The sequence below is a fragment of the Scyliorhinus canicula genome, chromosome 5 (genome assembly GCF_902713615.1).
Source record: "Scyliorhinus canicula chromosome 5, sScyCan1.1, whole genome shotgun sequence".
NCBI lineage: Eukaryota > Metazoa > Chordata > Chondrichthyes > Carcharhiniformes > Scyliorhinidae > Scyliorhinus > Scyliorhinus canicula.
The window spans coordinates 70,822,004-70,894,092 of record NC_052150.1 but is presented as its reverse complement, the minus strand read 5'-3'; the positions used below and the strand labels follow the sequence as shown (position 1 = coordinate 70,894,092).

The window sequence follows — 72,089 nt, the reverse complement described above, 5'->3', positions numbered from 1 at the left end:
CCCCAAGCTTCCCCACCGTACATGTCCTGCCTTCTCTCAATAATTCCATCCATCTGGCAAACCAAGCTCTGCACATTCACCCCTGGAATATCAGGGGCCCCTAGACCCCACATCTCTGCCAGGAACATTAGGGAGGCTGTGCTCAGCTGCCCTCCCCTGATCCACACACTTACCTTTTGGTCACGGGTTATCCGCAGTGCTGAAGCCCTGCTCTTTAGTGTTTGATTAAGGGCAGCTGTCTCTATGATGCTGACACTTCTAGAGTTCAGGCACACTGTGCAGGTTTCAAAGTTTGTTTGAAGTACTATACACTAATCATCCTCTGAGACATGACACGTATGCCCTCGAGAAGCCACTTGTTAGTTGAGGAGTATGAAGTGCTCTCACAACTAACAAGGCCAATTCCTCATTTGCAATAGCCGTCAGCTGTGAAGCTAGAGGCTGCTCACAGTCAAAGGGAGTAAAAGTGCCTTTCAGCACAGAATCAAGAGCAGTGCTCTGTCCTGGAAGTCTTTGGTAGGACAGACAGGCCGCAGCTATCATTTCCCCTGTTATAGGTCTACACAATATTTGAAGATGGCTTGAAGACCTCACAGACACAAAGCCCCTCACCCTCCACCCCGGCCCAGAGGTGACCCTGACATGGAATGCTTTAGCCCATCCCCCCATCCAACCATGCCTAATTCCCCTTAAGGTCACCCCCCCCCCCCACCCCCCAACCACCACTCCCTCCTGAGCACTGGGCCAGCAGCTCCGGTGCCCTTGAGTTGAATGCTGGAAAATGGAAATGGCTACTCACTTACTCACATCCCCATACTTGCCATTGTGCCATCTTCACATTTTTAAAAAGGAATACTAAATGACGCAATCATGATGTCTCGCTGAGAAGTCGTTTAATTCCCGGTAGCCCATTGTATTTGACTTCAATCTTGCTACTGAGATTGAAATGAATATAAAGGAGGGTTAATGATATGTGCGCCATTTTTGAGTGAGATCCAGAACTCACCATCGGGAGCAGGCTGGGTAAATTGCAAACTGGTTTGCGCCCAGCGCAAATCTCAATTTTGGCCTCTATTCCATCAATGTACCTGCCTTGCCCAGATCCACGCCAGGTTACGCTGTGCTTAAATTGCAATCTGATGGGACCTTTCCAGAATCATGGGAATTTTAGAAAATTTAAACCTGTGGTAGCATGTCCCTTTAAGTTCTCGGAGGGTCATGTGACCATTCGGCCAATCGGGCTAGAGCATGCGAATCCTGGGGCTGAGCAATGGTTTTCCTGGCCAGTTTTGGAGACTGGAGTCTTGGAGTACGGTAACCTTCAACTCACTCTCTGTAAATAGTTACTTACCTGAGTAAATTGTTTATTCATTGACATATTTGGTGGTCGGCAGTCTTGCAGGCTACTACTACATTTGGCGATCAGGATAAATCGGATGTCTTCTTACTGCTACAGAAATTGGGAGAGCAGACCTTGTTTGGAACACCTTTTTCTGAAGAAAACTCATTCAGAGTGTCAAGACGCTCCTTTGTGGAAAATATGAGCCATTCGGCCCTAACATGGAGCAGTGAGTGCAATGTGTTGAATGCCTGTGCTATATTTTAAGACCAATAAAACTGTCAGAGGTGGGTGGAAATGCAGAGACTAATCCTATTAACAGCCTGTGGGGCTCCAAGCTATAACCTGATATGGAACATGTCTTCTCCAGATGCTCCTGACTCCAAAACTTTTCAGGAGCTTGTGGACTTAGTATGGGGACATTATCACCCGAAGCTCGCAGTGATAGTGCAACGATACAAATTTAATTTGACGACACAATCCTCAGTGGAGATGATACCGACATTTGGAGCACACCTAAGGCAAATGGCTGAACAGTGCGCGTTCAGGACTGCATTCAACGACATGTTAAGGGACAGGCTAGTCTGTGGTGTTAACAGCATGGCCATACAAAATAAATTATTAGCAGAGATTGGTCCATGACCAACAAATGTCACTCAACTTACATCATTCCTAAAGTTAATCACCTACAGTGGAATATTTGTCCGGAATCTAACGACCCTGTTGAAACCGTTACATACCTTGTGCCCAAAAAGGCAAGGCAATAGACTTCTGAATGCAAAAAAACAAATCAATCAGCAAAAGAAGCACCAAAGAAGTTAGAAATGTTGGCACATTTCAACCCAAAGTTACCATTGCAACTTGCCTGTAATGCTTCACCATTGAGTTGGAGCGGTGTTGTCACATATACTACCTTCAGGGGAAGAAAGGCCAGTAATGTTTGCATCTCGTATGTTAACGAGTGCAGAATCTAACTATGTTTAGTTTGAGTAGGAGTTACTGAGTATTATATTTAGAGTACAGAAATTTCACCAATACCTGTACAGGGGCAGCAGGGTAGCATGGTGGTTAGCATAAATGCTTCACAGCTCCAGGGTCCCAGGTTCGATTCCCAGCTGGGTCACTGTCTGTGTGGAGTCTGCACGTCCTCCCCCTGTGTGCGTGGGTTTCCTCCGGGTGCTCCGGTTTCCTCCCACAGTCCAAAGATGTGCGGGTTAGGTGGATTGGCCATGCTAAATTGCCCGTAGTGTCCTAATAAAAGTAAGGTTAAGGGGGGGTTGTTGGGTTACGGGTATAGGGTGGATACGTGGGTTTGAGTAGGGTGATCATGGCTCGGCACAACATTGAGGGCCGAAGGGCCTGTTCTGTGCTGTACTGTTCTATGTTCTATGTTCTATATAGTTATCAGTTCACATTGCTGATGGACCACTGTCCATTAACTGTTATTTTTGGACCACACAAAGGCATCCCTTCATTGGCTGCAAGTAGACTCCAATGGTGGTCTTTAATACTCTCTGCATATTCCTACAAGATCAAATACTGTCAGTCAGAAAATCATGCCAATGCGGATGCATTATCACGTTTGCCTTTACCAGCTGGTCAGATACCACCTTGTCATGATAATATATATATATATTTTTAATAATTTTTATTCAGATTTTTATCAAACCAAAATTTTTTACATAACCATTAACAACATTTAACAAAACAAGGTGAACATTAACATTATATAAAGAAAGAGAACAAGAATATGCAACATTTACCCCCCACCCCTCCTCCCCGGGATGCTGCTGCTGCTGACATTTTTACGCTCTCTTAGAAAGTCGAGGAATGGCTGCCACCTCCGAGAGAACCCCGTCATGGACCCTCACAAGGCAAACTTTATTTTCTCAAGACGAGAAACCTAGCCATGTCAATGACCGAGGTCTCCACCCTCTGGAGTTTCGAGTCCCTCCACATTAAAAGAATCCGTCTCCAGGTTACCAGGGAGGCAAAGGCTAAAACCTCGGCCTCTTTCACTTCCTGAACTCCCGGATCATCTGACACACCAAAAATTGCTATCTCTGGACTCGGCATCACCCGCGTGTTTAAGATCTTGGACATTGCCTTAGCGAATCCCTGCCAGAGTCCTTTGAGAGCCGGACATGCCCAGAACATATGGACATGGTTTGCTGGACTTCCCGCACATCTCGCACATCTATCCTCAACCCCAAAGAACTTGCTCATTCTCACTGCCATCATGTGTGCTCGGTGGACCACCTTAAACTGGATTAAGCTATGCCTGGCACATGATAAAGAGGAATTAACCCTGTTTAGGGAATCCACCCACAGGCCCGCATCCAGCTCCCTACCTAGCTCCTCCTCCCACTTGCCCTTAAGTTCCACCTCTGGGGCTTCCTCCGCCTCCTGTAGTTCTTGGTAGATGTCCAACACCTTCCCCTCCCCTACCCAGGTGCCAGAAACCACCCTATCCTGTATCCTAAGTGGGGTCCTGTATCCTATTTTTGGCCCATTGCAAGACACGTTCCTTGTCTGAGAAACGGCGAAATCGTACCACCATAGCCCTTGGCGGTTCGTTAGTCTTGGGCTTCCTTGCGAGGACTCTGTGCGCCCCATCCAGTTCCAGAGGCAGAGGAAATGCCCCCATCCCCATCAGAGTCCCTAGCAATGTGGTCACAAATGCGTTCGCATCCTACCGCTCCGCACCCTCAGGAAGGCCCAGAATTCACAGGTTTTGTCTCCTGGACCTGTTTTCAAGCTCTTCCAATGTCTCCTGCCACCTCTTATGTAAGGCATCATGCGCCTCCACCCTGACTGTCAGACCAAGTATTTCATCTTCATTATCCGAGACCTTTTTCTCGATCTCCTTGATCGCCTTCTTCTGCATCTTCTGGGTCTCAGCCATCTTCTCCATTGAGGCCTTCATTGGGGCTAGCATCTCCGTTTTTAAATCTGTAAAACAGTTTCTGAGGAACTCCTGCTGTTCCCGTGACCACTGGGCCCACGCTGCCTGATCCAAGCCGGCCGCCATTTTGTGTTCGCGCGGCCGTTCCACCCGCTTCTCAGCACTCGCTTGTTTTTCCGCTCTGCTACTGGTCCCCTCCATAGACTGGTGTGGGGAACCTTATCAGCGTTGCTTGCCCCGCCGGACTTCACCGAGGAGGAGCCGCTGAAACTCCTAAAAAGGGCCGTAAGTCCATTCGTGGTGGGAGCTGCCGACTTTGCGACCTACCCACGCATGGCCGCCACCGGAAGTCCTCATGATAATATTTTTTATTGTCTACAGATCGAGAATGTTCCAGTGGCTGGTGATCAAGTCCAAAGACACACCCGAAATGATCCTCTGATGGGGAAGGTAGTCGAAGTGGCATAATCACATCAGAAACCGTGCTGAGAACGTTCGCGCAATTGATTCCTGGGATGAAGGAGATTGTCTTATTTTGAAAGGCTGGACGGTAGGTCCTGTACCCAATGGAGTTTAGAAAAATGTGAGGCGATCTTATTAAAACACCTGATTGAGGGGAATTAACAAGGCGGATGCCTAGAACTAGTGGATACAGTTTAAGAAAAAGGAGTCTCCCATTGAAGGTGGAGATTAGGAGAACTTTCAGTGGGTTGTTAGAATGTGGAATTCTCTTCCCCAGAGAGCTGCGGAGGCAGGGTCATTGAATATGTTTAAGTCTGAGTGAGATCGGTTCTTGACTGACATGGGAGTGAAAGTGTAGAAGACAGGAAAGTAGAGCCCATAGTCAGATCAGCCATTATTTTATCAAGTGGCAGAGCAGTCTAGAGGGGCCTACTCCTGCTCCTAATTCATATGTTTGTACGCTCACGTGTGAGTCATCAATTGGTGTGCAGCCGCTGTGATGAGATTTGGCAGACATCGTAAGTGGCAGTCACCCTCTTAATGAGCCTCTTGACAGTCATTCCTTGCACAGCTTTTGACTCCGTTATCAAGGTGGCGTCTTACTCTAAACACAGGCTACAACATTTGTAGTGATTGACGGCTAGGCGTCTCATTAGTATATAAGTGAACGTTAGAGTTAGGTGACCCCTCAGACTAGCTGGAGGGAACTGGTAGTTGCTTGTGCTTCTGATCTTACTGTTATTCATCTGTTGTTTTGTATATAGTTTACACACAGTTTCTGTTCATAAATTGTTTATAGCTTTAGCTGCAAGTGTTCTTGTAATGTAAATCAGGTCATCCAACAAGAACATTACATGGTACCAGGTCTTCATGGTATTAAGCACTGAGAAAAAAACAATCGGCCTGCCTCGAGGTCCACAGAGATTTGAAGATTTTGCAGACTGCAAGAATGGAGCCCTTGAAGCCACAAATGAGTCTCAGATTTCATAGTAATGTGGACAGCAACTGCTGTGTGTTTAAACAACAATTTAATCTTACTGCAGTAAATTTAGGAGATCAATCAGATGCACGTAAGGTATCAATGCTCCTAACAGCGGCAGGATCCAAAGCAATTGCTGTGTTTAATACAATTAAATTTGCAAATGATGAAGATAGTAAAAATTTGAACAAAGTAATTCGAAGATTTGATCCACATTGCAGCCCCAGAAAAAATGAAATTTACGAATGCTCTGTGTTTAGATCATATTTACAGAGGACAGGGGAGTCCATAGATCATTTCATCACTGATTTAAAGTTAAAAGCTAAAACCTGTAATTTCCTACAGTGGAATCTTCCATGATTCAGATTGTGGTTGGCGTGAACGAAAATAAGCTGAGGGAACAGTTGCTGAGAGAATCGGAGCTGTCTTTGGAACAAACAGTTAAGATTTGTCAGGCTCACGAGCTAGCAGCACAGCATTCTAAAATGTTTCTCAGTAATGGCGGCATCTTCTTGGAGAAAAACACTCTGGTTGCCGCCCTTTTTCCAAAAAGACAGGAAACTTCCGAAAAAAGGTGGGACTGTTCCTGCAGCTCCTCGCACACCAACAAACAGGTTAAAGATCAGGACAAAGTATTTCTGTGTAAAAGATGTGGTCAAATTCACAAATTAAGGCAGTGTCCAATGTTTGGCAAGTTTTGTTCCAGATGCAAAGGAAATAATCACTTTGCTTAGAGTTGTTACTCTAGACTCAATGTCAGATCAGTCAGCGCAGTGGAAGACAGTCTCCAGTGATGAAACATCATTGGTTGTTGGAGAAATAACAGAGAAGAATAATTGTTTGGAGACATCAAAAAATTCTCCAACACTTAAAAAAATGCAAACTGATACTCCATTTAAAATAAACGCGGTTGATGAGGGAAAATGGCTGCTACCACTTGAAGTGAATGGTACAGTGGTCCAACTGAAGTTAGACACTGGTACCAAAGACAATTTAATCAGCATGACTGATTTAACAAATCTAAAAATTCAGCTAATTAGAAGAAATCACAAACTATTTCTGAGCGATGATAATGGTTCAAGCATTAAATGTTATGGTGTTTGTGACGCGAGTGTAGTGGTGAAGAACACAGTTTATTCCACCTGATTCTATATTGTATCCAAGGGCTTGGATTCATTATAAGGTGATCAGTCCTGTGAAGAATTAGGTCTAGTGCAGTTGGTACATAGCATCCACAAACAATTGGATCAACACTCCAATGATTCTGAGAACATTATCAGCAAATTCAGCGATGTGGTTATATGTTTTGGTGGACTACCATTCGCTTACATGATGCATCTCAAAGAGGATGCAAAACCTGTGATACAGGCACCAAGAAGACTACCTGTACCTCTTTGGGAGCGCCTCAAAAAGGAGTGAGACAGAATGACAAAATTAAAAGTATTCAGGAGGATAGAAGAATCTACCGACTGGTAAACTCCATGGCTTATGTAAAGTCATCGACTGACCGTTTCAGTAGTATATAAGTAAATGTTAGAGTTAGGTGACCCCTTAGACTGGCTGGAGGGAGCTGGAGAGAGGTTGCTTCTGCTTGATGTTACTGTTATTCATCTGTTGTTTTGTGTATTGTTTACCCACAGTTAATGTTAATAAATTGTTTATAGCTTTAGCTACAAGTGTTCTTGTAATATAAATCAGGCCATCTAACAAGAACATTACAACATCGTGGCAACATTTGACTGAGTGTGGCATCAAAGAACCCTAGAAAAGCTGGAATAATGGGAATTAGGAGTGGGGCAGAGTTGGGGGGGAGGGGGGGGGGGGGGGGGAGGATTCTCTGCTGGTTAGACCTGGCTCAAAGGAAGATGGTTTTGATGATTGGAGGTCAATCATCTCAGTTACAGGCTGCAGGAATTCCTGGGGATTGTCTCCGAGGCCCAATCATCTTCAGCTGCTTCATCCAGATAACCTTCCTTCCATCATAAGATCAGAAATGCAAATGTTTGCTGATGATTGTACAATGTTCAGCACCATTCACAACTCCTCAGATACTGAAGCAGTCTGTATCCAAATGCAGCAAGACCAGCACAATATCCAGCTTGTGCTGACACGTGGTCAGTAACATTCATGCCACACGTGCCAGGCAATGACCACCTCTAACAAGCGAGAATCTAACCATCCGACATTCAATAGCATTAGCATTTCTGACCCCCACCCCCCACCATCACATTAGCAGAATCCTGAGGATTACCATTTCCCAGAAACTGAACCAGACTAGCCATATAAATACTGTGGCTAAAAGAGCAGGCCAGAAACTGGGATTGCTGCGGTAATTAACTCATCTCTTGATTCCCTGAAGCTTGTCCATAATCTACAAAGCACAAGTCATGGGTTTGGTGGAATACTCCTCACTTGCCTGGATGAATGCAGCATCCACCAGCACTCATGAAGTTTTGCTTTGCACTATCCAGGTTGCAGTCACAGTCGTGTGTACCCTCTGCAAGATGCACTGCAGTAACTCAGCAAGGCTCCTTAGGCAGGACCTTCCAAATCCATGACTGCTACTATCTAGAAGGACAATGTCAGCAGATGCAGGGAGCAGTACCACCTTGAGGTTCCCCTCCAAGTCACTCACCATACTGGCTCGTAAATATATCATCATTCCTTCACCGTTGCTGGGTCAAAATTCTGGAATTCCTTTGCTAAAAGCACCGTGGGGGTACCTGCACCACATGGACTGCTGTGGTTCAAGAAGGCAGCTCACCACCACCTTCTCAAGGGTAATTAGGAATGGGTAATAAATTATGACCTCGCCAGGGCAACACGGTGGCACAATGGTTAGTAGTGCTGCCTCATGGCGCCGAGTGCCCCTGGGTCACTGTCCGTGTGGAGTTTGCACATTCTCCCCTGTGTTTGCTTGGGTTTCGCACCCACAACCCAAAGATGTGCAGGGTAGGTGGATTAGCCACACTAAATTGACCCTTAATTGGGAATCATGAATTGGGTACTCTAAATTTATTTTAAAAATCAATAAAATAAACAATTCTGGCCAGGCCAGCGATGCCCACATTCCGTATATTAATAAAACTTTAAAAATTGGCATTTTGGCTCCAGACCGCACTTCGGCCAGCTCACAGAATTGTTAGCCATTGATTGCGCTGCTGAAAATTGCTCCCATAATCTTTAAAGACTGCTGGATGCTGCCAGAAAAAGGAAAGCTAAATGTTTTTATTTACCTTAGAGTGAAACCGGACAGAGCAGGAACTCTCCTCCTTGGCGTACATCAAAACCATGGGCTCCTGCCAGCCAACACCTACGTTGTCCTCCTGATCTCCCCACTCATTTTTGTAACTGGAGCGTGACTGGCAATGCCAGTATACTGGCTATTCTGATAGCACTAGAAGAACCATTTTATTCTTCAGTTTCTCTCACCACAGTGCTACATAGGTGTTGTTGGGTTCAAGCACAAGCCAGTTTCCAGTCCAATGCTCCTGCAAGCTGAGTGTATCATTTTGCAATCTCCTGAGCTCCTAATGCTATCCCCCGACTCGAATCTAGGCAGAATTTTGAGTTTTCTCATTAATACACCTCACAGATGAATCCACTGAGGTGCCAGCAGAAAGATCCAGTGACCCAACATTCAATTGAGTTTTGATTCCGAATGCATAATTCATTGCTGCGATCTAACGGGAGAAGCACTAAGTGTGGTAGCGAGCGGGAATTGCTGGGTGGCTTCCCGACGGCCGATCCGGTGAGACTGAGACAGTATCTAATGTCAATTAGGGCTGGTACTGATGCCCCATGGGCTTCACGGCCAAAATCGCTGTCCCGCCAGCTGATTCACCTGACCGTGCCCAGCAGTCCCACGCTAACAAGTGGGAGCGGCTCCTAATAATAATAGTCACTTATTGTCACAAGTAGGCTTCAATTAAGTTACTGTGAAAATCCCCACATTCCGGGGCCTGTGCGGGGAGGCCGGTACAGGAATTGAACCCGCGCTGCTGGCCTTGTTCTGCATTACAAGCCAGCTGTTTAGCCCACTGTGCTAAACCACTTCCTTCCAAGCAAACCCCAGACAGCATACAGCTATGCCACCAAGGAGATTTAACCACGATTCGGAGATGCCAGGTTGCTGGATGCAGTGGAGTCGACACGGGTAACTCGTTCTCCCGAGGGGTCAGAAGGTCAGCCACTGGCCAGCCAGTGTTGCCTGGAGGCAGTGGCAATGCCATCAGCACGGAGAGTGTTACCAGGAGGACCGCCACCCAGTGCCATAAGAAACTCAATGACCTCCACTGGGCCACATGGGTGAGTTGGTATCAGTCCCCTGGTGCCAGTCCCACCTGCCACCCCTCCAATGACCCAGCGGTTAGCACTGCATCCCCCATCCCCCCAGCGCAAGACCATGCCTGTGCCCCAGTACACCCTGGCACCTACCAGCACACCCCTTCCATGGCCAGTGGCAGTACCCTCGTCTGTCGCCCGCGATGCATGAAGCAATTGGCTCACGATGCCCTCTCTTTGTCCCTGCACGAAAAGTTGGCACACAATCTGCCTGAAAAGGCCCAGAGGTCGTGGAGGTGACTGAGGACAGAGCGGTCACCGACATCGAGGTTGGCCTGTGTCACAGAGGTGAGGATTGCGCAAAGATGACTGGTCACATGTGAGTTGTTCATGCCAGACATAATCATCCTTCCATCCAACTAACTACATGCCCATTCTTCCACAAGATCTCCATCCGATATTGCTGGCTCCAAGGCATCATTGAGGCAACACAGCTGTCATCCCCACTTTCCAGCAGTGCAGAGATACACACCTCGGTAGGCAAAAGTAGTGGACAGGCTTCTGGAGCACAGTGGGATGTCAGCAACACTCCAGTGGATCTATAGCTGATTGGAGGAGTCCCAAATGCTACAGCAGCAGGAGATGGCGCCGGCAATGCATGGCACCGAGGCCAACACTGCTAGGGTGGCGACTGCAGTGGAAAGCCTGGTTCACGATGTCAGTATCATGAGTGGTGGTGCCCAAGGCGTTGCTCAGTCAGTGAAGGCCATGGCTAGGCACCTCGACAGCATGTCCCAGGCGCTGGGGTATCCCTGATGCAGGTGGACCTTATCAAAGTGCTGCAGTGCTTGTCCCATGTGGGCATTGCTGAGGAGCTGCACAGCATTTCCATTGACTGAGGAACGTGTTCCGGACACAGGTGGACATTGCCGAGGCACTCCAGAGCGTGGCCCATTCACAGAGGGGCATCTCTGAGGGCGTCAACATCATGGTGCAGACAATGGGGAGCCACCATGGTTGGCAGAGCCAAATGACGCAGGAGCCACTGAAGCTCACTCCAGCCACCCCTCCATCCCAAGGTGTCCCCCAGGACCTTGTGTGCACCATCCGGAAAGAGGGAGCACTGGAGGCTGACCTGGAGCCTCCCTACAAGGACAGCTGTCACCAGCTTTCCTGAGTCCCGCCCTCCTGACAGCAGCATGTCTCAGGGGCAGCGGGCGGAACAGGGTGGCACGGTGAGACCCTCCGGCCCCAAACCCTCCAGAGGACGCACGCCAGGAGCATCAAAGGTCACAGGGCATGGTAAGCAGCAGGCTGCCACCACTTCTGATGTGCATCCTGGGGACACACCCTGATGTAGCGGGAGTGCACAGAGGCCTAAGCAATTTGAGGATCACTGAGAGGGCACTGGGGGTGGGGGGGCACAATTGTTAGCTCGGGACAGTTAGGGTCACGATTATACACCATTAAAACACGTTACACCTGAGACATGTGAAGCCTCTGTCATGTTATTCACACTACGGGCTGGCCTGCACCAGTCACCCCACCACCGGTGCCCTACCTCGACCCCAGCCTCCCATGCACAGCGGTCCTAGATCTGTTCCCCCTTCCCCCGAGGCATACCATGTGCAGGTGATGAATGTGAGCGCCCGGGCACCAAACAGGCAGGAGTCAGACTATGGTATAGATTGAGGAGCCGTAGAGCTTACCTCACAGTGAGCTATCATTATGCTCCATCTTGTATATCGACCCGATGCAATGCTGACACCCTGGAGTGATGATGCACAGTCCCTGGGAGGTGGGGATAGGGCGATTGTGGGGGGGGGGGGGGGGGGGGGGGGGGGGGGCTTGATGTGGGGATGGATAGGTTGGTGGGAGAATGGTTGGGGGGGGGAGAGCTAGGTGGGGAGGGGTGTTGAAGGGTGGGTTGGAGCAAAGGCTGGTGCGAATGGGGTGAGAGACAGATGAAGCCCCATCCTATGAGAAGTGGGCCTATCTCCCATCCACTGGCTGCCCCCGCGGGTCCTCCCCAGGCTTGTCCTCCAGCCCTCCTAGTCCGGCTCCTCCTCACCCTCCTCCTCAGTCGAGGCCACATGACCCTCCTCCTCACCTCCATCATGTTGCCCTGCTGCTGTGCCAGGTTGTGAAGGGCACAGCAGACCATCACAAGGCGGTCAACCCTCTGAGAGGTGTACTGCAGTGCAGTGAACAGCATTTTGAGCAATCTGATGCACCGCCTGGGTAGCCACATGGGGCTCGTTATATTGGGTCTCCGCAAAGGTCTCTGGCCTCTGTACTGGCACCATTAGCCAGGACCACAGCACGTACCCCTTATTCCCCCAAAAGCCAACCCGTCATCCTGGGATGTCCATCGAAGATGTCAGGAATTTTGGACTGCCTCAGGATGTAGCTGTCATGCACACCTGTCGGGAAGCATGCAATCATGTGCAAGATCTTAAGGTGGTGGTTCCATACGAGTTGGATATTCAGGGAGTGGAACCCCTTCCTGTTGATGAATGGCACTCCCGGACTGCCCAGTGCGCGCAAGGTGACATGCGTTCAATCTATTACCCCTTGGATCTGAGGCATCCCAGCGATGGTGGAGAATCCTGCTGCCAGGGCATCTTGATGGGCTGGGTCCAGGTCAAAGTTTATGTAATTGGCTGCCCGGGCAAACAGGGCGTCCATGACTTCACAGATGCACTTTCGGCTGTATGGTGGAAAATGACTTATGTCCCCACTTGAGCCCTGGAATGAACCTGAAGCATGAAAATTAAGTGCTGTGGTGACCTTCACGGCCACCGGTGCGGGTATCCTCCTCCTCCATGTGGTGCAAGTCTGCAAGGATATGGCACAAGTGTCTCACTGTCCCCTTGTTGAGACGGAGCCTCCTGCGGCATATGTGGTCTGACATCTCCTAGAATTACCAGCGGTGCCTGTAAACCTTAGGCCACCACCAGCCTCCCAGTCTGGGTCCTTCCCCGGCCTGTTGGGTGGCAGGGTCTTCAGGTTGTGGGATGGCCCCCTGCACATTGCCAGCCACATTGAACCTCCTTCAACGCTGCTGCCGCTGCCTTCTCTGGTGTTTGGCCGCCTGGCCTGGCACCAGCACCGCAAGGGCAGCTGCTGACCACTGGACCCCAGGCCCCTGCCGGGAACATTATTTATACCGAGGTCAGGTTCTCACACGCACACTCTGGTCGTGGGGATATCCCCAGTGATGAAGCCCAGCTCTTGGGTGTTTGATTGTTGATTGCTGCTCTGTGTTCAGGCAAGGTGTGCAGGCCTCACAGTCTGAATGGGATTCTAGGCAGTAATATTCGCCTGCAACATGACACGTCTACCCACATGCATCCACTTGAGAGCTGTGAAGTGCTTGTGTAACTGACAATGCTAGTTCCTTAGTAGCAATCGCTTTCAGCTCCGCAGTCACAGGCCACCATGGCCAGAGGAAGTTAAAGTGACCTTCACCATATTACCATGGACAGGGCTGTGTCCTGGGATGTTCAGTGGGACCGATGAGCAGCAGCTGTTGTTGACCCCGGTATGGGTATACACAGTCAGGGGGTGGCCTGTTGGACCCGTGGGCGCTGAGCCCCTCACCCCCAGCTCAGGGACACCCCCCACAATGGCACCCCTCCTCCCCCACACCGAGCACTGGGACTATTGCACAATTTTGAAGCTGGCTACTTACCTCCTCCGATTCCCACAGTAGCCATTGTGCTAGCTTCATGTTTTTAATTAGGTGTACTGAATGGTCCCTACATGGCTGCTCACTGGGGAGCCGGTTAGATCACAGGATGTCATTTGATAGGGGTCCGTTCCGTTGACTATATGGAGGAGGCAGTGGCGCAATGGTAGTGTCGCTGGACTAGTAATCCAGAGGCCCAGAGTTTTGCTCTGGGGAATCGGGTATGAATCCTGCCATGGCAGACGGTGAAATTTGAATTCAATAAAAAAATCTGGAATTAAAAGTCTAAAGATGACTATGAACCCATTGTCGATTGTCATAAAAACCCATCTGGTTCACTAATGTCCTTTAGGGAAGGAAATCTGTCATCCAAACCTGGTCTGGCCTACATGTGACTTCAGATCCACAGCAATGTGGGTTGATTCTTAAATGCCCTCAGGGATGGGTAATAAATTCCAGCCTGTGACGCCCACATCCCGTGAACAAAGAAGAAAAAGAGTGGCCTTTATTGGTGATTATTGGATTCTCGCCACTTCTAGGCAGGATCCGGATCATGCCAACAGCAGCAGGGTGGTTAGATCGGAAACAAATCGGCGCCCGGCCTGATTTTGGCCTCTCCTGTGATCAATCTGGCTTGCACAGATCCGTGCTGAGCGCAACGTGGCCATTAATTTGCGTCCCACAACAACTTGCGTTGAAAAGGCTGTAGTATCATATATTTAATCAACACGGTCTTCAAGTTCATATCGTGTCATTGGGAATATTATGACATGGTGCAGAAAATTGTGAACATTTTCAATATATTTTTGTCACTGTGTCTGATCTGAAGAGCTAATATCTTCTTTGTGTGCTCTGGGCTCTAATGCAGAGGATGAAGAGACATCACCCATGGACATAGTGATAGATTATTCTTGTCTGGAACTGCCTGTAGAAGAGAATTTCATACAAGAAATTAACATTGAATTAGCATTCACCCGTTGTGGAAATTCAGAAACAGTGAACAATGTTCTCAGTGTTTTTCTGGAGTTCCTGCAGCTCATTAACAACATTGTCGTTGTTACAAAACATCTGGATGGATGAATTAGAAAAGGGAGTGGGAATGGTAATATTAATCAATGATGCCAATTTATCATTCAAATGAGCTGAATCACTGAATCTATTTTTTTGGCATTAAGAAGACAAAAGGGAACTGTTACTTTTTAGGAATATATTGCAGAATATGAAATACAAGGAGGTGAAGGAAGACCGAAGGAATGTGTATGGTGGAGTTCCCACTGGTTCGTGCCACCACTACTACATTTCTTCATATAGGTCAATGAACTAGACTTTGGTGAACAGGGCACAATTTCTAAGTTTTAAGATTCACAGAACATGGACTGTGAGGGGCATAGTGATCACCTTCAAGAACACATTGACAGGCTGGTGGAATGAGTAGACATGTGGCTAATAAAATTTATTACAGGGAAGTATAAAGTGATAGATTTTGATAGGAAGAAGAAAATGAGGCAATATTATCCAACGCGGGTATGATTATAAAGGGAATGCTGTGGCAGCACGGTGGCGCAGTGGGTTAGCCCTGCTGCCTCACGGCGCCAAGGTCCCAGGTTCGATCCCGGCTCTGGGTCACTGTCTGCGTGGAGTTTGCACATTCTCCCCGCGTTTGCGTGTGTTTCACCCCCACAATCCAAAGATGTGCAGGTTAGGTGGATTGGTCATGTTAAATTGCCCCTTATTGGAAAAAAATAATTGGGTACTCTAAATTTATTTTAAAAATATAAAGGGAATGCTAAACAAAGACTTGGGTTATATGTGTACAGATTGTTGAAGGTAGCAGGTTGAGAAAGTGGTTAAAAAGGACATATGGGACCCCAGGATGTATAAATACAGACAAAGAGTATAAAAGCAAGGAAGTTGATGAACTTTATAAAATCCTGGTTTAACCTCAACTTGAGTATTGTGCCCAAGTCAGGACATCACTCTTTAGAAAGGATGTGAAGGCTTTAGAGAGGTGCAGCAAAGGATTATCAGAATGGTTCCAGGGATGAGGGACTTCAGTTACGAGGATACATTGGAGAAGAGAAGGTTGAGGAGATTTTTTTAAAAATTTATAAATTTAGAGTAACCAATTATACATTTTTTCCCAATGAAGGGGCAATTTAGCATGACCAATCCACCTGACCTGCACATCTTTGGATTGTGGGAGTAAAACCCATGCAGACACAAGAAGAATGTGCAAAGTCCACACAGACAGTGGGCGGAATTCTCCGCTCCCCACGTGGCGTGGGAGAATCGTGGGAGGGCTTCCCGACATTTTTCACGCCCCCCTGACGCCCCCAGCGATTCTCCCCCCCGGCTCGGAAAAATCGCCGCTCGCCGTTTTTCACGGCGAATGGCGATTCTCCAAGCCCGATGGGCCGAGCGGCCGGCCCTTCATACCAGTTTCAACATGCCAGCAACCACACCTGGTCGCTGCATTAGTGAAACGGGTCGCGACGAGGTCGCGGACGGGAAAGATGGAGGCCCGCTCCTAGCCCCTCGGGTGGGGGTGAATTAGGTGCGGGGAGCTGGCCCCGAGGACGTCGTGAACCTTGGCCGATTTCACGACGGCCATCCCGATTTTTATCGGGAGCGGATAATACCGCCCAGTGACCCGGGGCCGTGATCGAACCTGGGTCCTCTGTGCCATAGGCAGCAGTGTTAACCACTGCACCACCGTGCTGCCCTTGGTTGAGAGGAGATTTGACAGAACTGATTAAAATCTTGCAGGGTCTAGACAGGGTGGATAGGAGGAACTGGTCCCATTGCTGGAAGCATTGGAGAACCAGAGGACACCGATTTAAGGTGATTAGAAAAAGCAACAAAAGCGACATGAGGAAAACATTTTTACGCAAATCTGGATCATACTGCCCGAGAGTGTGGTCAACAAGTTGAATTATTACTTTCCAAAAGGATATGGATGAACACCTGAAGAGAATAAAATTGCCAGGTTATAAGGGAAAGGGAGTAGAGTGAGACCAGCAGAGTTGTTCTTGCAGAGCTGGCATGGAAGTGATGGACAGAATGGCCACCATCTGTGCTGTAACCATTCTATGATTCTATAACGTCTTTTTGGGCCCTGTGCTATGCAGGAAAATTTTAAAATATATATTTGTGTAAAAAGGGCCACTTTACCACTTTATGATTCAGAACACGTACAAAAATACAGAGTTCTCTGATCCAAAAATTAATTACACCAAAAAGCAGGTTAAAAAGAGCATTTATTTTCTGTCCAATATGATATTCTCTTCCATTCTTCTGCCTTTCTTTGCCTTTTACATGCCCCCCCCTCCCCCCAAAATACTTGCTCACTAAAGAACTATACAGAGATACCAGCATAAGTGCAATTGATCCCATTCAGACACTTTTAACAAACTTGGTTCTTTAAGTTTTTTCCCTTCAGTTAGAATGCCCGTCACATGCTCAAAAGGCTATGCATTTGGCAAACCACAAATAAATTAAACAAAAAAAAACACAAATGTCATTACCACTTGACGAAATGTAATAGCTCTTGACACAGAACAAATGACAGCAACATTCTTTCAGCAAACTAGCAACCACTGATTCCTTAAACATGCAGATACAGTAGGAATTGAAACATCTGAATCATTTAAGACATTTATTTATTGCAGGATTTTGAAATGTATCACTGCAGCGTCTTAAAACTACTCCTCTACAATCTATCATGAGCATGTAGCTTTCCTTAGTTCCACACACATTTGATGTACAATTCTACTATTAACCCTGACATTATTTACCACATAGGCACATTAACCCTGTGAGATGTTGGCTTGAATGACAGAGGTGACTTCCCCTGCTGCTAAAGACTGTTTTCATAAATAATGTACAGTAATGCCAATCAATAATGATGCTGAAACACTTAACCCTCCTATTTTTGTCTCATTGGACTTGAAGTTAGAACAGTTCATCTTCAGTGATCAATAACCAGCTACATGACATGTAGAATTTTAATTTTAGCCACAATAGAGCACAGCTCCACAGAAATTACAATTTTCAAGTTGCATTGACCAGTGACCTGTGAAAAACAGCACAGCAAAATGTCAACTTATGCTTGCCACCTGGGTATTAAATATTAACTGCTTCATTTAAATTTAAATTAGTGGAATGGCGATGAATGGAACATATGATGCCATTTGTTCACTAGCATGGAGCAAAGCATACTAACGTGTAGTAGGATGGGCAAATGAAGCACACATAATGAAGCACAACCAAATTCAGATGAAGTCAATTCCAGCGACGAAACAGATCCCCCCGCCCAAAAAAAATTCCCCTTAGGCATTTATCTGTAAACATCTCCCCTCTTAAATAACGTAAATGTCTCCTTAGTATCGCCATGTCTAACTGAAGCTGAAATAGAAAGAATGGATCATACACAGCACGGAGAAGGTGAAAGTGTTTTTGGGGTTGAAAATGCTGTGAGCACTATGGCTCAACCATCGGATACGGGTGGAGTGACCCAGCCGTATTTCTCATGTGTCTTCACCAAACTTTTAAATGTTGCTTCAGCTTCTTTACGAGTGAAGGCTTTCTTTGTCTTCCCTACTTTTCTGCAAATTCGACCCTGTATCAAATGAAGAAAACACAAAACAAAATGGGTCAGTGATTCTGTTCGCTGCAATGATAGGAAGAAAACTAACTTTCACATGTTTAAAGAGTATCCTCATCATGAAAAGAAAGTTTGTAAAGATAGTATTCCTTTAAGCCGATCAACAGCCCCTAAAACAGTAGAAGTTTGATGTGTAGCATACATTGGCAGGCAGTGGATGGACCAATGGTAATGTCACCAGCAAGAAGCCCACTCAAGTCTGATCTTAACCAGCAGGGGCTGGATTAGCACAGGGCTAAAGAGCTGGCTTTTAAAGCAGACCAAGGCAGGCCAGCAGCACGGTTCAATTCCTGTACCAGCCTCCCCGAACAGGTGCCTGAATGTGGCGACTAGGGGCTTTTCACAGCAACTTCATTTGAAGCGTACTTGTGACAATAAGCAATTTTCATTTTCATTTCATTTTCAAATGTCAGTTAAATTTGATGGGCAAGCAGTCTGTGCATTTCCTGTGCTGACAGCCAGCTCACCGATCGATAGAATGCCCATCCATGGAGTAAAGGAGTAAAGTAATGGAGTCTAAAGAGTGATGGATAGACTGACGGGTAGCAGGACGGTTTGGGGGGTAGAGGAGAGGGATGGGCAGTGGCAGTGGATTCTCAGGAATCAGGGAAATCTGCCCTGTGAGTTTACAGGCAAGATGGTCAAGTTAAAAATTACCCCAGAATCTATTAATAAGATAACATTTCGTTACAAGCAGCCTTCGTAGGTTGCAAAACCAATATTAAAGAAGTTGCAGTAAAGCTCATAGTTGCAATCTCCTCTGATAACTGACATTTAAACATTTTGAAGGAATAAAAAATAAATTAAAAGCAATGAATTATCTGTATCAGCTGCCTCTTATATGAAGGTGAAGAGAAGTGTTGTAAAGATTCCCATTCATTTTCACTTGGGAGTTGGCTCATTAAAAAGCTTGAGGGTAAAGTTATTTCAGATGCTAACGCACGTACTGAGGTGAAATAGGCTTGATCTTGTTGACACTCAAGGGCACCCTACCTGGCGAGGAGTCAACTGAACCATCTGAAAACATACACACTTCATGTATCACAATTATATTGAAGCACCTCCAGAGTGCAACTTGATCTATGTAAACAACTTAAATACATTGCAACATTTGTAATGACCATTTTGAAATGTCCATCATGTTTTTTTTACTGTATTGATGCTGCAACATGATCTGTGCAGTAAACCTGAATAATATTGCACTTTCTACGTTGGCCATTTTGAAATGTTTGTAATCTTTCAGATATTTTACAAATAAAGTAATTTGTATTTTAAAAATGGTTGCTTTCTGTAACATACTTTAGATTTGGAAGGAGGTGACAGACCTGAGGAAAGATGCCACGGTAATGTTACCCAGAGGCAATTGTCACTTCCATTTATGTAGACTGCATAGTATTTCCTGCAAGTTTGTTACACGTGTTCTGCTTACTTCTTCAGAGCTGCTTTGTAACCTTGCAGCTGTTTGAATCTTTGCCTGCGTGGCTGTATAGCAGAACATATAGTTCAGATTATGACAAACTAATATTAATAGTTTACATAATTAGATCTCTCAGCATGCCATTGCTGAACATTTAGTTATCGACAGAGGGCTGCAAGATAACCACTAATGTCATTGCAAAGTGGCAAAATAGGGCATTCTCTGCCATAGGAGCTGGTTTAGCTAACCGGGATAAATCACTGGCTTTTAAAGCAGACCAAGCAGGCCAGCAGCATGGTTTGATTTCCGTACCAGCCTCCCTGGACAGGTGCCGGAATGTGGTGACTAGGGGCTTTTCACAGTAACTTCATTGAAGTCTACTCGTGACAATAAGCGATTTTCATTCATTTCATTTGTATCAAATTTGGTGGCAATGGATACTTCTGCATGAATAATTAAACCCACACTCAGAAAAATGTTGGTGAAAATGTTTTCCATTATTGGCGTTTCTAAGCATTACATATTCAGGGTTATAACTTCACAATATAGCTAGATACTGATTTTAAAAATTAACATTTTAAGTACTTACATGCTTTGTCCGCTGTTTGTGATTGTCAGCACTGATTACAGATACTGTTACAGACTATGTTGGGTGGAAGTTGCAATACCCATTTCACAATTAAACAGTTTTCCAATTTTGCACTTTCTCAATTATTTTAAAGTAATCACGATTTTTCATTCTCTTTAAACAATTTAACCACATTCAACGGCGGAATTTTCCCAAAATTGCAGAGTGCTGGATCAGATGAGAATGCAGTGGAAAACCCGCCGGTTGCACAGACGCATTTTCTCACGTGATTAAACTGCACTCTGTGCAATTTCAACGTGTTGGCAAGGCTCACACAGCCAGCTGGAGGTGCAGGGCTTAAACACGCCATCAAAGTCAGGGTTCTGAGATCGGAGTGCCTTTTTAAACCCCCCACCCCCCCAGAGATTGGCACCCCTCACCCACTCCCAAGCAGCGGAGCACAATTCCCCCCATCCCGCCCCCTCCCCACAGCACAAGATCGGGGCACCGACCCTCCCCGTCATTGAGGCTCTCCCTCTCCATGAGCCTCCCATGCTATCATCAGGACTTTCCCTGCTCTCGTACTGTCATCGGGGCTCTCTGCCCCCCCAAGGAAGGTTATTTCCCCCCTACCAGAACCCCCTTGGAACTTCTCCCTTCTTATGGCCACCTGCCACTGTTCCTTGGCATAGCCAAGGTGACTGTTCCTTGGCATAGCCAAGGTGCCGGGAGAATGCCTTTCCACTCAACACCCAAGCAGGCACCTCAGCGGCCCGGCGATGTCATCGCGACTGCTTCTTGCTATTGAAACCCAGTAGCGAATGGTGCCAGCGAATGGGGGGGGGGGGGGGGGGGGGGGGGGTGGAAGGAAACGCTATGGTGTAATGGCATTTAATTACATTAAAACGCATTCAAATCCATGAAAATCGGGTTTACGCCCCCTGATCACAAACTGTTGGGTGGGGGGTGGAAAGATCTCAAACCGAGATCTCGCCGGCACAAATTCTGTTTTGGCCTTCCTGTGAGATTTAGCGGCCGTAATGGGATTTGCGTCCGTGGCGAACAGACCCGCTAGATCTCGTCCAATGTCCAGGATTGCAGTTTCTGACCTTTTAAAATGTATTTAAACACAAGAGAATCCTCTCAGGTTTGCCAAAAATATTGTCAATGATTTCTGCAATATTGCCTATCATGTTCCTATTATATATGTGGGGCAGCAGGGTAGCATGGTGGTTAGCATAAATGCTTCACAGCTCCAGGGTCCCAGGTTCGATTCCCGGCTGGGTCACTGTCTGTGTGGAGTCTGCACGTCCTCCCACTGTGTGCGTGGGTTTCCTCCGGGTGCTCCGGTTTCCTCCCACAGTCCAAAGATGTGCGGGTTAGGTGGATTGGCCATGCTAAATTGCCCGTAGTGTCCTACAAAAAGTAAGGTTAAGGGGGGGTTGTTGGGTTACGGGTATAGGGTGGATACGTGGGTTTGAGTAGGGTGATCATGGCTCGGCACAACATTGAGGGCCGAAGGGCCTGTTCTGTGCTGTACTGTTCTATGTTCTATGTTCTATATATACTTTTCCATGAATCATGTCATTGATGTAATTGCGTAAATGTTGGAAATTCAAACAACTTTAGCACCCAATGTTAGTACCAAGTGCTTTTAAGTCAATAATAACACAACGCAAATGCAGAGTAAATGCAATTATTTTCATAAAACAGCACCATATAAAGTAATTCCTCAGACTTTGTGAGAACAGAGTGAGCAACTCAGAGCTGACTTTTTGCGTTGGGAGCGGGAAACAGGAGTCGAGAGTCTTGTCAGGTAATATGAGCCCACCTGAAGGGATCGGGACGTGTTTGATTTGCTGCACAATATTCATGGCAGCCCTTCTTTGCCATGGGGATGTGTTTGACGTACAATTGGAGGCTACAGGGGCTGGAACATAGGTGGGTCAGACGAAGTGCAGACCTGATTTAAAATCATCATAACGATCATTATTGAGACTTTGTCTGAAAGAAGAATCCTAGAGAGTATCCGAGCATTGCATCGGATGGGTGGTGTCACAAGATAGTCGGAGGCCTGGCACCTGGGGCAAGGCTGGCACAAGGGGCAGTGATGCGGACCTTAATGTGATGATTGAGGCTGTGAAGGAGATAGTTAGGTGGATATAAACCCTCTGTCACAAGAGGTTCAATGAGCTGGAAAGGTGAGTGCATCCCCCAACACTGCAGCAGCCAAATAAACTGAGATGTCTCAGGCCATATTGCTCCTGAACATGGGAGGGATGTGAACCTAGAGCATTTGCCCACCCTTCAGAATGAGCACCAAGAGTGCTGCTGAGGCCTTGCCAATGGTAATATATGGGGTGGCACGGTGGCACAGTGGTTAGCACAGCTGCCTCGCAACGCCAAGGATCCAGGTTCAATTCCGGCCTTGGCCGACTCTCTATGGGGAGTTTGTACTTTCTCCTCATATCTGCATGGATTTCCTCAGGGTCCTCTGCTTTCCTCCCACAGTCCAAAGATGTGTAAGTTAGGTGAATTGGCCAAGGTGTCCAAAGTTTGGAAGAGGATAGGGCGTGGGTGTGGGGTTCTCTTTCAGAGGGTTGGTGCAGGCTTGATGGGCCGAATGGCCTCCTTCTGCACTGTAGGATTCTATGATTCTATGATCTGCACTTTCTAATGAATAGGGGCACATGATAATGGACACAGAGGACTGCAGTGCCTCATCTTACTCGCTTTTGTTATTGCAGGGGAAATAGGAAAATAAAGCAGGCTGAGACAGAAGGATGAGTACCATTTTTCCTGCAGATTATCCCAGTGGTAGAGAGAACTATGAACATGGTCAGGATAGTAGATGAGGAAGTCAGCCCTGGTAAATTAGGAGCATATGAAGAAGCAATGTGGTCAATCCAGGTGCACTGGACCCCAGCCCATTCGATAAAATGTTGTGCATTGAACTACATTGGGTGGTCTCAGCACTGCAGATGCTTCTACTATTCTGGGCTAGCTCTCATCATCGCTTCTTGTGTTTCCCACAGGTGCAGATGTCCAACCCAAAGCACCCCCTCCTGCTGCAGGCCCAGGGGAGCAAGAGAGATGTGAAGAAGCATCATCCGACCTTACGAGTGCACTGTCCACCAGCAAATACTCTCACCTCGGTGGATCCTTGCCTGTGTTATAAGGTGGCACAGGGTAAATGATCATAGCACCCATCAGCAGGAGGAGGTGCCAGAGGCAGAGGGAGCTGGGCGCAATTCCTCTTCAACAAGAGAAGACAGATATATAGTCCTGCTCAGCTGGGCACAGATGCAGAGTCTCAGGAGTTACAACTAAGAAGACTCGAGGCAAGAGATGTGCTCCTACATGTCAGAGTTTATTGTGGCAGAGTGAGGTCTTGGTCTGAGGCTGGAGGAATCCATCCAGCTCATGCACCGCATTGGCTCAGGGTTTGAGTGCATGAGCTCCTCCACTAAGGCTAAGGCCAATCTCATGGAGAGCCATACATGGTATTGATCAGAGTGCATGCAGAAACTATGCACTGATATCCACAGGGTGCATGAGGCGCTCTGTAGCATGGACCAATCAGTGGTGCTAATGATGCAGAGATCCTTGGAGGGGATGCCAACTGCACTCCAGCTGGTATCTTAGCTCCAGGCATCCAGAGTGCACAGCAAGGGTTTGGGGTGTCATGGAGGAGGATGAGTGTGTCACTGCTCATGGGGCATCCTCATCATCTTCAGCCTTTCTTGGTCTCCCTGACTGAGGGATATCAGTGTAGCAGGGACAAGCTATGACGAGAATCACATGTAAACTGAGACAAGTGGGAAAGCTGCTTCACCTCCTTTGAGCTTGCAGGAGCACAGCATTGCAGGGACTGAAAGTGGATGCCATTGCATCATACAGAGCACTGAGAGGGTCACAGGTGTAGGTTCATAATTGCTCTACTTTTTCTCTCTCTTTGCAATGTATAAGATGACAGTTAAAGGCACATGTCAGGGACTCCTTTTATAGCTGCAGCGATAGGAAAGTGGTATGATATGGTGAAAAAGGCAATGGGATCCTCCACAGAAAGGACAAAGACTGTACAGCTGTGCTTCCTTCAATAGCAGCAAGTGATAGATACTCTAGGCTGCATCTTGTGTGGCTGTGTTAGTAAAGGTACCTCAGACACCCCTCCTTGCCATGCCCCTCAATTGGGTCACAGGATATATGGTGAAACACTCCTGAATCAGGAGCCCTTTCATATTCATGACATTCACAAGCCCCTTAAGTCTTGAGCTACGCCCAGCCACATCTTTGTGTAACAGGGGTGCCTCCCTGTTCAGTGTTATCTCCCACTACCTCCATTTCCTCCTTCACTCTCACCTCTTGCTCCTCCCCAGTTAAGCTATCTCCTACGAGGGCCTTACCATCCTCAATATCTACACCTCCTTGGAAGGCAATGTTATGGAGAACTCAGCAGATCACCACAATGACTGAGACCTTTACAGGAGGGTACTTGAGGACACCACCCAAGTGGTCCAGGCACCACAATCTCAACCTGGGGATCTGCTAAATCTTATACTCCCTCAGTGCTTCTGTCTAGGGCTCCTGCAGAAGGGTCAGTAGCTATCACTTCATAGGATATCCCTTGTCCTCTAGAACCCATTCATGGGGCTGGAGTCTCTGCCCTGCCACACCACTTTTCAGCCTCAACCCGCCGGTGGGATTCTCCGTTACGCCGGCTGGTCAAAGGGGTTTCCCATTGTGGTGCAGCCCCACGCCATTGGGAAACCCCCTGGTGCCGGTAAAATGGAGAATCCCGCCCATGGCCTTTGGAGTGAAGAACTGAGGCAGTGAGGAAGTTATTGTGATCACAGACCAGTTAAATCTTGATGGAATGGAAGTCCTCTCTGTTGATGAATCTGATTGACCATCAAGGCATCTGAGAACATGCCACATGGATTGATTTGATGAAGCCCTGCACCTTGGGGGATCTTGTGATTGCACTGAATCCCACTGCCCTCTGTTTCTACAGGGTCATATCTGTTGTGAAATTAATGTACTGTCCAGCTCTGGACAATAGGGTACCAATGAGCTGAAAGATGAAGTGGTTTGAAGCCATTTGTGAGATGCCAGTAAGGTATGTAGTGGATGCTTGGAATGCTTGGAGCCAGATGTGAAGAAATTGAAGGCCACAGTAACTTTAACAGCTACTGACAGGGCATGGTGCCCAGTGGTGTGAGGATTTGAGGTGGAATGTTTTTGATGATGTTTGTGACTATCTGCCTAGAGAGTCACAGTCCCCTGTGTCACTGGGTCTTGGTCATCTCAAGGTAGCTGCATTTTGGTAGTAGATCCTGGACAGATGGTCACCCCATTCTGATTGGCAGCCTTGCCTCCTGCTCATCTTTCTCCACGATGCCTAGGTGGTGTTGACCTCATTCAATGCCTGAGTGTTGACTGGCCACTGTTCCAGCAGAGCACCAAGGGCATCTCTTTCCCAAAGACTGTGTCTCTCTGCATTGGTGACCTTCTCATGGGGTCAAGGTAATTCCCTGGGGTGGCCATGAATGGCTCCCCAGTCTGTATCCGTCTCCTTTGAGCTGGTCAGCCGCTGGCAGCATGTGCACACTGGGGACCTCCATGAAAAATTAACAACTTTATTTGCCCTTAATTGGGAGGGAGACGGTATCACTGTTTCACTCTCCCCTGGAGCAAAGAACATTCCTGGCTCCAGGAATGGCTTCTGTATACACTCCAACTGGCATCAATATATTTGGGTCCCACCCGTGTCAGTTCATGTTCCTGGTGAGACCCAAAGAATCAGCCCAGTTTCTCACACTAACTACCCATACATCCTTTGTGAGAGACTTTGTAGCTATCTTAACATTTCTTGAAGCATATGCGTGGGATTCCTCTGTCCATTATTTTAATCAAGTCAATCTATTTAAAGTAAACAAATTTGCAATGTGTTAAAATGACAGAGATAGAAATTTAAAATTAGTGCATTTTCCAGTTCACTAAAAATAGTGCAGAGGAAGTTCAACTGGAGTCAAATAAATTTCAGTGTAAATTTCCAACTAATTAACACTCTGTTCTATGGCGTTTAAGTACTTAGGGATACAATTAAATAGCAAACGCGCAAAAAGAAATTGAGTGATGCAGTGGGTCTATCATGATGCACAGGCACTGGTGTTAAGGTAAACAAAATGCCTGCATTATTGAATCATAGCACGAAAGCATTCAACTTTAAACTTGCAATTTCCATGGGGAATCTGCTGAAATCATACATTGAAAAATGAAGACATGCACTCGGCATGCTTTTTGAGCTATTATTCACGTGTAACGTTCTGAATTCCTGATAGGCATTCCTGCTAAGCAAAGCTCTCAATTCTGAGCCCCACGAGAGAAAAAACCCTTCTAAATAAAGTTCACTTAGTGGAAAGAAGCAGCAGATATGGATGTTAAATTGTTAATATTTAGGTTAAATAATATTGACGGTACATTTTAATAAATAACCACGGAATTAGACTTGGTGGCCAATATGTAAATGGTGCACAGTCCCCCAAATAGGAGATTTTTTGTTCGAATAGACTGCTGAGAAATAAATAAAGGTTTTTTAAAAAATTCATCTTTGTGATGTCACAGAGTCATGGAGCTTTACAGCACAAAAAGAGGATCTTTGGCCCATCCTAACTGCACCAACCATCAAACACATACCTATTGTAATCCCATTTCCAGCACTTGGCCATAGCCCTGTAGGCTATGGCATTTCAAGTGCTCATCTAAATGCTTCTTAAATGTTGTGAGTTTTCCCGCCTCCACCACCTTTACAGGCAGTGAGATCCAGATTCCCCTCACTGTCTGGGGTGCTTTCCTCAAATCCCTTTCGGCATCCCATTATAAAAGCTAGCATTCCATTAGCTTTTTTGATTATTTTCTGCACTTGTTCCTGTTTTTTTTAGGACCTATGTACCTTAACCCCCCCAAGTCTCTTTGGACACCCACTGTACCTAAAGTCTTTCCATTTATTAAATACTCTGTTCTATCATTTTTTGGTCCAAAATGGGTAACCTCACACTTGCTTACATTATATTCCATCTGCCACAATTTTGCCCATCCACCTAGTCTGTCAATATCTCCTTGCAATTTCATGCTATCATTGAGGCTGTCTACAATGCCACCTAAGTTGTATCATCCACACATTTGGACATATGACTTTCTCTGCCGTTACCCAAGTCATTAATGAATAGTGTGAATAATTGGGGCCCCAGCACAGGTCCCTGTGGTACACCACTAGTCACCTCCTGCCAAATAGAATAATTACCCCACTCCCTGTTGCCTGCCACTCAATCAATTTCCAAACCATGTCAATAATTTGCCCTCCATGGGCTTCCACCTTAGTCAACAGTCTCTTGTGTGGGACTTTGTCAAATGTCTTTTGGAAGTCCATATAAATGACATCCATAGACATTCCCCTATCCACTACATAGTCACTTCTTCAAACAATTCAGTCAGGTTAGTCAGGTACGACCTTCCCTTTACTGGTCCATGCTGGCTCTCCCTGATCGACCAACATTTTTCAAGGTGTTCGGTAACCCCATTCCTGATGATAGATTCTAGCAATTTCCCCACCACAGATATTAAGATGTGGAGATGCCGGTGTTGGACTGGGGCGAGCACAGTAAGAAGTCTTACAACACCAGGTTAAAGTCCACCATGTTTGTTTCAAACACTAGCTTTCGGACCACTGCTCCTTCCTCAGGTGGATGAAGAGGTATGTTCCAGAAACATATATATAGACAAATTCAAAGATACCAGACAATGGTTAGAATGCGAGCATTTGCGGGTAATTAAATCTTTACAGATCCAAAGATAGGTGTAACCTCAGGTTAAAGAGGTGTGAATTGTCTCTAGCCAGGACAGTTGGTAGGATTTCATAAGCCCAGGCCAGATGGTGGGGGATGAATGTAATGCGACATGAATCCCAGATCCCGATTGAGGCGGCACTCATGTGTGCGGAACTTGGCTATAAGTTTCTGCTCGGCGATTATGGGTTGTCCCGCATCCTGAAGTCCGCCTTGGAAAACATCTACCTGGAGATCAGAGGCTGAATGCCCTTGATTGCTGAAGAGTTCCCCGACTGGAAGGGAACATTCCTGCCTGGTGATTGTCGCGCGATGTCCGTTCATTCGTTGTCGCAGCGTCTGCATGGTCTCGCCAATGTACCACCCTTCGGGACATCCTTTCCTGCAGCGTATGAGGTAGACAACGTTGGCCAAGTCGCACAAGTATGTACCGCATACCTGGTGGGTGGTGTTCTCACGTGTAATAGTGGCATCCATGTCGATGATCTGGCACGTCTTGCAGAGATTGCCGTGGCAGGGTTGTATGGTGTCGTGGTCGCTGTTCTGAAGGCTGGGTAGTTTGCTGCAAACAATGGTTTGTTTGAGGTTTGAGGTTGCGCGGTTGTTTGAAGGCAAGTAGTGGGGGTGTGGGGATGACCTTGGCTAGATATTCATCTTCATCGATGATGTGTTGAAGGCTTCGAAGATGTCGTAGTTTCTCCGCTCCGGGAAGGACTGGATGACAAAGGGTACTCTGTCGGTTGTGTCCTGTGTTTGTCTTCTGAGGAGGTTGGTGCGCTTTTTTGCTGTGGTGCGTTGGAACTGTCGATTGATGACTCGACCACCATATCCCGTTCGTATGAGGGCATCTTTCAGCGTCTGTAGATGTCTGTTACGCTCCTCCTCGTCTGAGCAGATCCTGTGTATACGGGGGCTTGTCCATAGGGGATGGCTTCTTTAATATGTTTAGGGTGGAAGCTGGAGAAGTGGAGCATCGTGAGGTTATCTGTGGGCTTGTGGTAAAGCGAAGTGCTGAGGTGACCGTCCTTGATGGAGATGAGTGGGTCGTCGTCATTCGGCACACGGCTAAATCGCTGGCTTTGAAAGCAGACCAAGGCAGGCCAACAGCACGGTTCAATTCCCGTACCAGCCTCCCCGAACAGGCACCTGAATGTGGCGACTAGGGGCTTTTCACAGTAACTTCATTTGAAGCCTCCTTGTGACAAAAAGCAATTTTCATTTCATTCCATTCACCTGAGGAAGGAGCAGTGCTCCGAAAGCTAGCGTTTGAAACAAACATGTTGGACTTTAACCTGGTGTTGTAAGACTTCTTACAGGTATTAAGCTAACTGGTCTGTAAATCCCTGATTTCCCCCTTTCACCCTTCTTAAAATGTGGAGTGACATGTGCAATTTTACAAACCAGAGGCACTAATGAATCCAGAGAATCTGGAAAATTAAGTTAGGGCATCTACAATGTGCTCTCTTACTTCCTTTAACATCCTCGGATGGAAACCGTCAAGCCCTGGGGATTTGTCACTCTTTAGTTTCATTAATTCCCTAGTTACTGATCCTGAACTTTGTGGACTACTGGTGACCTTTTGTATTAGTGGCTATCTGTTGCTCCCAGTTTACGAGCCGTGCGGGTTGCTGTTTTTTTGTGGTTTCGTTTTGTTGGTTTATATTTAATTGGTGGGGAATTGTATGCTTGATATTGTGTTATGGTTATTTATTGTTTCTCGCCTAGCGGCTGTGTGCTTGCCAATTGTAGCCCCTCCTCCGGTTCTATAGCCTGGGGTTTGGCCAGCTATCTATGCTGGTGAAGCAGAGGGCTGTTCTGGCTCTCTTTCGCATTGGTCCATGCCAACATTGGGCACCCTTCCAATGATGTGGAGCTGCTGCTGGGGCCGATTAGGGTTGGGAGCTTGCACTGATTTGGGTGCTGGTGGCTTTGTTTTCTTATTGATTATTGGTTTTGTTTATGGTGTTAAGTTGGTATTTTCATTGTATTGCGGCTGTTTTTTGGCTTCTGCATTTGCTCTGTATTTTGCCCTGATTTTTGTACAATGGCACTGTTCTTGGGCTGAACTGTGCCCCCTCTTGAGAGGGGAGGGGTGTTTTCCCTCTCTCTTCCACCGTGCCCATGTCGGTGTCCTTTTCCAGTTCACTGTGCTGTTCATTCTCACACATGCACTCTCTCGCTGACATTCATGCACTGTTTCCTATATACTGGTTAGGCTCCTTTCCCCTGATGTGGGGCAGCTGCTGGGGTTGGGCATGTGCTGGTTTGGATGCTGTTGGTTTTGTTTCCTGTTAACTGGATTTTGTCTATCGTGTGTAGTGCGTAATTTCAGTGAATTGCTGTTTGCTCTGTACTGTCTTTTGTATTATAATAATAATGGAACTGTTAGTAAACTAAAATATACCCAGGTGGGTTCCTGTGGATACACGTGCCATGAAGCCTAGCATCCCAATCAACTGTGAGGCCTGAACACTCTGCCCGAATCCCAGAGACAGCAACACCACAGAGGCTGCAGCCAACATTTGATCATCCAGGGGCTGGGCCACAGCACAGGGGACATCCCCGCGACCAGTCTATGGACCGGGAGGGAGTCAGAGCCCGGTTCAGGTAATGATACTAGCTGGTGTCCGGGGTCAGATACCCAGGGAACCCTGCGGCAGCCAGGATAATGTGCAGGGTGTGTTGGATGGCACCATGAAGCGTGGCAGGGAATGTGAGGGTAAGGTGGTCTGGGGACCCGTGGGTCTGGGGAGGAAGCCATAGCTGATTGTCCCTCAACATCTCCAATTCATTACAGATATCACATTATGGATGATATTTTGGACCCCACAGAGACTGCCATCATGGTACTGGTGGTAATCCAGACGGAGAAGGTGGCGTCAACAACGTTGACAGAGGCTCGAGGTGGCAGTCCATGTGAAGGGTCCCACCCAACACGCTGAGGACCTGGCCGCCCATCAGGCCAGGCAGGGAGCCAGAAGGGGAGGGCGGTGATGGCCCAAGATATACAGGCGCCGCTGGTCATTCAAACAGATAACTGACAGCATGTGCCGCAGAAGGTTCTGCCTCAACAAGGGGACGATGCGGCACCTGTGCCATGTCCTAACGGAACTTGCACTACACGGAGGAGGATACTTGCTCCCGGTTGCCTTCCAGGTCACCGCAGCCCTGAACCTTTATGCCTCGGTATCATTCCAGGGCTCAAATGGGATTGTGTGTGGCATATCCCAACCTACAGCCCACAAGTGCATCTGCTTAGTTTATGTCCGGAGGAAATGGCTAGTTGTACGATGAAAAAATTGCCGACGCCCCAGCACCAACCCTCTGACCAGTGAGGGGCTAGCAGCCGCACCCTGTAAAACACACGGCCTTCGCAAAATAAATGACCGGAGAACATGGCGTCGGCCGCGCGCGGACCCAAGATGCTAGATAGTGCCTCCCTGGATATGCACTCGCCACCCCCCACCAGTTCCCCCAACCCTCGCCGAAGCTCCCCCGGCCAGCAGCATGGCTCTTGCCACCGCCCCCCCCCCCTCCCCACCAACCCCGACTGTGGCGCCGCTAGACGCAGTCCGCAGCCGCTACACCAGGTTCACAAAAACTGAGAGCACACGTGCCCCCCCAACGTCGTGAACATGGCACATCAGGGGCATCAGGGGAAGGCCTTCAGGTAATTTCCGGAGGCCTTCACAATGGCGTGCGGCGTACTCCCTGATGACGACGTTTTGGAGAGGGCGGAGCATCTGAAAATAGGCACTGCCCCTGATTCGGTCGTTCAAAGGGATTCTCTGCCCGATCGCCGATTACGAAATTGACATCGGGGAACAGAGAATCCCGCACATGGGCTCCTAAACAAAGAATTCTGACCCTGATGTTTCATTTTCAACTGAGAGAAATTTGAAGAGTAGGGAATTTAAATGACTTGACATCTTGACAGTTCCATAGATCTTATCCATTTTTCATATCTACTCTTTTTGAATATTCATTCATGGGATGTGTGTGTCATTGGTTGGGCCAATATTTATTGTCCATCCCTAATTGCCCTTGAGGGGCATTTAAGAGTCAACCACATTCCTGTGGGCCTTGGACAAGCTAGGAGAGTGGGCAATGAAGTGGCAAATGAAATACAATGTGGCGAAAGTGTGATGTTATGCACTTTGGAAGGAGGAATTTAGGCATAGACTATTTTCTAAATGGGGAAATGCCTAGGAAAGCAGAAGCACAAAGGGACTTGGGAGTCCTTGTTCAAGATTCTCTTAAGGTTAATGTGCAGGTTCAGTCAGCAGAAGACAAATGCAATGTTAGCATTCATGTCAAGAGGGCTAGAATACAAGACCAGGGATGTACTTCTGAAGCTGCAAAAGGCTCTGGTCAGACCCCATTTGGAGGATTGTGAGCAGTTTTGGGCTCCATATCTAAAGAAGGATATGCTGACCTTGGAAAGGGTCCAGAGGAGGTTCACAAGAATGATCCTGGAATGAAAAATTTGTCTTATGAGGAACGTTTGAGGACTCTGAGTCTGTACTCTTTGGAGTTTAGAAGGATGAGAGGGGATCTTATTGAAACTTACAAGATACTGCGAGACCTGGATATAGTGGACGTGGAGAGGATGTTTCCACTTGTTGGAAAAACTAGAACCAGAGGACACCATCTCAGACTCAAGGGACTATCCTTTAAAACAGAGATGAGGAGGAATTTCTTCAGCCAGAGGGTAATGAATCTGTGGAACTCTTTGCCGCAGAAGGCTGTGGAGGCCAAATCACTGATGTTTTTAAGACAGAGATAGATAGGTTCATGATTAATAAGGAGATCAGGGGTTATGGGGAGAAGGCAGGAGAATGGGGATGCAAAAATATCAGCCATGATTGAATGGAGAAGCAGACTCAATGGGCCGAGTGGCCTAATTCTGCTCCTGTGTCTTATGGTCTTATTCCCCGTCCCCCGTGCCGAACGCGATTTCAGCACGGAGGCTCGGAGAATCCAGCCCCTGATCTGTACAAAGAATTCTGGTACATTTTGATCCTTTCCTCAAATTCATAAAGCCCACAGGTTGCATTTCAGAAACCTGGGTGATGAAATTTGACTCTCAGTGAAGGTAGCCACACTTGTAAATCTGCCATTGCCTCTGTGAAACAGGGATGTGTGAAATAGGTTCTGCTTCTGTTCTGCAACCCCCCCCCCCCCCCCCCCCCCCCCCCCCCGACTAAAAACAGTAGGTGCCAGATATGACACAGCCAGACTTACAGATATGGGGCTCGGAAGCTATTTTGACTAAAGTGCAGAGCCCTTCTATCTCCATGAAAATCCTGACTGATGTTTGAATCTCTCCAATCAGATTTTCATCCCTGCCACAGCACTGTAACAGCCATAGTCAAACAACATTTTCTGTGACAACTGTGCACTGTTACTTCCCATCTTTATCAATCTCATTGTAGCCTTTTGACAATCAACTACATCATTCCTCTTCAATGCCTCTCTTTCTTGTGGAGCTGAATGGCGCTCCCTCAGTTGCTACCATTATTACTTATCCAACCTAGTTTATTTTGAAAGTTTTGTATATAAAAGGAACTAATTGCAGACCATGTTTTTATTATGTTGGTGTAATTGCTGCTCCAGCTACCTGATGGTGTTACCCAGCTAGTTTGGATCACAACTTGAAGTACCAAACACTTTGGTCAAACATAAACTCGATCCTTGGTCAACTGAAAGTATTTATGATGGGCATGAGCAGATCAGTCTTATGCTACACTGAATCACTTGATCCACCTCAGTGTGCAGCATCAGGTCAAAGTAATAGCTCTTGAGCCTTTGATTTGAGTATATTGCAGTGTCATTGAAAAATTGGCCTCCCCTAGAGAATAAATAAAGCAGACACAAACATTTGTTGTACAGGGGAAAGGTAATGTGACTGACAAAAAAAAAACAAAGGAAAGCAAATAAATTTGGGATCAGGAAACCATCTGTGGCCAAGCAATGAGGAGATGCAGCATCCAGTTTGATGGCTGATGAAGTTGAGGTAGTGCTACATGAGGTTGGTGTGAAGACAGTCACCTTGCTTGGCACACCTGGGTACCTTCTCAAAAGGAATGTAGTGTAGCATGCGTAACAGAACAGCAACAATCAGCATTGTGTACAGCAAACCCACGTCTTGGAGGTGCAAACACGTGTTGAATATAGCAGCCCTTTAGGAAGCTGCCACAGTCTGCCAACAATACGATTTACAGTCATAAGTTCCAAACCTGCATGCAGAAAAGTGTGGCCTGTCAACATGTTTCACATTTGCTGAAAGATGCTTAGCTCTGGCACATATTTACAGCTCTTTCATTGCTCATCATGCATGGACAAGCACATATTCAAGTTGCAATTTATATGAGACACTTTGCACACCCAAATCTTCATAAAGTCACTGTAACACAAATTATCTGTATCACATGCTTAAATGCCACGCAGGGTGCTTCAATTACAGCTTGCTTTCCAGCGAACATAATAAGGCAATTCTGTGAGGCGTTGCCATTGGCACAGAGCCTTAATCGTGGTGACTACATATCATAAATTTATAGCTACAAGGCTGCAACAGCTTTTTGGTAGTGAAGATCTGTGCTGAGAGCACCCTCACAAAATCACCTTCTCTGCCTTGTTTACAGAAAATAATCATTTTGCAATGAGAAACGCTGAATTGTTTTCCTAAAAATGCCAACAAAACGTGCACTGTAAAAATCAAAATTAATATAACAGCTAAAAAAATCTGAAACTTTCGAAATTCGGTGGCGCATTGGGGCTTTCCTAAGGCCCTTTCAAGGAAATTTGAGAATTTAGAGTTTTTTCATTGCAGCTAATGACTCACAGACGGAGGTCCACAAGGCATATTTTCATGTTTGTTCTTGGGATGTGGGCGAGGCAGGTAAGGTAACATTTATTGCCCATTCCAAATTGCCCTGAGGACTTGGTGATGTGGTTTCTTCTTGAAGTCCTGCAGCCCTTGTTTTGATGATGCTCCATGATGGTGTCAGGTATTGAATTCTAGGATTGTTGTCCGGCGAAACAAAGGCACTATTCATCCAAGTCAGGATGCTGTGGAATTTGGATGAGAAACTTAAAATGATGGTGGCTTGACACTATTGCTGCTCTTGTCCTCAGCAGTAAATGTTGCAAACCTGGGAAATGTTACTGGAGTAATCTTGATGAATTACCAAAATGCAGAGTATGCAAAATGTACCAGTGGTCATGGGAATGGATAGAGCTCAGCAGTAGGTCACTGAATAAGCAGTCAGCTCCATGATGTATGGTGTTCAGCTTCTTCAGTGTTGTCACGTCATGTTGTTGAATGGCACATTCAGGTGAATGATGACTGTTACATCATATTCCTGACTTCAGCCTTTCAGTAGACAGGCTTTTAGGAGTCAGGAATGAGCCAATTTGTAGCAAATGCCTGCCTTGGTCCTTCTCTTTTAATCATGGTGCAGATATGGTTACTCTGGTTAAGCTTTTGGTCAATTACTATAATTGGTTAATTAGGTTAAATGGGAATCATTGCTGAAGTAGAGTCCATTAATTATTTTACAAGAGAGTTTGTTAACTGCTCAAAAAATATGGATACAAAGAGTTTGGGAGGAAATCAGGAAAGTGGGAATTAGGGGCGTGATTTAACCACGACGTTGTGCCTGGCGTGTATCCGGGTGTGCCAGTTAAATAGCGGGAGAGGCCATACCTGGGATCCTCGCTGGGCACAAATCAGTTCCTCATCTAACCAGCCCGCTTCCAGTGGTGGGTTCCGGATCCCGCCCAAACTTGGTGAAAAGATTGACCCCTATTAGCACCAATCTCCATCTCATTAGCGAAATGGAAGTCCAAGGGTGCGATTCTCCGCCTCCCACGCCAGGTGGGAGAATAGCAGGAGGGCCTCCTGACATTTTTCATGCCCTCCCGCTATTCTCCCCCCCCCCCCACGCCCGACCCACGCCACGAATCGCCGCTCGCCGTTTTTTACGGCGAGCGGCGATTCTCCGAGGCCAATGGGCCGAGCGGCCGGCCCTTCACGCCCGTTTCACCACAGCAGCAATCACAGCTGCTCATTGCCATCGTGAAACGGGCGCCAGATGCCCGTTTGGGGCATCTAGAGGCCCGATTGGCACGGGAGCACCACGACTGTGCTCGGGAGTGGACAGGCCCGCGATCGGTGCCCACCGATCGTCGGGCCAGCGTCCAAAACAGATGCACTCTTTCCCCTCCGCCGCCCGGCAAGATCAAGCCGCCACGTCTTGCCAGGCGGCTGAGGAGAAAGACGGCAACTGCGCATGTGCGGGTTGGCGTTGTCCAACCTGCGCATGCGCAGCTGACGTCATTGGCCACATCAGCCACCGTGGCGCTTGACGTGCGGCCTTGACGACCATCGTCAAGGCCGCGCTGCTGTGTCGCACGGGGCCGGGCTCCTAGCCCCGCCTGGGGGGGGGGGAGAATCGGCCCCGGAAGTGGCTGTGAAGGCTGCCATGGGTCACGGCCTGTCCCACGGCAGCCTTTACAATTCTCCGCATTTGCGGAGAATCTCGCCCCAAGTATCAGCCTCCTGGGAACTAATCGGTTCCCCAGTGGGAGATCACACGGGCTTTGTTTCGCACTTTTTTTAAAACGTGAAGCTGGCACAATGGCTGCTGAGGGGGGACTAAGGAGGTGAGTAACCATTTTGATTCCCCACCTTACAGCTCAAGGCCACTGGAGCTGCTGCCCAGGTGATCGGCAGGGGATCGGTTTTTTGAGGCAGCACGGTAGCATACTGGTTAGCACAGCTGCTTCACACCTCCAGGGTCTCAGGTTCAATTCCTGGCTTGGGTCATTGTCTGTGCGGAGTCTGCATGTTTTCCCTGTATCTGTGTGGGTTTCCTCTGGGTCTTCCGGTTTCCTCACACAGTCCAAAGATGTGCAGGCCAGGTGGATTGGCCATGCTAAATTGCCCTAAGTGTTCAAAAAGGTTGAGTGGGGTTACTGGGTTACAGGGAGGGTGGAGGTATGGGCTTGGGTAGTGTGCTCTTTCCAAGAGCTGGTGCAGACTCGATGGGCCAAATGGCCTCCTTCTGCACTGTAAATTCTATGAATTATAACCCCCCGGGGGAATTGGCCTGGTCAGGGATCTGGGTGTCATAGGTCGGAGGTCACCCGAGGAGTGGGGGCATGAGAGGCTTAGCGTCTGTGGGGCCTACAAGCCACCCTCCAATATTGTGTATGCCCGTATGAGGGTTAACTACAGCCGCTGCCTGTCTGTCCTACCAAACACTCCAGATCTTCGGAGCCCCGAACTTGGTTATATGCTGCAGATCACTTTAACTCATCTTGACTGTGAAAGGTCTCTAGCTTCACAGCTGAGGTTATTGCTAATAAGGAATTGGCATTGGTAGTTATGTGAGCACTTCACAGTTGCAGGTTGTCTTTGTTCCTGCTGGTAGTGACAGATGTCCGGAGACTGCTGTTGCTGTTTCCTTCTGTTTCTGTAGCTGGAAAGAAGGACAATTTTCCTAAGATACCTGGGACCTGGAACCCTGGGCTTATGAGTCCAGAAGGCAATCTTGTTTGAAGGAAGAAGATGCTGCGGGACTTGGTGCACGACATTGTTCCACATGAGCCACCTGCTAACGTATTGAAGTAATGCTTCCGCAAATTGCTGATGCTTTTGTTGGCGAGTGCTGCATGTAACTGGCATGTCACCATGGGTTAAACACGCTGGAAGTCAAGGATTTCAACTGCACCTTGAGCACCAGTGGAATATGTGGATGCCAGGATGGATACATGGAACAAGTCATACATTGATAGTCAGATCATTTTTACGACAAAGTTCTGGACATGATAAGACATTCTCAGGCTTATCCCCCATTTCTGTTGAGGAACCTGCGAGGGGTTATACTGTGTTTTTTTGTGATAATGATCTGATATAGCTTTGTATTCATACCAATTTGGAACGGTGACGTTTCCTTGTTTAATGGTTAGTGTGATATGTGGAATGTAACGTAGTTGATTTTCAAATCTTTGTTACTGTTGACTGTTTAATGAACAAAATATTCTCAAATGCATTCTCATGGGTACACATGCCATGTGTCGGATGAGTGTTATTGCCTAGCATTCTAATCAAACTTGGAGGCCTGGATATTTTGCTGGGCCCTGGAGGGCGTCTGCACCACAGAGGCAGCGGCCAACAATCGGACACTCAGGAGCTGGGCTTCAGCACAGGGGATCTCTCCAAGACCAAAGAGTGAGTGTGTGGATCAGGGGAGGTCACTTGAGCAAGGTCTCCCCAATGTTCCCGGCAGGGGTCTGGGGTCTCGGGGCTCCTGCTGTGATCAGGGTGAGTGTGCAGAGCGAGGGTTTCCATCACAACTGGCTCGGTGGATGGCACTCTGAGAGAAGGCGGAACACCTAAGGATGGGGAAGGCCTGGGGGATTTGAGGGTCCCAGGGTAGAAGCCCAAACTGATTGTCAGTCTCTCTTCATCTGCAATTCCTTACAGATACAATGGATGGTGTGTTCAGCCCTGCAGCGGGTGCCCTCCAGGTGCTGGTGGCAACCCTTCGGGCAGGCGCTGGAGAAGGCAGCAGCATCGGCGCAGGCTAGAGGCTGCATCCCATGTGCAGGTGCCTGCCGCATACCCTGCAGAGCCAGCCACCCATCAGGCTGAGGAAGATCCAGAGGGGGACGCCAGCAACAGCCCATGGTGTACAGGCATCATTCGCCGTTTGAGGAGATGATGGACAGCATGTGCCGCACGCGGTTCTGTCTCAGCAAAGAGACAGTGTGACACCTGTGTCATGTCCTCGCGGATTTGACACCCAGTGGAGGAGGAGGACACCCTCTCCCAGTGGCCCTGAAGGTTACCGCAGACCTGAACCTTTATGCCACCGGATTACTTCAGGGCTCAAGTGGGGACCTGTGTGGCATCTCCCAATCTATAGCCCACAAGTACATCCCTGAGGTCACGGATGACCAGGCAGCTGATCATGTCAACTTTGAACTGGACCAAGCCAATCAAGATGCCCAGGCAGCAGGATTATCTGCCATCACTGGGATACGCCAGATTCAGTGGGTAATGGATGATACGCATGTCACCTTGCGCGCACCGGTGCATCAAGAAGTGCCCTTAATTAACAGGAAGGGGTTCCATTCCCTGAATGTTCATTATGTGTGTAACCACCATCTCTGGATCATGCCAGGGACTGTGCATGACAGCAGTGGCGTGCAGAGGTCTGGTGATGCCCGGGGCAAATCTTGATTGTATGCCCCAAAGACTCAAGTATAAGGCCTAATATACTGAGAAATATTATGAGAAAGGAAAACATTTTGAATATATAAACACAGATGAAACATGAAATAAATGCTTTATTCGATTTTAATATAAATCAAAGGGCACGACGGCCAGAGCCACGGACAGGTCAGCCAGGGCGAGAGACACGATCAGGTAGTTGGAGGGCTGCCGCAGCTTCTTGACGAAACACACCGAGATCATGACCAGGCAGTTGCCGGAGACGGTGAGCAGGGTGATCATGGAGAGGATGGCCCCGATGATCACTTTCTCGGTGTCGCCATAGGGCAGGATCTGCTCCCCGCAGTCGGTGCTGTTGTGTTGCAGCGAGCTGGCCGCGGTGGGGTAGTGGATAATGTGAAGGAGTTGGCTGTCCACAGAGCCAGGTCTCATCATAGGGGTGTGCAGTTCCTGCAGCGCTCCCTCGCTGGTGTGCCAAAGGATATTGCTTATGTAGCTGCCGTTAATGTCCATAATCAGGTCGGAGACTGCCCAGAGCATTTGGCCAGCGAGCAGACTGCATCCAGAGTCCCCCTATCTCTATCCAAGTCCACCAGCTCAGACTCCTTCTGCCCACACACTCGGCCAGATAGGCTTCCTCTGAAGTTGTCCCTTGTGCTGGGGGTGTGGGTGGGTGCTGCTGAGCCGAGTTGACAAGTGTGAACAAGCCGCTGGGATCTGGAAGGTCTACCTGGGACTGTCCAAGAGGAACATTCTACCGGTGCCGCTCAGAGCCTGGGACTCCGCACATTCTGGCCAGATGTGAGCGGGGACTTGCTGCTGCTCCCGGAGGGAAGACTCCAGCCTCAGAGGCAATGCGCCGCACAGTCCCAGAGCCAGCAGCATATTCCCAAGTCTGGAGGATCGGAAGGATGGATAAAACAGCAACAGCTGGGGGATAGGGGGCTGATGCAGACAGTCCCCTACTGAAATATCTTTGAAGGATGCCGTCTGTTCCCCCCTCCCCCTCTTCCTCCTCCTCCCCCCGGGGTAAAAGTTTCTTTTTTTCCAGCTGATTATCTTGGTGACATCCAGATCTCTTTGCAGCAGCAGAGCCCACTCTGCTCGCTCACACACTGAGGGCTTTGAAGATGCGCGAGGGTGAAATATATAGCAGCAGTCTGACGTGGCAGGCAAGAAGGGTGAGCAATTATATACCGTAAATGTCGTTGGGCTCTGTCTCTGGGTAATCTGCATATTGATTCAGTCGGGGCAATGAAACTGCACATCAAGGCTGCTTCTTGCCATATTTGGGCTCGGGATTGTTTCCCCAGCGACAAACTGGCAACACCGCTCCAAAATGGTCATTTTGGAAATTATTTAGTGCATTCTTTTTGAAGGGTGATCCCATTTGCAATGAATGATTGGATTCGGTCATTTCATTTGTCTTTTAATCTTGTGATCGTGCGCAGCAAACTTGGGCGTTTTGTTTTAGATACGGTCAGTGGCGTGCAGAGGTCTGGTGATGCCCGGGGCATGATTGAATGCCCCCATCCAATGGATGCCCGGGGCCAACGCACCATCGCCCCCCCCCCCCCTCCCCCCTTCTGCACGCCACTGCATGACAGCTACATCCTAGGACATTCGGAGATCCTTGGTGTTTTCAAGGTCCACCCCAGGATGACGGGTTGGCTCTTGGGGGATAAGGGCGAGGTCCTGGCTGATGACGCCAGTGCGGAGACTGGAGTCTGAGGTGGAAACCCGATATAATAAGGGCCATATTCCCATCCACTGTCATTGAGCGGTGCCTGGGACTGCTGAAAATGCGGTTCTGATGCTTGGCCTGTTATGGTGGTGCACTGCAAACGGTCCGTCATTTTGTGGTGGTTTGCTGTGCCTTGGTGCAGCAGCAGGGCAACGTGCTGGAGCAGGGACATGTGGCCTCGTCCGAGAAGGAGGAGCTCGATCAGGAGGGGATGGAGGACGAGCCCAGGGAAGACCTGCGGAGCTGTCAGAAGATAGAGGACAGGCGGGGGCAAGGATCTGGCATGGGAGACCTCCATTCTTGCCCACTTCGCAAAGGACGAGATTTTGCCCATCAGCTCACCCCTTCCCCCCCTCAATTCCCACCATTCACTCCCTCCCCCATTGACCAACCCCATTCCCCTCCCACCCACCTGCAACTATCCTATTCCGCCCACTACAAGGGTCTGTGACACATCATTCCAGGGTGATGGGCCTGTGTCAGCCCTGTTAGTGAGCAGTCAATAGACAAGGCAGGAGAGTGATGATAACTCACTGTGAGGTTAGCTCTAGTCCTCCTCAGCTTATGCCGAAGTCTGACTCCTGTCTTTCTGCTGACAGCGCGCTCACACCCATCTCTGAATGGGGTCTGCATCAGGAGCTCTTGATCTTGGACCACTGTGCCCTGGGGGTGGGGCTCAGGGAAGCCGAGGAAAACAGACGGTGGGGGTGCAGGCCTTCCCGCTGTGGAGAATAACGTGACAGGTTTCACATGAATAAGGTGTTACATGATTTCACGGTGAACGTTTGATATTTCCATTGTCCCTAGTTACAGATAGTGATCCACCTCCTATCCCCCAGTGCCCATTTCGGGATCTTCAATCTTCTTAATCTTTCATGCCCTACTGCTATGTCTAGGTGTGTCACCAGGATGCACATCATCAAGAGGTGGAAGCAGCCTGCTGCTTTCCATGTCTTGTGGCCTTGATGCCCTTGGCGTACGTCCTTCGGAGGACCTGGAGCCGGAGAGCCCCGGGTGACAGACCAGTGTCACAGCCATCACTGTGCCACCAGTTCTGCCTGCTGACCTTGTGACCCATAAGTGTCAGGAGGGGGGGATTACTAGGACTTACATCTTTAAGATGGACTTCACCATTAATTTTAAAACAGGGATCCAGCAGGATGTGTTGGCATCGGTGATGACTCATCTTGATGGACTTGGCTGTTGGCCAAAGAGCTGCTTACTTTGCCGGGCTCTTGGCTGATAGTCTGTGCTGATTGGTGCTGACCGTTCGGAATGTTCTGTCAGGGACAGGAAGCCTTCATCTGGTTTTTAGTTCTGGTTTGATCAAGAAGCTGGAGGGTCAAAGCCCTGATCTCCCTCACTGCCCTGCTGGACTCTGTCTGAAGGTTCAAAGTAAAGACCTTTCTTTCTTTTCAGCCAGATTGAACTGCAGGGTCAGTTGTTTGAAAATCCTTTTAAAATCTCATCTGGGCACTTAGTTCTTAGCAATTCCGCCTACGTGGCTGTCGGGAAACACCCGGCCAATCGCACCCGAAATGACACTTAGATATTTTTCCGTTAAATCGTGCCCATTGTGTATCCTGTGGAGAAAAGCCATGGTGCAAGTATGATGGACTTAACTACGTGCTTCTGTGCTCACACATATCTCTTGCAGGAGACAACGGCCTGCTGGTTTAAATAAACTCAAATTCCAATTAGGAATACATATAAATAAGTATTGCTGTACTTAGGAAGGAAGGCATGGGAGTAAGCATAAATACTTGTTCTCAAAATTAAACCTCATGACAAATTGGTGGCATAGACACATCAAAAAAAGGAGAAGTTAACCCACAATCAATTGATTTCAGTTCCAAACACTCCTTCCAGGTAAAAAAGTGAATTAGTTCTACATCTTTCAAACTAGCATGCTATATTTGCTGTTTACAATATGGTTTCCTCCACCACAGAGTCCAAACACAGAGTGGATGATAACTTGGTGAACAACTCTGTTCAGTGAACCTTAGTACCATTCCAGCAAATCTCCTCTGCACCCTCTTCAAGACCTTGACATCCTCCCTGAGGTGTGGTGCTCAGCATTGGACACGCTACTCTAGCTGAGGCCTAACCAGTGACTTATCACAGTTTCCTTGCTTTTCTATGTGCAACTGATCTTCCCGTAATGAGCGCTGCTCCAAAACCGGTTTCTGATGCATCTATTTACAAATTGTAATAGGTTGACTTGGCCAGATGTCTTTGATCAGTTCTGTTTAACTAACATATTTTTTTCTTTTTCTCTTTTATAAATTTGGAGTATTTTTTCCAATTAAGGGGCAATTTAGCATGGCCAATCCACCTACCCTGCGCAGCTTTTGGGTGGTGGGGGTGAAACCCATGCAAACACAGGGAGAATGTGCAAACTCCACACAGACAATGACCCAGAGCCAGGATCGAACCTGGGACCTCGGCGCAGTGAGGCAACCGTGCTAACCACTTGCGCCATTGTGCTGCCCTCTGTTTAACCAACATAATACTGTAATGTTAAATATTATTACCACGGTTTTGCAAAATGTAATGAAATAAAAAACAAACCAAATGTACGTCAGGATTCCTGTTACATTGATGGCCTTGGGTAGCTCCAAACTGTTGTGCTTGTCTGCATCTAATTAATGACCTTAGTCAATAATGAGCCAACCTTCAGTGGAACTCTTGGAAACTTGGTTTAGCCTCATCTTTGTTGAGTTCTCGGTTTTGTTCACAGCATTTTTCCACGAGAACTGTGGGATATTTTTTATCATGCTTGTTTATGAATTCTCCAACAATCTCATTCTTATATATTCAAAGCTATCTTGATTGCTTTTGAGTGCAACAATTCCTCAGTTAACTGATTCTATGCTAAAATTCCTCTGGTGAGAAGAAGCCCTACACAATGACCTTTATTGGAGTCTTGAACATAGTTGGATAGAAGGGTCCCAAAAATCAACATACTGTGAATTGGGTGGTTACTGCAAGTGCCACAAGAAGACATCTCTAGTGGTTGCCTGCCTTATGCCTTCCTACCATTTTGGAGGAGAAGGTTGTCTTGACACTCCCCCAGATTCTACTCTGCATCTACCCCTCTGTGATGGTGCTCATATTGATTTTAAAATGTTTTTAAAAGCTCACAAGGCCCAGCCTGCTTCCTTAGCCTACAAAATGGAATCCCTCAGCCCACCCCCTGCTCCTAGCTCAATGTGGGTCATTTTTACCTATCTGGATGGACATTTCCTCTCCTGCACTGGATCCTGAATAAACTGGGAAGCTGAACTTGCACAGCCCCTTCCTTACAACCATCCTCTAACCTCCCTGATCTTGAAAGGGCTTGATGGAGATTCGGACTGTCAGAGGGTTGACCAGAATATTCCGGACATTTACGACCTGGGGCTAACAGCTTCCTGTCATTTTCTGGTAAATTCCACCAAACCCCTTCCAGGGCCACAGAGGAGTCAGGCAAAATCCTTGAGCAAATTCTTGCCATGCTCTTTTTAATTGGATATGCACAGAAAATCCACTACCTGCACAAAAAACATCTGACCGACTTAAACTTGTAATGAATCCTTGATAGAATCGTAGAATACCTACAGTGTGGAAGGAGGCCATTTGGCCCAATGAGTCTACACCAATCCTCCAAAACAGCAGCCCACCTATGCCCACATCCCTGCCCTATCTCCGTCACCCCACCTAACCTATTGGACACTAAGAGACAATTTAGCATAGCCAATCCACTTAACCTGTACATCTTTGGACTGTGGGTGGAAACCCACACAGATACAGGGAGAATGTGCAAATTCCACAGTCACCCAAGGCCAGAATTGAATCCATGTTCCTGGCGCTGTGAGGCTGCAGTTCTAACCACTGTGCCACCATGCTCCCCACTGTGAAAAAAATCTGTCCAGCTCCACTGACCCTATCAAAATCTACTGTGCAATGCAGACAATTTCTATTAAATTTCCGCTTACTCGTTCTTCTCCAACAGAAAGAGAACCGGGGGCAAAATTCTCCCATCGGGAGACCAAGTCCCGATGCCGGAATGATTCACCCAGTCCCGCCGGGCCTTGGAGTCGCGTAAAATGCGCGCGCTGCCCGCGCATGCGCAGGTTGGCCGGCGCCAACCCGCACATGCACGGTTGCCGTCTTCACCGTGGCCGCCCCACAAGAAGATGGCGGATGGATCTTGCGGGGTGGTGGAGGAAAGGAGTTCCTCCTTCAGAGAGGCCGGCCCGCCGTTCGGTGGGCACCGATCGCGGGCCAGACCCCTTTTGAGGCCCCCTCCAGTGCTGGACCCCCCCCCCCCCCCCCCACCACAGGCTGCCCCCCCCCCCCCCCAGCGTTCTGCACCCCCAGCATTCCCGCGCTGTTCCTGCCGGCAGCGACCAGGTGTGGATGGCGCTGGCGGGAACCCGCCGTATTAGGCAGGCCGCTCGGCCCATCCGGGCCGGAGAATCGCTGCTCGCCCGTTACAAACGGTGAGTGCCGATTCTCCGAGCGGCCAGCCGTAAATCTCGCCGCGCCGGTTTGGGGGGGGGGGGGGAGAATCGCCTGCGGATGCCGGGCGGCGTGGCGGGACTCGCCTGGTGCCCCCGCGATTCTCCCACCCGGCGTTGGGGGGGGGGGGGAGAATTGCGCCCCCGATGTCTAAAGTCTTGCCTCATAACCAGTGTTTATCATTCCTGGCTTCATCATAAAGTTCAAAGATGAGGGGTAAATTACATTAATTAGAATGTTAGCCATAGGACAATAACTCATATTTGCTCAGGACTGTTGTGCCTTTTAGGATTTTTATTTCCTCAGGCTTCTTCGTAACTACGTCAGACATCAAAAGTTTCAGCCTGGTTATTTGAACTATGATTGTGACTTCATCGGGTTCACCTTCGGGATTCAGAGAAAAGTGATAGTTTCCCTGTGACTGGCCTCTCCGTTGAAGGACTTACTGCTTCTCTATTTTGGGTCTGTTCCCATAAAAGTGACTTTTACGCTTGTAACCCTTTAAACTTGCCTTAACTGTGACAGTACGTGTATTTTTGTACTAAACCGTGACTTGTTACATTTTTTGGATTGCTTTGCTTCCAGGCAAAGTGTGGAGTTGCTCTTTGGAATGGCCACAACATCTACATTGTATATCTTACAATTTGTTTCGCTTACCAAATTTGTTTTTCAACATTCCAGAGCTTTTAAAAGAGCTGTGTTTCACTAAAACATGGGGCGGAAATCTCTCCCCCCCATGCCGGGTGGGAGAATCACCGGGGCGCGGCGCGAGTCACGCCACGCCGCCCCAGCACCCGCACTCGATTCCCCCACCCTCCCCAAACCGGCGCGGTGAGAGTCACGGCTGGCCGCTGGCAGAATCGCCGCTCGCCCTTTGTAACGGGCGAGCGGCAATTCTCTGGCCCGGATGGCCAAGCGGCTGGCCGAATACGACAGGTTCCCGCCGGCGCCGTCCACACCTGGTCGCTCCCGGCGGGAACAGCGCGGGAACGCTGGGGGGGGGGGTGGCCTGTGGTGGTTGGGAGGGGAGGGGGCCTCAAAAGGGGTCTGGCCCGTAATTGGTGCCCACCGATCGGCATGCCGGCCTCTCTGAAGGAAGACCTCCTTTCCTCTGCCACCCCGCAAGATTCATCTGACATTTTTTGTTGGGCGGCCGCGGGGAAGACAGCAACCACGCATGCGCGGGAAATGTAATTTACGCGGCGCCGCTTTTACGTGGTGCCAAGGCCCAGTGCGCATAAATGACACAGCGCCACTCCTAGCCCCCCGGGGTGGGAGAATAGGGGGCAGGGAGCGGCCTCCGATGCTGGAGTGAAACACTCCGGTTTTCACTCCGGCGTCGAGACTTAGTCTACAGATGGGAGAATTGCGCCCATGGTGTGTGCCTCTTAAAACTGATATTTGCTAAGGTCTCTCAATGTTGCACATTACATTGTAGTCTAACTTATCTGCGGTTCATTTACCTGTATTAATAGATCCAACCGGCAATATTGCTACCACTTAGTGTATTCATTTGCCCTTCCCGTGGAAATAAGACTACAGACTTAATAATATCTAAATGTTGCTTTTCGGTTATTATATGAATTTGACACAGTGAGAACATCCAAGAGGGGTTCCCCAATGCACCTTTGTGGCACTCCCCAAATGCGACGCTGGGGAGCTAGAAAGTTATGGCCCAATAGTTTACTTTGCTGACTTTTCACCAGAAATGGAAGTTGGAAATTAATATGTTTCAAGCAAGTGAAACGTTGGAAGAGGAAGGCAAAAGAAAATGAAGGAATGTCTGTCATAGGGTGGAAAACTGAAGAAATTACATGATAAAAGAGTTGGTGGTTCAGGGTCAAAGGGAATGGTAGCGGGGACAAGTGAAGACACAAAACGTGTGACCAGTGGAAGTGTGAATGGCAGCGTGATGAATAGCTGCCTTCCGCTCGTAAAAACATGGGAACAACAAGAGTAAAAACAAAAGCAGAAAAAGAAAGGAAACAATAGGGGTGAATAGATTGCAGTCTCAAATTGTTCAACTCAGTGTCGGGTCCAGAAGATCCAAATCTAAATATGATTCCTTGATCTTCTGATGAGCTTCACCTGATGAACAGTGCAGTAGGCAGGGGAAGGAAAGATCAATATGACATCAAGGTGGAAAATGCAATACTTTTTCACCTTCACTCTGACCTTTTGGTTAGATTCAAAAAATAGGTGCAATCCAATTCGTTAGGCTTTTAGATCACAAATTCTGGGACTCCTTTATCTTGATTTCTGAAAACTCGAAAGGGTCTAACTATTTCTTATTACAGTCTGCTAGTGTTGATTGACCTTTGGTAATTTCAGTGTGCTTATTGCAAAACGGTATTAAAACAATTCTGCAACATTTAAGTGAGGTCAAAGTGATTTTTTTTCCAGTTTCTGCATTTGAGAATAATAGGGTTCTCAATGTTTGAACAGTGCCAAAAATAGCCTCAGTATAAGAACACATAAACAGCAGTCGGCCATTTAACCCCTCAAGCCTATTCTGCCATTCAAAGAGATTACGATTTATCTGTGACCTTCGTCCATGTTCATTTGTTCCCAGTTCCCTTAATAATGTTGATTCACAAAAATCCAAGTTTTAAAATTAACTTATCTAACATCAATTGCTGTTTGTGGAAGGGAATGCCAAATTTCTACCACATTTTGTGTGTATAATAGTGTTTTCTAATTCCACTTCTCAAAGGCCAGGTCTAATGTTTACACTATGCTCCCTAGTCCTAGACTAGCCATGCAGCAGAAGTAGTTTCTCCCAATCTACAGGAGCTTCCCTAAAATCTTGAAAACATCATCAAATCACCCCTTAACCTTTTAAATTCTAGACAATCCAGCCCCACTTTGTGTAAATTATCCATTTAATTTTAACTCTTGGACCCCAGGTAACATTCTGATAAATCTACACTGCACTCCCTCTGGGGCCAATGTATCCTTCCAGAGGTGTTGTGCTCAGAAATTCTTACAATACTCCAGGTGTGGGCTAATAGGGTTTTGTATAGCAGAAGCATGACTTTTATCCATTCGTATTCTACTTGTCTAGGTATATAGGTCAGCAATCCATTGGCCTTTTTGATTATCTCTTGTATCTGTTCATATCATTTTAACGTTCTGTGTCCGTGAATTCCCAAGTCTCTTTGGAACTCCACTGGTTCTAGATTTTCATCAGTTAAGAAGCACCCTGTTCTAAAGTTTTTAGGTCTAAGATGAATGATCCACATTGCCTATACTGAAACCCATTTGGCACAATTATGTCCCATTCACTTAATCTATCAAAATCTCAGAGGGCAGAATTTTACAGCACCATTGGGGTGGGAGCAGTAATGGAAAATGTGGGGAGCCATTCAAAAGTCCGTTGGCTTTGGCAGGGTCAACAAATCCCACCAGTGGAAGGGTCTGGAAAATGTTATTCTTAGTAAGTTTATACTTTCATCTACATTGCTTACAGTGCTACCTATCTTTGTGTAAACAGCAAATTTGAGCATGGAGCTTCCTAGCCTATCATCGGAAAGTCATTAATAAATATGGCAAATAGATGAGGCCCCAACACTTGTGTTGGTCCTTGTGGGGCAGAAATATTCACATCCTGCAAATTAGCATTCCCGTTCATTATCTCTATTCTTTCTCTTCTTGGTCAGCCAACTTCCTGAACAGGTCAATATTTAATTATAATTCCATGAACTTCAACTTCAGCTAACAGTCACTAACTAATGATGGACTTTATCAAATACCTTCTGGAAGTCCATATCAATAATATTCTTCAGTCACCTCTTCAAAAATTTCAATCATATTTGTCAGGCATGACCTACCTTTCACAAATTCTTGTTGCTTCTCTTATTTTTCAAAGTGCTGAGTCATTCTACATTTAATCGTACACTCCATCAACTTCTCTACAACGTAGGCTAACCGGTCTGTAATTCTCTTGTTTCCCTCTGCCATCTTCTTAAATAACAGGTTGTCAGCAATTTTCAATTATAAAGGAATAGTTCATATTGAGAGCCGTGCTCCGAAGGCTCGTGTTTGAAACAAACCTGTTGGACTTTAACCTGGTGTTGTAAGACTTCTTACTGTATAAGATTATAGTTAGAGCACCTGCAATGTTTGCATCTGTATTATTTAATACCCTGGAAAGGAAACTATCTGGCTCTGAGGAATTGTCGCTCTTTAGTGCCATTATTTTCTTCATTACTGTTACTTTGCTTACACTGACTTTGGAAAGTCACTATCTCTGATTTAATATTAGTTTCCTTGGAATGTCTGGCATACTGACTTCTTCAGTAGTACAAAGTAATTATTCAGCATGTTCTCTACTTTTGGCCTTCTTTTTAATCCTTCATGCAGATATTATGGGCTGGAATTTATCTGGGTGTTGAATTCTGCACAGAAAAGGGGAGTGGATGGTGCTGTTATGAGGTTGTGAAACCCATTAGAACATCCTGCAGAATTTAACTGCAAAGCTCCTTTAAACTTTTTTCTTCCATGGGGTTCCCACCCACAGACAGCCTGCTTGATAGACATTTAGATGGAAATCTGCTTCACAAGGCCAAACCCTAACAGAACAAGTAATCGCATTGGGTGAAGGAGTGATATTTTGACGTGGTCGTGGGTTCCAATATGAGATGGGAGGAATCTATGATAGTCTGGGAGATGGGGGTGAATGAATGGTGGTCGTGGGGGTATCCTGACTATAATAATAATAATAATCTTTATTGTCACAAGTAGGCATACATTAACACTGCAAAGAAATTATTGTGAAAAGATGAGGGGTGAGGTGGATCCACTCGTGGACTGCATGCAGAAGGCTGACATATGAAGGAGGATTTCCGAGAATCTGAGGAATTTGATCTAAGGAAGGGGCAGGGGACTGATGTGATCTAGGTGGAAGAACTCAAGTGGGGCTGGTTGTGATGGTGCTTTGGTGAATGAAATGAAAATAAAATGAATGAAAATCGCTATTGTCACAAGTAGGCTTCAATGAAGTTACTGTGAAAAGCCCCTAGTCGCCACATTCCAGCACCTGTTCGGGGAGGCTGGTACGGGAATTGAGCCGTGCTGCTGGCCTGCCTTGGTCTGCTTTAAAAGCCAGCGATTTAGCCGAGTGTGCTAAACCAGCCCAATGTTCCAATGACCAATGGTCAGATGGATTGTGGGAGGTAGGAGGGAGAGCTGGGTGATGTGACTTTACAGGGTAGAATTCTGGGCCCAGAGAAAACACTCGCTTCCTGGACCACAAAAAGTGCTGTTGATGCATTTAACTCATGGGTTCAATCATTCTCATCTTCTTTCAGCTGTATGGTTTCCCAAAGCCGGGAAAACCCAGCTGGTTATGATTACAAAACAGAATGATTCGTCCAGATTTTCCGTGTCCTGGATGGTTATACCAAGAAATATGCCTTGGGAACCCCCTGAAAGTTTCCACTTCCATTGGGAAATTCAGCAGCATCTGGTACCCTCTGAAACCACCCCTCCCCCAACCCCACGACTATCCTCTCCACCCTTGACTAGCTTCCCTAAACCTCACTCCTCGACGACACCGCTGATTGCCCAACCACAATACCTCTCCAGACCCCTCCAACACCCACTGCCTGACCACCCTCCCACTCATCCTGACAACCAGCTATTCCCCAACCCACCCTGACCCGCCAATAACAACCCCACCCTCCATCCCCTAACTACCCTATTCATGTCTCAAAAGCTCGAAGAGTTAATATTTATAGGAAGTTTGGAAATCCCTTATATTTGTAATTGTTTATACACATTTGAACTTTGTCCAAACGACTTAATTGCAGTGCATACATAATGGGGAAAGAGATAAGATGGGATACTTTGTTGTAACCCTGTATTTCAGTGTGAAAATAAAACAAATCAATGGCAAAATGTTTAATATTTGTTGTTTGTGTTCCCAAATGAAGTTATCCAAACCATCCCAAGGTGCGTAAGAGAGACAGGAAATGAAGAAAAGGGGGAGGAGTGACAGTATTGATTAAAGATGGTATCACAGAGCTGGAGAGAGAGGATGTTCCAGGGGGTCAATGATGGAATCTCCCTGGCTAGAGGTAAGGAATGGAAAAGATGCAATAATGTTGATCAGTGTAGTAAATAAGCCACCAACTAGTGGAAGGAATGTAGAGAAACAAATCATAGAATCCCTACAGATTTGCAAATAAATTACAGAAGTGCAAGAATTATAGAGTAATTATAATGGGGGACTTCAATTATCTAAATATGGACTTGGATAGGAATAGTGCAAATGGACAAGAACGGTGAGAGTTCCTGGATTGTGTTCAAGATAATTTTATGCACCAGTATGTTTCTGGTCCAGTGAGAGGATAGGCACTATTGACCATGGTTCTGGGTGATGAATTAACCCAAGTGGATCAAATTGGGAGACCATTTAGGGGACCAGTGTATCATTAGGTTTAGGTTAGCCATGGAAAAGGACAAGGAGCGAACCAGAATAGGGATAACTAATTAAGGAAAGCCAACTTCAGTGGATGAAAATACGCCTGAGCCAAGTGAGTTGGAATTAAATGTTGGCAGAAAAGATGGTGTCTGAACAATGGGCAATCTCCAAAGAGATAGCATTGTAGGACATGTCAAGCTGCATTGCCTTGAAGGAGGAAGGTACGACAAATAAATATAGAACACCCTGCACACCGAGAAAGATAAAGGTGAAGATTTCATGTGAAGGCAGGAGAAATAGCAGAGGTATTAAATGAGTACTTTGCATCTGTCTTTCAAAAGAAGAGGATGCTACCCAGGTGAGAGAGGATATCACTGGTACACTCAAGGAATTTACAATTGTGAAGGAGGAGGCATTAGAAAGGCTATATTTACTTGACATTGATAAGGTTACAGGACCAGATGGGATAAATCCAAGGATATGGAGGGAGGTGAGAGTGGAAATTACAGACGCACTAGTGATAATCTTGCAGTCTTCCTTAGACACAGAGGTGATGCTAGAGGGCAGGGGAAATGTGAATGTTGCAGCGTATGGAAATTTCTGGAAACCATAGTTTGGGACAAAATCAATAGTCACTTTAACAAGTGCCAAATTAATAAAGAAGCCAGCATGGGGCAGCACAGTGGTGCAGCGGTTAGCACTGGGACTATGACGCTGAGGACCCGGGTTCGAATCCGGCCCTGGGTTGCTGTCTATGTGAAGTTTGCACATTCTCCCCATGTCTGACTGGGTTTCATCCCCATAACTCAAAGATGTGGATACTCTAAATATATTTTTAAAAAGGAAGCCGGCATAGATTTATTCAGGTGAAATCATGTTTAACTAATTTGCTGAAGTTTTTTGTGGAGGTAACAAAGAAGGTTGATAAGGGCAATGTTGTTAAGATGGTGTGTATGGATTTTCAAAAGGCATTTGATACAGAGCCACACAAGACTTGTGAGGAAAGTTCGGGCAGCATGTGGCGTAGTGGTAGCACTGGGACTATAGCGCTGAGGACCCAGGTTTGAATCCCGGCCCTGGGTCACTGTCCGTGTGGCGTTTGCACATTCTCCCAGTGTTTGCGTGGGTTTCATCCCCACAACTCAAAGATGTGCAGGTTAGGTGGATTGGCCATGCTAAATTGCCCCTTAATTGGAAAAAAATAATTGGGTACTCTAAATTTCTATTTAAAACAAAGAAAAAAAAAAGACCTGTGAGCAAAATTCAAGATCATGGAATAAAGGAGGAAGTGGGCATTTGGGTAAGAAATTGGATGAGTGACAGGAAATAAGAGTAGTGATAAATAGTTGTATTACAGATTGGAGGAAAGTTTGTGGTAGAATTCCCCAGGGGTCCAGTCTTCTTGATATATATTAATAACTTAGATTGTTATTATGGCATGTTTACAAATTTGCAGATGATACCAAGATTGGAAGCATTGTCAACTGTGGTGGGGACAATCTTGAAATTCAAAAGGACATAGACTTATTGATGCATTGGGCAGATCAGTGGCAGATGAAGTTCAATGCAGAGAAGTGTGAGGTGATTCATTTGGGCAGGAAGAATATGGAGAGACAGCATAAAATAAAGAGAGAAACTCTAAAGGGGGTGCAGGAGCAAAGAGTTTATATGTATACAAGTGATTGAATACGGCAGGGCATATTGAATGAGCAAGCATTAATAAAGCATGTAGTAGCTTAGGTTTAATTAACAGGGGCATTGAGTACAAGGTTAAGCAAGTCATGTTAATATATAAGACACCAGTTAGGCCTCATCTGGAGTACTGAGTCTAGTTCTAGGTGCTAAACTTGGGGAAGGGTGCAAAGATATTGGAGAGAGTACAGGGGAGATTCTCAAGAATGATTCCAGTGATAAACAACTATGGGGGCTGAAAGAAGAGATTGGAGAAGTTGAGTCTGTTTTCCTTGGACAGAAGAAGGCTGAGGGGAGGACTTGATGGAGATATTCAATCTCCTGAGGTATGTGAACAGAGTAAATAGTGAGAAACTATTCCCTCCCAAAAGTATGTCAAGAACTAGGGCAGCACGGTAGCATGGTGGTTAGCATAAATGCTTCACAGCTCCAGGGTCCCAGGTTCAGTTCCCGGCTGGGTCACTGTCTGCGGAGTCTGCACGTCCTCCCCGTGTGTGCGTGGGTTTCCTCCGGGTGCTCCGGTTTCCTCCCACAAAGCTGTGCGGGTTAGGTGGATTGGCCATGCTAAATTGCCCTTAGTGTTACTGGTATAGGGTGGATACGTTGGCTTCAGTAGGGTGATCATTGCTCGGCACAACATCGAGGGCTGAAGGGCCTGTTCTGTGCTGTACTGTTCTAAATTCTAAAACTAGAGGGCACAGATTCAAAATAAAGGGCAAAAGGAGCAGAAATGATGTGAAGAAAATGATTTTCACTCAGAATGTGGTTGGAGTCTGGAACAAACTTCTTGAGGGGAATTGGATTGCTATCTGAAAAGAAAGAATGTGCAAGGTTATGGAGATAAGGCAAAAGAGTGGTTTGATGTAGAATGCTCTTTCAGAGAGCCAGTGCAGACTCGATGAGCTGGATGGCCTCATTCTGCACTGTAAATATTCTGTTCCATGCAAGTCAAATATGATGCAATATGTTTTGGAGGTGGAGATCAAATGGGTTTGTAGAAACAGCTTTCCCTATGTTGCAAATGTTTAATATCAGATATGCCTACCACACAAAGACCATTACTGCCTTTTGAAAGAAAGGTGATACAGCAGATGGCCGAAGGAAATGAATAGGCTTCATCGTTGTCATGTGACTTGACCAAACATTTTAGTGGGCCGTTAATTTTCATGAGTTGGAAGTCTAGCTCACCACTGACAACACTAATTTTTACGCATCTATTTTAAATGGATAATGCTGTGTGGTATCTATTCCTCTCCAAGAATAGAAGGCTTAAAGATAACTTAAAAACACAATCTCATGATATGGTTATCAAAGTTTAAATATCCAACCACAAATGCTAATATTTATTTTGTTGAGATTGAATAAACAAACTTTTGGACTAAGATGATAGTACTGTCCATGGTAGAACTGAAATCAATGACTGTCACTTTCTTCTACTTGAGGGAGGGGAGAGGAATAGATACCACATAGTGCATAATGTTCTTGCTATGTCCTTGTGGAGGAGGTGGAAATAAGTAAATCGAGACAAATACAGTGCAGTCAAGGATCAACAAGAGTAATTTTAAATCGCCAGTGCTTAGGCCTCAGTTCAATGATGAAAATAACGTTACTTTAGTGATCCAGATTAGTGGTATACATTACACTTAAGTGTGAACTGTCCACCTTGATGAATTCCAAACTACTGTAATTTGGCCATGGTGCTAGGCAGTGAAAAGGACTTAAAGATAACTTAAAAGCACAATCTCATGAGAAGGTCAATCGATGTTTAAATATCCAACCACAAATGCTAATATTTATTTTGTTGAGACTGAATAAACAAGCTTTTAGCACTAAGGTAGTATTACTGTTCATGGTGGAACTGAGATCAATGATAATAATTAAACTAAAATCTAACCTTGTATGTAACATTATGATATATTTTATTGTTAATATATTTTGAGTAAAAATTTCAATAATTTAATGGTTGAGTTTAATATTTCTTCCTGCTCCAATGCAAAACAGAGACTTGTCGCAACAAATTATTTAATTCAGTTATCACACTGAGAACCAGTGCGACTTTCTCTCAATCAGACGCAGGCAAACTTGAGTGATAGCTGTATAATCATCTGGATAGGAGGCAGACCTGCTATTCTTGTGATTTTGATTCAGTACTCTCTAGTTGTGGGGTAGGTGCTGCACTACCTGTGCTATGAGATTTCCCAGACATTTTACTGTTTTTATTTAATTAACTACAATATGATCAAATCATATACTCTCAATTAATTTCTTTCAATTTAACACAATGGACTTTAAATGCTCCACCGTAAGCGTCTCCATTAGAAATTAGTGTACATTAGATATTGCATTTTCAACTCACACAAGCTCATTCTATCTCACAATTTTGGTCGTAAATCATTACATCAAGGTATATTTGGTTGTAATGGTATTTAAATAAGTAATTTTACCATGAGGTGAATTTTTAAAAGAGTTTCAAAAAATTAGCAATGTTAACATTTTCTACTGTCAATTTTGTCTTGATTTGAAATTGTTCCTGTTTAAGCAGGGAATATTGAGATATTTGCAAGAACTGACTCAGAGGTGTTTCTAATCCTGACAATTGAAAGGAGCCACATTAACATTCATAGGCACACCCAAACCAGATGTGTTTCAATGTTTTTTTTATAATTTAGCTGAGTTAACCCAACTCCTCACAATTAGGTCAAAGCTAATTCCCTTGACTATATTAGTACTTACTGGGTCAGCATTAAATTCCAAAAATATTTCCTATCCAGAAAAAGAAATGGAAGGCTGTTAAACTTCAATGTGCTTTTTGAAAAGAATTGATAGCAAGGCCTCGAAGGATCTCTAAGAACAAAAGAACAAATGCATTTTTATTGCAGGGGAAGTCTGGCATCTGTTTTGTGCACTGCACAATAATCACATGAATAGCCAACCATATTACTTTTAGTAGTTTGGTTGAGGTTAGAATACGGAGACGAATACTGGGAGAACTTTCTGCTCTTCTTCAGATAGTCCTACCAACAAAGGCAGATGGGAGTCTCGGCTCAATATTTCAACTGGAATCAGAATAACAATGCAGCAGTTCCACATGAGATAGTGATCAAGAGTAGCCAGTCCTGCTGGTTTACCCATTGGACCTTGCATCAAAAAAGGGATTTGGAAGAAAAATAAAACAATGGGCTGAATTTAATGGCGAAAGCATGGCGCTGATGGCAAGCCAGATAGCCAGGGGCAACCCTGGCATGGCGATTTACAGAAAGCATGATATTATTCATTGCCGGCATCTGGATCTCCAGCCCTTTAAGGATGAAGATCCCAGTTCCAAGAGCTAAGGGCTGACAGCTCTTCAGTCCCCACAGCAATACCGTGAGTGTAAGCCACTGCTGGGGTTGCAGCTGGTCAAGAACAGCGAACGTGGAGGAGGCCCCAGAATCCAAGTAAGGGTTATCACATGGGAAATCTGAAAAGCAAACATGATATGGGCTCCCGGGGGAGTCCCTCATTCAAAGACCCTTTTGAGGGACCTGGCATCGGGATGGAAGCCAACCCTTGCCTTTGCTGTCTCCCTGCACTCCGGCAAATCCCAACCCGACAACCGCATCCCACCCTCACTCACCTGTGGCCTCGGATCTGACACTGATCCGGGACCTCTGGTGGGTGCACAGCTGGTAAATGCCAATGCTCCACTGGTGCTTTCTGCAATGGGCATCTGCTGACCTCTGATTTGCGTTCAGCTCTTAGGAGGTGGGATTTCCTTGATCCTGAGGAAGGCATGCCACTGCCCACTTAAGTGCCTGATTGGCACTTACTAGAATGGGCCTTTCCCAAAGAGGCAACATGGGACTCTTGCCAGCTCTCCAGCTGGCAGGTGGGACCTCCATCACCTAAATTAAGTACTGCCTGAAGTCCTTAAGTGAGGTAAAGGATCTGGGGTACCGCTATATAAATCACCAAAATAAGTAATTCCTGTTTAGAAAGCCCAATAAAATGGGAAAACAAAGGTTTATTTCTAGATGGGTCAAAATTAAAGCTGCAAAGTTACTTTAAACTTGTGTGGAATCTTGGTTGGACTACACCTAGAGCACTGATAACTGCTGTCTGAAAAAATGAGAACAGTTGTTGGTAATGATTCTGCCATATGCACCTTTTCTACAAGCACTTTTTGTTTTCTTACTTATTCCATTTCCACTACACAGTTTTGCCTTGCACCATCATTCATTTTGTTATTTAATCTCAACTGCCGTCTACCCTGTCACAGACCTTCTGTTTTACTTTATTTCTGCCCTCCCCCCTTTCTCTGTCTCTGTACTTGCTTAAAAATTTGCTGTTTATCTTTAACTTTTTCTAGGTCCTTGATCTGAAATGGTGACTCGGGTTTTTTCCTCTACTGCCTGACCGCTTAATATTTTCAGCACTTTATGTTTTATTTCCAATTTCCAGCATCCACAGTATTTTGTCTTTGTAAAAGTAACTCCCTGTATGTCCACACATTCATGGTTTCATACTTGTTGTGCAACTGACAAATTAGGAGTATTCAGTCATTCAGGAATGTTCTGGAATCACAGTAATAAACATTATTCCGACATTTAGTAAATAGAGGGACGTTGGAACAGGCTGCAGCTGGACAAATTTACTTACATCAAGCCCCACCATTTCTCCCTCAGACATTCAACCATCGGTTGAATATACCTAATACCATACCAGAAGAAGGGTATGACAATTTCTGGCTCCTTCTGGGGGGGGGGGAGAAACTGAATAATTCATGACAGTAATTCTCCTTTCTTTCTGAAAAATCAGATAAATGGGAAGGGAAGCTCTACTCTCCTATCTCCATATATCCCTATTCCTTTAGTGGTTGTATCAGCGGTTATATGGCAGCAAAACTATTTCATTTCACAGTCTCTGTCAGCATCCAATAAAAATCAAAAGCTTTGCAATACGCAAGAAAATCAAACACGACAGGAGCATCTAACTAACAATTTCTCATGCTCTGTGAACCTGCAGAAAAGAAATCATGCTAATTGCTACCACTTCCATGCACATTAGCTGTGGCCCAGATGAGGCACAGTGCCGTTTATCATTCTCACTGTGTTGATAAAACAGGCCTAAATTTGAAAAGCATACATCTCACTGTTGTGCTGAAAGTGATCTTTGCTTTTTTAGTTAAAGAGCGGCTAATGAATTTTCTAAAATTGTGTCTGTACATCAAATTGCCTTTAACTTGGCTTGCTATCGCGTCCATTTGTACAGCTAATAACTGGGGGAGGAGACTACTATCACAAATCCCACGAGATAGTGTAAAACTTTACATTGATACATGCTGCCTTAGCTTGGTAAATTGTGACAACTACTGTATTTTTGCCAACTTAATGAAGTTGAATAATTGGCATCAATCATTCACATCAAACTCTAATAAAAATTGGCATTTACCATTTTCTATTAGTAAGCTAATAAAATGAAATGCTATCTGATTAATTTGTACCTATTGACAGAAACGGTCATATTTTACCCACCCAAATCTTCATTTGCGTCCTCTCCGAAATTTGCAGTAATAAATATCCCAGAGCTAAACTGCAATAATGTTGCTGACTTCAGTACGTAAAATGAAGTGTCACTGGCTAAAATCCACTGGTTCCATTTTGAGTCACTAGTAATAGATGGGATTCCGGCGTTTGCTTTATTTTGAACTAGTGTGTTGTCCTATGCTATTCAATGCTGTACATTTAAATAATCATTAAATAGCAAGGAATAAGAAACATTTCTCAAATATATATTATATATTTGTAATTATACAATTATAAAATGTATCTGTGCCTTTTTGGGTTGATAAAATAAAACTACACATGTTTTCCATTGCAATGTAGGTGTTATTTAGTTATTGAGTTGGCTGTTACTGAAAATTGTGTATTATTTACTGGTACTACAACAGGAGTTTTCCGCCTGAAAATTTAAAAAAATGAGATAGTTCACCAATAGGTGAATGCTGAGCCCTTGGGGAAAAAGTTGTTACGAGCTATAAACAAAAACTTGGCTGAAGAAGGATTTTGAGGGTTTTTTTTTAGTAGGCAGGCTGTGGAATTTAGGGAGGGGAATCCAATAAGGGGTACGGAATTGCACATCTGTCAAACTGTAATGGAATTCAGCTTTTTATTAACACAATGCAAAAACAAAAGTAGCACAGAACAACCAATATTTAAGTTAATCATTTAGGTGACTATATTATAATTGTTAGTGTATTTGTATGTATCGAGGAATTCAATTGAGAACTTTTGCATTGACTTTTCACTCATGGTTAAAAAATGAAATTACATTGATTTGTTTTATGAGTTATCCAGACTTCCTGTGATAGCATATTTCTATTGTGACAAAATTGGGGGATAATTAATTTAAGGTATCATAAAGGAATAATCATACATGATAAACAAAGAACGTTGGGCATCCGAGTATCTGTCAAAATCATAGCTTGCATGAGGACAATATTGATGTCTGAAGGTTGATAAACAGTGGCACACTGAGTATTTATAAATGATGTTTTAATAGTGAAATATATGTGCGTCATCATGGGGCAAAATAAAAGTATGAGAGATTGTCAGTTTCTTTCGTTGTAACGTAGATCTATTATGGCAATGCGAGTTATTACTTGAGTTGGAGAGACAGATGTTGGTATTATGTTAGCCCTTACCTGTCCTTTGACCAGACTGGCTGCGAACTGCCTCATGACTGCCTCCACGGTGTAGGCGCTAGACCAACCCCGCGGGGTCAGCAGCTCCATGCAGATCGCTCCTCCGTCCAGCACGTAGCCGTTCTCCAGCCGGGGGCTGAGCACCCTCATGAAGGGGGGCGAGAAGGGGAAGTTATCCGGGAAGTTGAGGTTGAGCAGGATGCACTCGGTGCTCGTCTCCTTCATGTCCTGCCACAGCGCCGAGTCCTTGTCCACCTGCAGCAGCTTGACATTCCACTCGAAGAGGTTGTCCTCCACCAGCTCCACGCTGATGAAGTGATCGGTCAGTTTGCGGATGTCCTGCAGCTCCTTCATGAGCCTGCGGCTGCGGACCTGAGCGCAGTGCTGCTTATTGGGGGGCTGCCCGGGGATGGAGGAGCTGCTGCTGCTGGTGCTGGCCGGGGGCACTTTGCTCCCAGCCTGCTGCTTGTCCTTGTTGCTGTCCTTGGTGGAGGGGGGTTGCTCAGATCTCTTGTGGTTGTGTTGCTGTTGTTGATGGTTGCTGTGGTAGTGGTGGTGGTGATCAGACTGGAGCAGGATGCTCTCGTTACTCGAGGAGTTGCACTGCTTGTTGGCGTTTTTCTGGCTGCCACTCTTGGTCGCCTTGCGGGAGCCTTGGTGTTTTGCACCGTCGGTGTCTCGATCGTGGAGGCGAATTAGACCAATTTTTCGAAGCAAGGTAGCCATTCTCTCAGCAAATCGACAAGTTTTTCTTAAGCTTCAAACCCCCTCCCCCCTCCAAATTGTTTTCAGTAAAAAATCCTGAAGAAGAATTCTGGAGGAAGAGGCGAAAGTGGTCGTCGCGCGAAGAAGAATAAAATGCAATTTGGCGCAACTCATCAGAACGAAATCATGTTCAAAAAAAATAAGAAGAAAAATCCAAATAGAATAAGCAATCGACGGGGATATCTCCCGGCTTCGTAATTTATATTGCAAATAAAAAGTATGGATTGGCAGTCAGCCGCTCCTTCGCAACCTTCCAAGAAGCTGCCGCAAAAAAAAGACAAATATCTCCTTTCTTTTTCTGTGGCTCTTCCGACCTCCGCCGGGTGTTCTTTCTGAGATCTGGCGAGAGGAAAAACGATTCCCAATTTGTTTTTTTTTTAAATAATAAAAATGGTCTACCTGAAGAATCTCCGGCCCAGCGCCGCGAAGCTTGAGTGTGGCAGGTCTGCAAAGGAAGATGTGCTTGGGGTGCGGGCGGATCAGCTCTCGGGCGCGCTTTGAGCGCTTGTCATTGCGGTGAGGCTGCCTCGCTCTCACTCTCTCACTCTCTCTCTCTCTCTCTGCCCCCAGCACGGCTGTGGGAAAGCTGCCTCTGCTCGACTGGCGCTCCGGACCTGACGTCCAAGACGGAGCTTTAATAAATTAAACACCGACCGCACGTCAGTCTCCCTGCTGCCTGCTACGTCAACCCCCGCGCTCAGATATATTCACCAGTGCCAACCACGCACACACGCACAAACAACCTCCTCCCCCCAGCCCCCTGCTCAAATTAAAATTCAAAGAGCATCTGACTCCTCCAGCATTAGCTGGCTTTTCTGTGCACCGGTTTGAAGGGTCTAATCCCTGCCCCTTTTGTGCCTTTGCTGGCGATTTGCATGATTTGTTTTTTTTTTAAATCGTGTGTAACACAAAGGAAATGTTGGACTTCGGGGTGGCACTGCGGTGGCTGGGGGGTGGACGGCAGCAATTAGAACACATTCAGTCAGTCAAATCAGCATGCCCACCAGCTTCTGAAGAGACAGTTCAACGGCGCATTCGTGCTTTTAAAGGTGCACTTCCTTTCATTTTAATTTTACAAGGGGAATGTTTGGCATATCCTGCCTCCATTTGTTTACAGGTGCACTATATGATGCAAAATACTGCCTATTTTCGTGGTATCCTTGAGCATTGTGTTAATTACAATGAAAACGCATTCTGTTTTTGTTTGTCTTTCTTATCCAAATAAAAAAGATTTAATGACCAACTTTCTCCTCAAACCCCTCCCCCTTTAAAATATCTACAAACCCTGAAAAGAGCATCCAGCCAGTAAATTATCACATCACCACCACAAAGTAATCAACAATAATAAAACAACAACTTGCATTAATGTAGCACCGATACATAGTAAAACATCCCAAGGTACTTCACAGGATCTATTACCAGACAATTGAGCTGGACATGGAGTTATTAGGACAGATGGGCAAAAGCTTGAACAAAGAGAGATGTTTTCAGGAGTATTTTAGAGGAAAGGGGGTAGGTGGAGAGGTTAATGGAGGGAATTCCAGCCAAGTTTTGGCAGCTGAAGACCGGGGGGAGCAATTAAATTAGGGATGCTTAGGAGGTCAGAATTGGAAGAGATCAGAGATCTTGAAAGGAAGAGGTGATGGTTACAGGGAGGGGCAAAGACACGGAGGGATTTGAAAACAAGGGTGAGAATTCTAAATTTGGGGCATTGTTTAGCAGGGAGGCAAATATGCAAGCATAGGGGTGATGTGTGAACAAGACTTGGTGGTGAGAGTTAGGGCATTAGAAAGCAGAATATTTATTGACCTCAAGTTTATGGAGAATAGAATGTGGGAAGCTGGCTAGGATTGTGTTGAAATAACAAAGACTTGGATGAGGATTTCAGCAGCAGATGAACTGAGGTATATTCTGCTCACCCAGCGCTGGATATCAGACAAGCAGGCTGACAATATAGAGCCAATTTGAGGCATTGAAAGTTATGTTGTCAGTGTACATGTGGAACTATAAATTGTGTTTTTAGATTATATCACTGATGGAAAATAGGAAGGAACCAAAGATTGATCCTTGGGGATTCCAAAGGTAACAGTGTTGGAAGTGGAAGAATGGAACCAGGCTAGGGCAGTCTTACACAGCTGGATGACGAAGAGAGGCTTTGGCATGGGTGGGCGGGGAGATGGTTAGCCACCCCTGCTGAAGGCTGCAGGTTGAGAAGGATGAGGAGGGATGGTTTACCATAGTCACATTTGTATAGGATATCATTTGTGATGCTGATACAGGATACTTCAATACTATGGCTCATATTGGAGTGATTCAAATATGAAGCTGCAGAAATAATACAGTAAGAAGTCTTACAACACCAGGTTAAAGTCCAACAGGTTTGTTTCAAACACGAGCTTTCGGAGCACGGCTCCTTCTTCAGGTGAAGAAGGAGCCATGCTCCGAAAGCTCGTGTTTGAAACAAACCTGTTGGACTTTAACCTGGTGTTGTAAGACTTCTTACTGTGCTCACCCCAGTCCAACGCCGGCATCTCCACATCATGGCAGAAATAATAGGCATGGATACAAGAGCCAGCAACATATTCAAAGACTTTGGGAAGGGAGAAAAGAACAGAAAACGTTCAGCGAGTCTGACAGCACATGTAAAGAGGGAAACTGGTTCAGGTGGATGACAATTCATCAGAACTGGAAAAAGTTAAAGATTTTAAACTACACATTGTAAAGAAACAATAGAGAGAATCTGTAAATGACACCAGCAGAATAATTACCATCAGCTGCTGTATACAAATAAGGGAACAGAGGATATGATCTGAAATTGTTGAACTCAATGTTGAATATGGAAAGCTGTAAAGTGCCTAAATGAAAGATGCGTTGCTGCTCCTCAAGCTTCCATTGAACTATTTTGAGACAGTGTAGGAGGCCAAGGGCAGAGAGGTCAGAGTAGGAATGGGGAGAGAATTAAAATGACGTTTGAATGAAAACTCAGGGTCACACTTGCACAGAATGGAAACGTTCAGCAAAACCATCAAACAATCTCAGCTTGGTCTCCCCAGTATAGCAAACACCAGATTGCGAGTAATAAATATATTAAATTGAAAGAAGTATAAGTAAATTGCTGTTTCAGCTGTAAAGTGTGTTTGGGACCCTGGATGCTTAGTGTCTCTCCCAAAATTTGATCCAATACCAAACAACCTGTGCGTTGAATCATCAGGATCCTTGTGAAAATACCATGATACTGATTTAAAGCAAACATTTGTTAGTATTTGTCCTCCAAGATTTTGTACTCCCTTATAAAAATATCTGTAAGCTTAGGCCCAGATCAATGAAATTGTAAAATGATGTTTGAACAAGAGGATTGCATGGTTTCATTGGAAGTTAAAATCGAGAGCTTAACAGATAGGCTCTGAAGTAAAATGAATGTTTGACTAGAGATGCAGGCTGGCTAAGCTCTGTAACTTTGAGATATGGTAAAGTTCCAACAGATGAAACTAAATAGTAAAATGAAAAGTGGCCTCCAGCCAGAGCATGATATTGCATGTCATTTATGTCAATCTGTCTGGGATGTATTTGACTGATAAGAAAAATCATCCTAAGGTTCTCCTTCAAAACAAAACCATTGCAGTGGAAACTATGCTATTCATAAGGGCAATAGCTCCTATCTCAGTGGTTGCAGAAAAATCCATATGAACAAGGGAATCAGCACCCAGGAACACCTAATAGCCCACATTAAATTCTGATATTATCTATCACCAAAAAGGCAATTCAAGTTGCCATTTTCCAAGAACAAAATGAAAAGATGAATGTTGATGTCACTCTGGTGGTCAACAATACCAATAGACTATCAAGCAAGCCATAAATCACAGAAGATACATAATCACTTAACAAACTGATCAACTGGGAGCAGAATGCAAATCAGTAACAAACTCCGGTATATGCACAATTGTTCAAGGTGTTTGGAAATATGCGATAAAACGTGTTGTGGGGGTGCATGGACAAGGGAGCAAATAATTTGCAATGTGACTGTTGATTAAATGGGGGAATTTATTTAACAAGGTAGGCCCTGGATTTATGGTTTATGGAAAAACATCACCTAATGCAGACTAATAAAAAAAAACCAAGCTCAGGCATAGGAGGCACATACCCTATTGAGTTAAAGGGGGTGTAGAGAGAGAGAAGAGAAAGCATGGGTTTAACCTTGATAAGATTATGGGCCACGTTTTATGGCCAGCACCATGGAATAAGCCTTGCTGAGAGATCCATCGATCTCTCATTTCACCTCTATCATTGTGCAGTGATACGGCAACTGAATGCAGCAGTTGGAGATTGGGCATTCACAGTGTAGAACAGCAGTGATGTCATCAGGCTGTCTAATTAGCCAATCACATTAAAGGATATTCACAGACCTGCCCAAATAAAAAGCTAAAAGGAACAAAATCAAATCACTTTTAAGAGCTTTTACATAGAACAAATTAAAAATTGGACATGGGGTGATGGTAAAGCTGAAATATTCCACACAAAACCTTTAAAAATAGCTAAAAAATAACTACTATTTAATCATTTAACAGCACTCCATGATTAAAATATATTTTTCAGCGTCAAGTCTATTGCTCATCAAATTGTACTAATTGCATTGCCGTTAAAAGCCCAATTACACCTAATTGAACAAACTGTAATTCTTTTAAGGGGTTTGAAACACGATGAAGGGCGTGAAGGTTAATGTTTTAATTGACTGCAGAGATTGCCAGTTCTGGGAGGTGGGGGGCCGACCATGGGGAGGTGGGGCTGATGTGCAATCTGGGTCAAAACCTGGATCCATAGCGCATCCTGTGACAGTACCCTGAGTGACTGATTGAAACTTCAGGATTTTGTACTAATCTGCATATGTCCAGCATGCTGAAGTTGCGGTCAGCTTCAGGGATTGATGGTTGGTAATACCACCACCAACACCCTCCCCCCCACACACACACACCTCTCGCAAAATCCAGCCCAATATTCTGGAGCTGGGCAGAATGTTTCCATTCTTTGCTGGTGCCTCTGAAAAGGAAAAACGTGATTAGTGCATTGTTAAAATTTATTTTTATTCTTGTATATTCAGACTAGCTTTATTTCATCGCCTCTAGAGATCTTCCCCCCACAGCTTCTACCCTCAACCCCACACAGCATGATTCCACCTCCTTCCAAAAATCCAAAAACAGGGCTGCCCTGGTAGACCCATCATATCAGCCTGTTCCTGCCCTACACAACTAATTTCTTCCTACCTTAACTCCATTCGCTCTCCCCTTGTTCAATCTCTGCGCACCTATATTCGTGATTTCTTTGATTCCTTACACCAACTTCTTCCTTTTCACTATTGATGTCTAATCCCTCCACACCTCCACTCCCAACCAGGAGGATCTGACAGCTCTTCGCTTCTTCCTTGAACAGAGACCCTTACAATCCCCCTCCACAATGATTCTCCTCCATCTGCTGAACATGCTTTGTCACTCAACAAATTCTCCTTTAACTTGTCTCACATCCTGCAAATAAAAGATGTGATTATGTGTACCCACATGGGCCCCAGATATGCCTGTCTTTTTGTGAGTTATGTAGAGCATTCTTGTTCCAGTCCTACTTAGGCCCGCTCCCGCAACTCTACTTCTGTTACATTGTTGATGAATGTAAGAAATTGTCATATTTTACAAATTTTTTTGCAGTAATGTTATTAAAACCTGGGTTAAGATGAATACAGACAATATGACTGCTAAAGCTGTGATTAAGTGGTCATAAAGTGAGATAGTCATTGATTTTGCAGTGAAGTGTTCTGCTAATGGAATATCGTTTATGTTTAAAGGATAACTGGGGTGTAGATAATTTATGAGGAGTATTGTGCTTGGTCCTGGCTAAGCAGGTCATAGGACATCTTATGCGAGGAGACAGAAGAATACTTAGACTTCGGGTGCAGGTAATGTAATTAAGGGAAGGGGCTATGTCTGTCTGAAACATTAATTCTTCCCAGGATTTTAATCTGAACAGAGGTGTTTCAGTTTTGGTCTCTTTCCAATGATGCCACACAGAAAAAAACAAATACAAACCTGGCTGTTAACTTTATTCATGAGTGGTGTTTGGACTATATCTGCACGTTCTCCCTGTGTCTGCGTGGGTTTCCTCCGGGTGCTCCGGTTTCCTCCCACAAGTCCCGAAAGATGTGCTGTTAGGTAATTTGGACATTCTGAATTCTCCATGTACACGAACAGGCACCGGAATGTAGCAACTCGGGGCTTTTCATGGTAACTCCCTTGCAGTGTTAATGAAAGCCTACTTGTGACAATAAAGATTATTATTACTAGGTTTCGCTTCTAGAACTGAGGCTTCAACCTCCAGTGTTTCAGTCAAAACCATACACTCACCTGTCACAGGCTGTTTGAAAATTTCACTTCTTGGGCAGCTAACAACACCTCCAGTTGGCAACAATGAATGAGGCTGTAACACTGGTTCCTGGGATGACTCTCACCCATATAGATAGTCCACATGTTTCTTACAACTCCTGCCTTGTACACGTACTTTGTAAGATAACAGTCTTGTCTTGGTCACAACAATTCTTGGAATCCAGCTTGGGCCACTCCTGAAATTTCTCACATTAACTGGGCCATCTATCTTGAACAATTTTGCATCTTTATTTGAATCATGGTTACACTTTTGGTTGCACTGTTTTGCCTCGAACCTCACCTAAATTTGGGAATACCAGGCTTAGCCTGGTTCTGAAACATTGACCCATCAATAGTTCTGCTGGAGATATACCTATGATTGAATGCAGTGTGGTCCTATACGCAACCAGGAACTGAGCTTTTTTTGTTTCCAAAGATGTAGCTGATTGTTTCTTTAAACATTTTGCCGCTGGCGTGGGGACATAGCCCCATTATTGGTGAATCCCGCCCAGTGAATGCATTGGTGGTCATCTTCCAGGATTCTATAGACACTGGAACAATTCCTGCAGATTGGAGGGTAGCTAATGCAACTCAATTATTTAATATGCGAGGTCGAGAGAAAACAGGGAATTATAGTCTAGTAAGCCTGACGTCGGTAATGGGGGCAATTCTGGAATTTATCATCAAAGATTTATAGCAGAGCAGTTAGAAAATAATGGCAGGATCAGACAGAGTCAGCATGGGTTTATGAAGGGGAGATCATGCTTGACAAATCTACTGGAATTCTTTGAGGATATAATAGTAAAGTTGATGAGGGGGGGCAGTGGATGTGGTATATTTCAACTTTCAGAAGGCTTGTAACGAAGTCCCACATAAGAGATTAGCGTGTAAAGTTAAAGCGTATAGGATTTAGGGTAGCGTATTTTATTTTTAAATTTAGAGTCCCCAATTCATTTTTTTCAATTAAGGGGCAATTTACCGTGGCCAATTCACCTACCCTGCACATCTTTGGGTTATGGGGGCGAAACCCACGCAAACACGGGGAGATTGTGCAAACTCCTTATGGATAGTGACCCAGAGTCAGGATCGTATCTGGGACCTCGGCGCTGTGAGGCAACAGGGCTAACCCACTGCGTAACCGTGCTGCCTCTAGGGTAGTGTATTGACATGGATAGAAAACTGGTTGGCAGTTAGGAAACAAGGAGTAGGAATTAACGGCCCTTTTTTAAATTGGCAGGCAGTGACTAGTGGGGTACGGCAGTGATCGATGCTAGGACCCCAGCTATTCACAATATATACTAAAGATTTAGGTGAGGGAACAAAATGTAATATCTCCAGATTTTCAGATGACACCAAGTTGGGTAGGAGGGTGAGTTGTGAGGAGGATACAGTGATCCTTCAGTGTGATTTGGACAAGTTGAGTGAATGGGCAAATGGATGGCAAATGCAGTGTAATTTGGATAAATGCAAAGTTATTCACTTTGGAAGCAAAAATGAGAAGACAGACTATTATCTGAATTGGCATATATTAGAGGGAGTGCAGTGAAAGTTTACCAGACTGATTCCTGGGATGGCAGGACTGATGTATGAGGAGAGATTGAATCAGTTAGGACTGTATTCACTGGGGTTCAGCAGAATGAGGGGGGGATCTCATAGAAACCTATAAAATTCTAACATGACTAGACAGGGCAGATGCAAGAAGAGATGCGGGGTGTCCAGAACCAGGGGTCACAATCTGAAGATACAGGGTAGACCATTTAGGACAGAGATGAGAAGAAATGTCTTCACCCAGCGTGTGATGAGTCTGTGGAATTCATTACCACAGGACATAGTTGAGGCCAAAACATTGTATGTTTTCAAGAAGCAGTTCGATATAGCACTTGGAGCAATGGGGATCAAAGGATATGCGGGAAAGCGGGATTATGCTACTAAATTGGATGATCAGCCGTGATCATAATTCATAGTTACCATAGAATTTACAGTGCAGAACGAGGCCATTCGTCCCATTGAGTCTTCACCGGCCCTTGGAATGAGCACCGTACTTAAGCCCACACTTCCACCCTATCCCCGTAACCCAGTAACCCCACCAAACTTTTCTGGACACTAAGGGCAATTTATCATGGCCAATCCACCTAACCTGCACATCTTTGGACTGTGGGAGGAAACCAGAGAACCTGGAGGAAACCCACGCAGACACGGGGAGAACATGCAGACTCCGCACAGACAGTGAACCAAGCTAACCACTGTGCTACCACGCTGCCCAAAATGAAATGGCGTAGCAGGTTTGAGGGACCAAATTGCATCCTCCAGCTCCTATTTTCTATGTTTCTAGCCTGGGCTCAACTTTCTCCAACAAAGCATAGGGCACACATCTAACCCTGAAAATCTTTGGGTGTCTTCTAGGTCTACATGAATTCTTGTCTTTAATACTTTCATTTTTCCAAGTTCATTCTGAAAAACATCCTGATACTTCCAGATTACATCATGTAGGTGCCCTTCCTTAATTCTGAAAATGTCCAAACACTTAAGTTTAATTTCTTGGAGCCAGCCACGGCTCATTTTTCCTTGGCCAGATTCCATGATTAATGGAAGTTGGGCAGCTTGTTGCCCATAGCCCGTAGCTATCTTAACGCCCTCCCCCATGTAGATATCTAATATCGCTGACATATTCTGCAGCCTCAGAGGCTGAACTCCTTCTCAAAGATACCTGTTCTCCTACTACAGTAACAGCAGCCCCCATGTCTACTTCCATTCTTAATGGTCTGCCATTGACCAATAACACCACTGTAATGGGGGCTACCATGTCTGTTTTCACATTAGTCATCTGAAGAACATTCCAATCACTCAAAAAAATCTTCGGGCAGCACAGTGGCCTAGTGATTAGCACAGCTGCCTCACGCCGCTGAGGTCCCAGGTTCGATCCCGGCTCTGGGTCACTGTCCGTGTGGAGTTTGCACATTCTCCCCGTGTCTGCGTGGGTTTCGCCCCCACAACCCAAAAAGTGCAGAGTAGGTGGATTGGCCACACTAAATTGCCCCTTAATTGGAAAAAATTATTGGGTAATCTCAATTTATAAAAGAAAAATCCTCAACGCTATGTACTGAAATTGAACTGTTCATTTCATTGCTACTAGGCAGGCTCTGTTTACGGTTGCATCTGTGCCTCAAATGGCCCTTCCGATGACACCTGAAGCATTCTACTTCCTCGAATCTGTAAATCTCTGGCGAGTGATTTCCCCCACACCTATAACACTCTGTAATGATTTATTGTGGATTCATTGTCCTGAATCTTCTAACTCTACCAGCTCTGAACTTATTTCTTGGTTTGGACTGGTGTCTTTGATTTTGGTGCCACTGCCGTCTGCAGCTTCTCCTTCTAACTGGTGGACCACACCATTCTGCGTGCTCTGAATTTCCTGGGCTCCCTTTGTAACACTCTCCATTTCTAACACTATTTACAATGCTATTTAAAAATTAATCTTAGTTTCTGCCAGCAACTTCCTCTGTATGGCCTCATTATTTACTCCACAAATCAAGCGATCCCTCAGCATCTCATTTAGTGCTGTCCCAAAGGTACAGTGTTCCACAATTTTCCTAAGCCTTTCTGAGTAGTTTGCGATGGTTGTCTGTGGAATTGAATTAACATTTTGCGAAATCATGGACGGCTTTCAGTGGTGAGGTCCTTTTACCAAATCTACCATCTCTTTAAATGAGCTTGCATCAGGCATGCTTGAGGATGTAAGGCTATGGATTAACTTATAGGTTTGAGTCCCATATGCGCTTATCAATGTCGCCCCTTTACTTTCTCACCATTCAATGCCCTAAAAATTCCTTTCAGGTGAAGCAAAACCTCACTTACACCTTCAATTTGATCTACTGCATTTGCTGCTCCAAATGCGGTCTCCTCTACACTGGACAGACCTATTTGCAGATCACCTTCGCTCAGCCCACAAACATGACACTAACCTTCCTGTCGCTTAGCATTTCAATACATCACCTTGCTCTCATGCACACATGATCTAGTGAAGCCCAACGCAAACTGTTTTTGTTTTACATTTATTTGTATTTGTTTTAATTTCCAACACTATTTTATGTCCTTCTTTCCTAGTACTTTTGGTCAACGTAGTGGGGAGGTGTCATTATTATACTGTTCTTCACCTGATTTTCTGGAGGTGCCAAAGATGGCCTATTGTGACTCACCATGGGCGGGGTACTCTGCTGCCCAACGCCGATATCATAATCGGCGATCGGGCAGAGAATCCATTCCCACGTCCAAATCGGGGCTGACGCCGGTTTGACGCCAGTCAGCCATGCTTCACCCCCTCATTGCAACGCTGTTGGCGTGACTTCGGCAGGCCATCCCGCGATGCTCTGCTCCCGTTTAGCCAAGTTCCCAGCCCCGTGGGGAACATGAGGCATGAGCAGTCGGGAACCCGGCGTGGCGCCTGCGGACTGTGTCCAGCTTGGCCAGGATCTGTG

The 72,089-nt window shown here is 45.9% G+C and overlaps 1 protein-coding gene across 1 annotated transcript; it reads right to left on the bottom strand.

Annotated features, from left to right (window-relative positions):
• Positions 1-16,899: 16,899 nt before the first annotated feature.
• ube2ql1 (ubiquitin-conjugating enzyme E2Q family-like 1) lies at positions 16,900-61,883 on the bottom strand. Its single transcript, XM_038797192.1, has 2 exons — positions 60,443-61,883; positions 16,900-18,278 (listed from the first exon to the last, which is right to left on the bottom strand). Exons 1-2 carry the CDS (start codon positions 61,166-61,168, stop codon positions 18,147-18,149), a joined length of 858 nt encoding a protein of 285 aa, XP_038653120.1. The 5' UTR covers positions 61,169-61,883; the 3' UTR covers positions 16,900-18,146.
• Between the last annotated feature and the right edge of the window lie 10,206 nt (positions 61,884-72,089).

Bases quoted from the DNA above. Each gene is read 5' to 3' on its own strand.
- ube2ql1 (XM_038797192.1), bottom strand. From the start codon at position 61,168: ATGGCTACCTTGCTTCGAAAAATTGGTCTAATTCGCCTCCACGATCGA. The intron at 18,279-60,442 runs GTAAGGGCTAAC...CATTTGATACAG, and splicing joins CCAGTCTGGTCAAAGGACAG to GGTCGAATTTGCAGAAAAGT.